Genomic DNA, 72089 nt, shown 5'->3' with positions numbered 1-72089 from the left:
CTGCTGCAGCATATGGGTGCCTGGCAAACCTGAAAATAGCTTTTCGACATCCAAGTAAGGAGTCATTCACGACACTGTACACCGCGTACGTCAGCCCCATCTTGGAGTATGCAGCACCAGTATTGAACCCACACCTGGTCAAACACGTCAAGAAATTAGAGAAAGTGCAAAGCTTTGCAACAAGACTAGTCCCTGAGCTGAGGGGGGCGGGTGTCGTACGGGGAGAGGTCAAGGGAACTCAACCAGACAACACTAGAGGACAGGAGGGATAGGGAGGGCATGATAACGACATATAAAATACTGAGAGGAATTGATATGGTGAATAGGGACAGGATGTTTCAGAGCTGGGACACAGCAAGAAGGGGTCACAGCTGGAAGTTGAAAACTCATCTGAGTCACAGGGATGTCAGGAAATATGTCTTAAGTCATAGAGTTGTCAGGAAGTGGAAAAGTCTGGAAAGTGGCGTAGTGGAGGCAGGATCCATACATAGCTTTAAGAAGAGGTATGATAAAGCTCATGGAGCAGGGAGAGAGTGGACCTAGTAGCGTTCAGTGAAGAGGCTGGGTCGGGAGCTATGACCCGACCCCTGCAACCACAGTTAGGTGAGTACAATTATGTGAGTACACCCCCCCACACACACACACACACAGTGTCTATCGACAAAGTGCCTTTAACAACCAGTAACTAACACAACAAGTCAATTAATAACATTATCACCTCAGAAATTAATTTATTTAATATTTAACCTTCCTGTTATTTAATACCCATTATGCAATAAACATTAACTTATATATTGAACATAGTCATTATAATTTAAAGAAACAAAATATAGAAAAAAGTATGGGTATCAGGAAAATTTTTGGTATCGTCCCGTCACTAGAACTTCATATGCATACATGTAGCGTGCGTGCGTGTGTGTGTACTTGTGTATGTGTGCGTACTAGGTGTGTGCGTGTGTGTGTGTGTGTGTGTGTGTGTGTGTGTGTGTGTGTGTGTGTGTGTGTGTGTTGCTGCACCCTTACATGAGCCGCCCTCCTCTCTGCTTCCATTACACTGTGTGTCAGCTGACAGAAACCTTACACACCCTGGACGGCCAGAGGGGAGAGAGAAGGGGGGGGGGTGACCGGCAGAACAGACCAGAACACAAACAAAGATAATACGATCAAAGATGCAGAAGTAAAAGCAGTAAACAAGACAGTACATAGAGATAGAGGGAAAATGGTTTTGGAAAGGAGGGATGGAGGGAGGAGCTTCCAAGAGGAACATAGGAAGGAGGGGAATGAGGAAGAGGGGGGGAGGAGAAATATATAATAGGGAAGATTTGATTACATTAAACCCCTTAAGAGAGGGTGTGCGCGCCGTGAATAGAAGGAACGACGTAATTGATCCTGGCGAAGGAGGGAGATAGCAGCAAGGAGAATAAATAGGAGAAAAAAGTACGTAAAGGAAAGATGAGAGAAAGAGAGGGGGGAGGGAGAGAGAAAGAGATAAAGGGAGAGAGAGAGAGAGAGAGAGAGAGAGAGAGAGAGAGAGAGAGAGAGAGAGAGAGAGACAGGGAGAGAGAGAGAGGAAAAATGGAAGGTGTATTAAAGAAAGTTGGCACAATACTGAACCAACAGGTAAGGGATTAAGATAGATGAATACTGAACAAAGGTGGAGTAAGCGTCATTACTGAACAAAGAAGGTGCTGTGTATGGATTATTGGTGAACAAAGAGAGGGACCCCAGTTAGTGTTCAAGCTGGAGACTGTCTTCATCTGGAACATACAGATGTTTTCTTTGTATTGAAGAATAGAGAAGAAGAGTCTAGTAATGAACATAGGCTGAACAAAGGCAAAAATGAGGTTGGTTGGTGAACAAAGGGCTAGCTAACATTGAAGAATACGAGGAAGGGGTGGTAGTGAATAGTGCTGGCGAGCACTGAATGTTGATGAACACTGCCACAAGTGAACACAAGAGAAAGAAGGGAGGGATAGCAAGAGGAAGAGGATTTAAAAGGGAAGAAAGAAGAAGAAGGAAGAAGAGTAGGTGAAGGATTATGAGAGTAAAGAGTAACAAGGAATGTAATGCAATCAAGCGGCGGTAAGAAGATTCAACAAGAGAAAACATGAAGCATAATAAGTGAATGTTAGGTGAGGGTAGCAGGTGAATGTTAGGAGATGGTAGGTGAGGGTAGCAGGTGAATGTTAGGAGATGGTAGGTGAGGGTAGCAGGTGAATGTTAGGTGATGGTAGGTGAGGGTAGCAGGTGAATGTTAGGAGATGGTAGGTGAGGGTAGCAGGTGAATGTTAGGAGATGGTAGGTGAGGGTAGCAGGTGAATGTTAGGTGATGGTAGGTGAGGGTAGCAGGTGAATGTTAGGAGATGGTAGGTGAGGGTAGCAGGTGAATGTTAGGTGATGGTAGGTGAGGGTAGCAGGTGAATGTTAGGTGATGGTAGGTGAGGGTAGCAAGTGAATGTTAGGAGATGGTAGGTGAGGGTAGCAGGTGAATGTTAGGAGATGGTAGGTGAGGGTAGCAGGTGAATGTTAGGAGATGGTAGGTGAGAGTAGCAAGTGAATGTTAGGAGATGGTAGGTGAGGGTAGCAGGTGAATGTTAGGTGATGGTAGGTGAGGGTAGCAGGTGAATGTTAGGTGATGGTAGGTGAGGGTAGCAAGTGAATGTTAGGAGATGGTAGGTGAGGGTAGCAGGTGAATGTTAGGAGATGGTAGGTGAGGGTAGCAGGTGAATGTTAGGAGATGGTAGGTGAGAGTAGCAAGTGAATGTTAGGAGATGGTAGGTGAGGGTAGCAGGTGAATGTTAGGTGATGGGTAGGTGATGTAGGATCTGACCATATCCCTGTTATAATACAACTACAAACTTCTCCATTTAGAATACCTGTAACTCCTAAACCCAATCTTAACACCCTAGGATTTGACCCCTTCAGGGCATATCTGGGTGATGATGAAATTGTGTCCTTGGAAAATCTACCTTCCAGTGCAATTGATGATGCAATCAGGTCCCTGCACAATCGAATAATTGAAGCCACCAATGCAACTTGCCAATTAGCTTCCACAAAGATATACCAACAATATAAACCTACTAGAGAAATTAGAGATACTTTAAGAAATTATCAAGCAGAATGTAGAAGACATCTTCAAACAAGACAACCACCAGCAGCTACATTGCACCGATTAAGGCAAGAATTAATTAACATGATTAGTCAACACAAACGAGACATATGGAAATTTTTAGTTCTTCAAGCTAATCAATATAAACGTGAACCAGCAAAATTTTGGAGTAAGATCCGACAACTTTTAGGGGGAAAGCACAAGGTTCCTAACTACTTAGTTCATACCTTCACTGATGAAGATGATGAAGATGTTGAAATTAAACTTGACGATCCACAGGACCAGGCTAATTTGATGGGTGAAGTATGGGAGAAAATTCTCTCTCATAATAACAGTCGTCAATTTAATAATAATCATTATCAGCTAGTAAATGAATGGAGAGATGAGAACTTGGATGATCTACAACCACTACCTACCATCGATACTTCAACTCTTGAAGATACCCACCCGCTTACTAGACCTATTACATTACTAGAGATAAGTCAGGTTATTGGAAGAATGAGAAATAGAGCCCCTGGCCTCTCTGGAATAACAATGAAACAAATAAAGTACCTACCTAGAAATTGCAAACAGTCCTTGGTAAATATCTTTAATGCCATCTTGGCCTCAGGATATTTTCCAGTTGTTTTTAAGACTGCTAGGATGATCTTTCTTGCTAAGCCCAATAAAGACATTCACCAACCTGGGAACTATAGACCTATATCTTTACTTGAAGTCACTGGAAAAGTTCTTGAGAAAGTCATTTCCAACAGATTGAATTACTATATGGAGTTTAATCACTTGTTTACTGAAAAACAATTTGGCTTTAGAACACATAGAGGTACCAACCATGCAATAAACGTTATTTTTGACACTGTAGCAAGTCTAAAACAGCAGGGCAATCTTGCCTTAATTGCCACCAGAGATGTTCATAAAGCTTTTGATAGCTTATGGCATGATGGCCTTATATACAAACTCATTGACCTACCAGACCATAACTGGACTTTTCTCAGAGTAATTTATAATTTCTTAACTCAAAGAAAAATCATTCCCACCTTTCATGGCAAGTCGACAGAACCTTTTATACCGACGGCTGGTGTCCCACAAGGTTCTTGTCTCAGTCCACTTCTGTTTAACATTTATGTGAATGACCTTCCTCAACCAGAGTTTAATGACACAATTGTGACACAGTTTGCAGATGATGTTATTCATGTCGTCTCATCAACCCCAGTAACAGGAAAATACAAGTATGAGAGAGTCATAGAAAAAATGAATATTGAACTTCGTCGAACATCTAATTGGGAGAAGAAATGGAGAATTACGACTAATCCTGACAAGGTTCTTGTTAGCACGATAGGATGTTTTGCATCAACCATCGAAGATAAAGGGGGTATCTCCATCAGAGGTACACCTGTAGCCATTAGAAACCCTAACAAGATCTTGGGATATGAAATAGACAGGCTGCTCAACTCAACATCTCATGTAACTAAAAAGATCAACACAGCCAAAGCTGGTCTTAGCAGACTCTTTCGATTCAATCAAGCCCCTCAACATGTCAAAAAACATCTATATAAAATGATAATAAGACCTATACTCGAATACCCTTGTGTCCCAATGTCATTAACAACAAAGACCAACATGCTACGGTTACAAAGGGTCCAGAATAGAGCTCTTCGCTTTATTACCGATACCAGGAGGAGAGACAGAGTTAAAATGGCAGATTTACACACACAACAAGATATTACTGCCATAAATGTACGCCTTGATACCCTAAAAAAGAAACAACTTTATACAATGCAAGAACTATACATGCCAGATAGAGAACATCCTATACAAGTGATAAATACCACCGATTACACCATTAATACTCCACCTCATAGGACTCAAAGAATGACTCTCCCACAGAGGGTTCGTCGTTTTATTCATAAAGATGATTACCCTCGACCCATGATTTTGAGCAACTTACCTGATGAAGAAGATTGGTTACAACCAGAACCCTTCTATGTATATTGAAAATCATCGCCCCCAATCAGGGAGACATCTTAAATAACTTTCTAATGTAAAATTATGCTATTGACTACTGTTGGACACCACCATTAAGAAGCTATTGTCACGAAATCATAAACGGGCTAGAAAATCATTGCCTTTCTTGAAGTATAAGTATACGTTGTGCAATCGCGAAAAAAAAAAAAAAAAAAAAAGCAATTGCAATTTGTATAATTACTACCAATTCAGAGTCATGTAGTTATATACCTATTATATCTATGTGACTCTGATGGGTTAGTGTTATACCCCTTAAAGAATATCTTATCAATTTACATACACTTTTTAAATTGCACCAAAGTGGTTGGGCCACTTACCTTTTATATCCTACCTCTCCCCCCCCCACCCTTTTCCAATATTTCCATCCTTACCCATCCTTCTTCCTTACCCATCTTACCAAAGCTCTGGTCATCAGATCCTAGATCCTAGGTGAGGGTAGCAGGTGAATGTTAGGTGATGGTAGGTGAGGGTAGCAAGTGAATGTTAGGAGATGGTAGGTGAGGGTAGCAGGTGAATGTTAGGAGATGGTAGGTGAGGGTAGCAAGTGAATGTTAGGAGATGGTAGGTGAGGGTATCAGGTGAATGTTAGGTGATGGTAGGTGAGGGTATCAGGTGAATGTTAGGAGATGGTAGGTGAGGGTAGCAGGTGAATGTTAGGAGATGGTAGGTGAGGGTAGCAGGTGAATGTTAGGTGATGGTAGGTGAGGGTAGCAAGTGAATGTTAGGAGATGGTAGGTGAGGGTAGCAGGTGAATGTTAGGAGATGGTAGGTGAGGGTAGCAAGTGAATGTTAGGAGATGGTAGGTGAGGGTATCAGGTGAATGTTAGGTGATGGTAGGTGAGGGTATCAGGTGAATGTTAGGAGATGGTAGGTGAGGGTATCAGGTGAATGTTAGGAGATGGTAGGTGAGGGTAGCAGGTGAATGTTAGGAGATGGTAGGTGAGGGTATCAGGTGAATGTTAGGAGATGGTAGGTGAGGGTATCAGGTGAATATTAGGTGATGGTAGGTGAGGGTATCAGGTGAATGTTAGGAGATGGTAGGTGAGGGTATCAGGTGAATGTTAGGAGATGGTAGGTGAGGGTAGCAGGTGAATGTTAGGTGATGGTAGGTGAGGGTAGCAAGTGAATGTTAGGTGATGGTAGGTGAGGGTAGCAAGTGAATGTGAGGAGATGGTAGGTGAGGGTAGCAGGTGAATGTTAGGAGATGGTAGGTGAGGGTAGCAGGTGAATGTTAGGAGATGGTAGGTGAGGGTAGCAAGTGAATGTTAGGAGATGGTAGGTGAGGGTAGCAGGTGAATGTTAGGAGATGGTAGGTGAGGGTAGCAGGTGAATGTTAGGAGATGGTAGGTGAGGGTAGCAAGTGAATGTTAGGAGATGGTAGGTGAGGGTAGCAGGTGAATGTTAGGAGATGGTAGGTGAGGGTAGCAAGTGAATGTTAGGAGATGGTAGGTGAGGGTAGCAAGTGAATGTTAGGAGATGGTAGGTGAGGGTAGCAGGTGAATGTTAGGAGATGGTAGGTGAGGGTAGCAGGGTGCAATGTTAGGAGATGGTAGGTGAGGGTAGCAAGTGAATGTTAGGAGATGGTAGGTGAGGGTAGCAAGTGAATGTTAGGAGATGGTAGGTGAGGGTAGCAAGTGAATGTTAGGAGATGGTAGGTGAGAGTAGCAAGTGAATGTTAGGAGATGGTAGGTGAGGGTAGCAAGTGAATGTTAGGAGATGGTAGGTGAGGGTAGCAAGTGAATGTTAGGAGATGGTAGGTGAGGGTAGCAAGTGAATGTTAGGAGATGGTAGGTGAGGGTAGCAAGTGAATGTTAGGAGATGGTAGGTGAGGGTAGCAGGTGAATGTTAGGAGATGGTAGGTGAGGGTAGCAAGTGAATGTTAGGAGATGGTAGGTGAGGGTAGCAAGTGAATGTTAGGAGATGGTAGGTGAGGGTAGCAGGTGAATGTTAGGAGATGGTAGGTGAGGGTAGCAGGTGAATGTTAGGAGATGGTAGGTGAGGGTAGCAAGTGAATGTTAGGAGATGGTAGGTGAGGGTAGCAAGTGAATGTTAGGAGATGGTAGGTGAGGGTAGCAAGTGAATGTTAGGAGATGGTAGGTGAGGGTAGCAAGTGAATGTTAGGAGATGGTAGGTGAGGGTAGCAAGTGAATGTTAGGAGATGGTAGGTGAGGGTAGCAAGTGAATGTTAGGAGATGGTAGGTGAGGGTAGCAAGTGAATGTTAGGAGATGGTAGGTGAGGGTAGCAAGTGAATGTTAGGAGATGGTAGGTGAGGGTAGCAAGTGAATGTTAGGAGATGGTAGGTGAGGGTAGCAAGTGAATGTTAGGAGATGGTAGGTGAGGGTAGCAAGTGAATGTTAGGAGATGGTAGGTGAGGGTAGCAAGTGAATGTTAGGAGATGGTAGGTGAGGGTAGCAAATGTTAGGAGATGGTAGGTGAGGGTAGCAGGTGAATGTTAGGAGATGGTAGGTGAGGGTAGCAAGTGAATGTTAGGAGATGGTAGGTGAGGGTAGCAAGTGAATGTTAGGAGATGGTAGGTGAGGGTAGCAAGTGAATGTTAGGAGATGGTAGGTGAGGGTAGCAAGTGAATGTTAGGAGATGGTAGGTGAGGGTAGCAAGTGAATGTTAGGAGATGGTAGGTGAGGGTAGCAAGTGAATGTTAGGAGATGGTAGGTGAGGGTAGCAAGTGAATGTTAGGAGATGGTAGGTGAGGGTAGCAAGTGAATGTTAGGAGATGGTAGGTGAGGGTAGCAAGTGAATGTTAGGAGATGGTTAGGAGATGGTAGGTGAGAGTAGCAAGTGAATGTTAGGAGATGGTAGGTGAGGGTAGCAAGTGAATGTTAGGAGATGGTAGGTGAGGGTAGCAAGTGAATGTTAGGAGATGGTAGGTGAGGGTAGCAAGTGAATGTTAGGAGATGGTAGGTGAGGGTAGCAAGTGAATGTTAGGAGATGGTAGGTGAGGGTAGCAAGTGAATGTTAGGAGATGGTAGGTGAGGGTAGCAAGTGAATGTTAGGAGATGAATGTTAGGAGATGGTAGGTGAGGGTAGCAAGTGAATGAATGTTAGGAGATGGTAGGTGAGGGTAGCAAGTGAATGTTAGGAGATGGTAGGTGAGGGTAGCAAGTGAATGTTAGGAGATGGTAGGTGAGGGTAGCAAGTGAATGTTAGGAGATGGTAGGTGAGGGTAGCAAGTGAATGTTAGGAGATGGTAGGTGAGGGTAGCAAGTGAATGTTAGGAGATGGTAGGTGAGGGTAGCAAGTGAATGTTAGGAGATGGTAGGTGAGGGTAGCAAGTGAATGAATGTTAGGAGATGGTAGGTGAGGGTAGCAAGTGAATGTTAGGAGATGGTAGGTGAGGGTAGCAAGTGAATGTTAGGAGATGGTAGGTGAGGGTAGCAAGTGAATGTTAGGAGATGGTAGGTGAGGGTAGCAAGTGAATGTTAGGAGATGGTAGGTGAGGGTAGCAAGTGAATGTTAGGAGATGGTAGGTGAGGGTAGCAGGTGAATGTTAGGAGATGGTAGGTGAGGGTAGCAAGTGAATGTTAGGAGATGGTAGGTGAGGGTAGCAAGTGAATGTTAGGAGATGGTAGGTGAGGGTAGCAAGTGAATGTTAGGAGATGGTAGGTGAGGGTAGCAGGTGAATGTTAGGAGATGGTAGGTGAGGGTAGCAAGTGAATGTTAGGAGATGGTAGGTGAGGGTAGCAGGTGAATGTTAGGAGATGGTAGGTGAGGGTAGCAAGTGAATGTTAGGAGATGGTAGGTGAGGGTAGCAGGTGAATGTTAGGAGATGGTAGGTGAGGGTAGCAAGTGAATGTTAGGAGATGGTAGGTGAGGGTAGCAGGTGAATGTTAGGAGATGGTAGGTGAGGGTAGCAAGTGAATGTTAGGAGATGGTAGGTGAGGGTAGCAGGTGAATGTTAGGAGATGGTAGGTGAGGGTAGCAAGTGAATGTTAGGAGATGGTAGGTGAGGGTAGCAGGTGAATGTTAGGAGATGGTAGGTGAGGGTAGCAGGTGAATGTTAGGAGATGGTAGGTGAGGGTAGCAGGTGAATGTTAGGAGATGGTAGGTGAGGGTAGCAAGTGAATGTTAGGAGATGGTAGGTGAGGGTAGCAGGTGAATGTTAGGAGATGGTAGGTGAGGGTAGCAGGTGAATGTTAGGAGATGGTAGGTGAGGGTAGCAGGTGAATGTTAGGAGATGGTAGGTGAGGGTAGCAGGTGAATGTTAGGAGATGGTAGGTGAGGGTAGCAAGTGAATGTTAGGAGATGGTAGGTGAGGGTAGCAGGTGAATGTTAGGAGATGGTAGGTGAGGGTAGCAGGTGAATGTTAGGAGATGGTAGGTGAGGGTAGCAGGTGAATGTTAGGAGATGGTAGGTGAGGGTAGCAGGTGAATGTTAGGAGATGGTAGGTGAGGGTAGCAGGTGAATGTTAGGAGATGGTAGGTGAGGGTAGCAAGTGAATGTTAGGAGATGGTAGGTGAGGGTAGCAGGTGAATGTTAGGAGATGGTAGGTGAGGGTAGCAGGTGAATGTTAGGAGATGGTAGGTGAGGGTAGCAGGTGAATGTTAGGAGATGGTAGGTGAGGGTAGCAGGTGAATGTTAGGAGATGGTAGGTGAGGGTAGCAGGTGAATGTTAGGAGATGGTAGGTGAGGGTAGCAGGTGAATGTTAGGAGATGGTAGGTGAGGGTAGCAGGTGAATGTTAGGAGATGGTAGGTGAGGGTAGCAGGTGAATGTTAGGAGATGGTAGGTGAGGGTAGCAGGTGAATGTTAGGAGATGGTAGGTGAGGGTAGCAGGTGAATGTTAGGAGATGGTAGGTGAGGGTAGCAGGTGAATGTTAGGAGATGGTAGGTGAGGGTAGCAGGTGAATGTTAGGAGATGGTAGGTGAGGGTAGCAGGTGAATGTTAGGAGATGGTAGGTGAGGGTAGCAGGTGAATGTTAGGAGATGGTAGGTGAGGGTAGCAGGTGAATGTTAGGAGATGGTAGGTGAGGGTAGCAGGTGAATGTTAGGAGATGGTAGGTGAGGGTAGCAGGTGAATGTTAGGAGATGGTAGGTGAGGGTAGCAGGTGAATGTTAGGAGATGGTAGGTGAGGGTAGCAGGTGAATGTTAGGAGATGGTAGGTGAGGGTAGCAAGTGAATGTTAGGAGATGGTAGGTGAGGGTAGCAAGTGAATGTTAGGAGATGGTAGGTGAGGGTAGCAGGTGAATGTTAGGAGATGGTAGGTGAGGGTAGCAGGTGAATGTTAGGAGATGGTAGGTGAGGGTAGCAGGTGAATGTTAGGAGATGGTAGGTGAGGGTAGCAGGTGAATGTTAGGAGATGGTAGGTGAGGGTAGCAGGTGAATGTTAGGAGATGGTAGGTGAGGGTAGCAGGTGAATGTTAGGAGATGGTAGGTGAGGGTAGCAGGTGAATGTTAGGAGATGGTAGGTGAGGGTAGCAGGTGAATGTTAGGAGATGGTAGGTGAGGGCAGCAGGTGAATGTTAGGAGATGGTAGGTGAGGGTAGCAGGTGAATGTTAGGAGATGGTAGGTGAGGGTAGCAAGTGAATGTTAGGAGATGGTAGGTGAGGGTAGCAGGTGAATGTTAGGAGATGGTAGGTGAGGGTAGCAGGTGAATGTTAGGAGATGGTAGGTGAGGGTAGCAAGTGAATGTTAGGAGATGGTAGGTGAGGGTAGCAAGTGAATGTTAGGAGATGGTAGGTGAGGGTAGCAGGTGAATGTTAGGAGATGGTAGGTGAGGGTAGCAGGTGAATGTTAGGAGATGGTAGGTGAGGGTAGCAAGTGAATGTTAGGAGATGGTAGGTGAGGGTAGCAAGTGAATGTTAGGAGATGGTAGGTGAGGGTAGCAAGTGAATGTTAGGAGATGGTAGGTGAGGGTAGCAGGTGAATGTTAGGAGATGGTAGGTGAGGGTAGCAAGTGAATGTTAGGAGATGGTAGGTGAGGGTAGCAAGTGAATGTTAGGAGATGGTAGGTGAGGGTAGCAGGTGAATGTTAGGAGATGGTAGGTGAGGGTAGCAAGTGAATGTTAGGAGATGGTAGGTGAGGGTAGCAAGTGAATGTTAGGAGATGGTAGGTTAGGGTAGCAGGTGAATGTTAGGAGATGGTAGGTGAGGGTAGCAAGTGAATGTTAGGAGATGGTAGGTGAGGGTAGCAGGTGAATGTTAGGAGATGGTAGGTGAGGGTAGCAGGTGAATGTTAGGAGATGGTAGGTGAGGGTAGCAAGTGAATGTTAGGAGATGGTAGGTGAGGGTAGCAAGTGAATGTTAGGAGATGGTAGGTGAGGGTAGCAGGTGAATGTTAGGAGATGGTAGGTGAGGGTAGCAGGTGAATGTTAGGAGATGGTAGGTGAGGGTAGCAGGTGAATGTTAGGAGATGGTAGGTGAGGGTAGCAAGTGAATGTTAGGAGATGGTAGGTGAGGGTAGCAGGTGAATGTTAGGAGATGGTAGGTGAGGGTAGCAAGTGAATGTTAGGAGATGGTAGGTGAGGGTAGCAGGTGAATGTTAGGAGATGGTAGGTGAGGGTAGCAGGTGAATGTTAGGAGATGGTAGGTGAGGGTAGCAGGTGAATGTTAGGAGATGGTAGGTGAGGGTAGCAGATGAATGTTAGGAGATGGTAGGTGAGGGTAGCAGGTGAATGTTAGGAGATGGTAGGTGAGGGTAGCAGGTGAATGTTAGGAGATGGTAGGTGAGGGTAGCAAGTGAATGTTAGGAGATGGTAGGTGAGGGTAGCAAGTGAATGTTAGGAGATGGTAGGTGAGGGTAGCAAGTGAATGTTAGGAGATGGTAGGTGAGGGTAGCAAGTGAATGTTAGGAGATGGTAGGTGAGGGTAGCAGGTGAATGTTAGGAGATGGTAGGTGAGGGTAGCAAGTGAACGTTAGGAGATGGTAGGTGAGGGTAGCAGGTGAATGATAGGAGGTGGTAGGTGAGGGTAGCAAATGAATGTTAGATGGTAGGTGAGGGTAGCAGGTGAATGTTGGGAGATGGTAGGTGAGGGTAGCAGGTTAATGATGGTAGGTGAGGGTAGCAGGTGAATGGTGGTAGGTGAGTGTAGCAGGTTAATGGTGGGAGGGGAGTGTAGCAGGTTAATGGCGGGAGGGGAGTGTAGCAGATAAATAGTGGTAGGCCAGCGTAGCAGGTGAATAGGGAGAGGGTTGGCTAGGAGGAGGGCAGGATGGGGGAGGATCGTAGGCTAAATTAACACGTGAATGGAGAAGGGGAAGAGAGTGAACAAAGAGATGGATGAGAGAAAGAGAGAGAGAGAGAGAGGGGGGGGGAGTTATTCGACACTGCCCCAGGTCCAGACTGAGGCACAGTGCCCCAGTGTTAAATGTCCCCTGGAGAGGAAATGTGTACCCAGGAGTCCTCTCATTCAAAACCACAGTTATGATGCAACTCCGCAAAGATCTCAGCAAAGCAAGTGCTAAACTCTATAGACCGGTACCTTTGATAAGTTCTGAGAGTTTTTCTACTCCCGGAGCCATGCCATCACAATCTTCGAGGGAGTTTTAAGAAGGAAGTTTGATAAACATGTGGACCACAACACCTGCACAACCGAAGACATGTGTCTGCAGCTGGTGGCTCCTGTCTCAACAACTGGATCATTATAACATGGTTCATGGGTCTAGAGATGATCACTTATATCTCTCACAACAACTGGTTCATTACAACATTATATTGTTGTAATGACCCTGACACCTAACAATATCAACACTTATAAACACCTGCCACTATTAACATTGTTATAAACATCTGTCGATATTAACTGTTACAGACACTTATTGGAAACGGCTGAAATCCCTTGAACCGTACTTCCTGGAACACAGGTAAGATGCATTATTATTTATACCTGGAAAATTCTGGAGGGATTGGTCCTCAAACTACTCACTTAAATTTCTCAGCACGAGAACAAGAGGCTGGGCAGACAGTTGACAGCCGGGGTGCCATGAGTGCGCTGAAGATGCAACATTACAGACTAGTTTCCTGAGCGATGATTCCCCGCAACTACCCGAGAGGTAAACAGATCTGAGAGAGTAAACATCCTACACAGGACGCAACCAGTATATATATATATATATATATATATATATATATATATATATATATATATATATATATATATATATATATATATATATATATATAATTTCATGCCGAATAGGTAAACTGGTTAATTAGCAAGAACTGATTTAAAATTAGTCCTTTCAAAAATTTTCTCTTATACGTTTAAAGATATATATTTTTTTCACTTATGTTAATGTAAAAATTAATAATTTTGTACCAAAAGAGCCTTAGAAAACTTATCTAACCTTATTATAACAAGCTCAATTTAATTTAGCCTAATCATCTAAATATATTTTAGATAAGTTTACAATAATTTAATAATAAACAAACACAATGAAATATATATTTTTTTTCGTTAGGTTCAGAATGATTTTTTGCGAAATTATTTCATACACAAATTTTCGCTTGCCTTATTCGGCAAGAAGAGCGTTACTATTTAAGCCGAAATTGCTTACACACACACACACACACACACACACACACACACACACACACACACACACACACACACACACACACACACACACACACACACACACACACACCTACTTACCTACCTCTCGGTTACTGTAACTAATGAAGTAATATTGTGGTGGATGTGAAGGAGAATGGCACAAGTCAGTCAAACATTGTTATTAAGTGTATGGAGAGAGAAGTGAACTGTGGTGGTTATTGCATGTATATGAACTCTGGGGTGAGTGCCCCCTCCCTTCCCCCTCACCCCGCACATCATTCACTCGCGTGTGCACACTAACAGCCTCACGTCCGCGTGCTCACGCATGCACGCACGCAAACGCTGTGAAGCCCGTTACGTGGACGCACTGGTGCATGCTCTTCCTCTCATCTTAAGAGGCTTGTGTCAGCCACACGGAGTATTACTGGGGTGAAAATGACAGTGAGTGGCGAGGCTGGTGGTGTTGTGTTGCTCCACATGTCACACCGAGGTTGGTGGTGGTGGTGTGTTGCTCCACATGTCACACCGAGGTTGGTGGTGGTGGTGTTGTGTTGCTCCACATGTCACACCGAGGTTGGTGGTGGTGGTGTTGTGTTGCTACACATGTCATGGTGGTGGTGGTGTTGTGTTGCTACACATGACACGAGGTTGGTGGTGGTGGTGTTGTGTTGCTACACATGACACACCGAGGTTGAGACACACTGAGGTTGGTGGTGGTGGTGTTGTGTTGCTACACATGACACACCGAGGTTGGTGGTGGTGGTGTTGTGTTGCTCCACATGACACACCGAGGTTGGTGGTGGTGGTGTTGTGTTGCTCCACATGACACACCGAGGTTGGTGGTGGTGGTGTTGTGTTGCTACACATGACACACCGAGGTTGGTGGTGGTGGTGTTGTGTTGCTACACATGACACACTGAGGTTGGTGGTGGTGGTGTTGTGTTGCTACACATGACACACCGAGGTTGGTGGTGGTGGTGTTGTGTTGCTACACATGACACACCGAGGTTGGTGGTGGTGGTGTTGTGTTGCTACACATGACACACCGAGGTTGGTGGTGGTGGTGTTGTGTTGCTCCACATGACACACCGAGGTTGGTGGTGGTGGTGTTGTGTTGCTCCACATGACACACCGAGGTTGGTGGTGGTGGTGTTGTGTTGCTACACATGACACACCGAGGTTGGTGGTGGTGGTGTTGTGTTGCTCCACATGACACACCGAGGTTGGTGGTGGTGGTGTTGTGTTGCTACACATGACACACCGAGGTTGGTGGTGGTGGTGTTGTGTTGCTACACATGACACACCGAGGTTGGTGGTGGTGGTGTTGTGTTGCTACACATGACACACCGAGGTTGGTGGTGGTGGTGTTGTGTTGCTCCACATGTCACACCGAGGTTGGTGGTGGTGGTGTTGTGTTGCTACACATGACACACTGAGGTTGGTGGTGGTGGTGTTGTGTTGCTCCACATGACACACTGAGGTTGGTGGTGGTGGTGTTGTGTTGCTACACATGTCACACCGAGGTTGGTGGTGGTGGTGTTGTGTTGCTACACATGACACACTGAGGTTGGTGGTGGTGGTGTTGTGTTGCTACACATGACACACTGAGGTTGGTGGTGGTGGTGTTGTGTTGCTACACATGACACACTGAGGTTGGTGGTGGTGGTGTTGTGTTGCTACACATGTCACACCGAGGTTGGTGGTGGTGGTGTTGTGTTGCTACACATGACACACTGAGGTTGGTGGTGGTGGTGTTGTGTTGCTACACATGACACACTGAGGTTGGTGGTGGTGGTGTTGTGTTGCTACACATGACACACTGAGGTTGGTGGTGGTGGTGTTGTGTTGCTACACATGACACACTGAGGTTGGTGGTGGTGGTGTTGTGTTGCTACACATGACACACTGAGGTTGGTGGTGGTGGTGTTGTGTTGCTCCACATGTCACACCGAGGTTGGTGGTGGTGGTGTTGTGTTGCTACACATGACACACCGAGGTTGGTGGTGGTGGTGTTGTGTTGCTACACATGACACACTGAGGTTGGTGGTGGTGGTGTTGTGTTGCTACACATGACACACTGAGGTTGGTGGTGGTGGTGTTGTGTTGCTACACATGACACACTGAGGTTGGTGGTGGTGGTGTTGTGTTGCTACACATGTCACACCGAGGTTGGTGGTGGTGGTGTTGTGTTGCTACACATGACACACTGAGGTTGGTGGTGGTGGTGTTGTGTTGCTACACATGACACACTGAGGTTGGTGGTGGTGGTGTTGTGTTGCTACACATGACACACTGAGGTTGGTGGTGGTGGTGTTGTGTTGCTACACATGACACACTGAGGTTGGTGGTGGTGGTGTTGTGTTGCTACACATGACACACTGAGGTTGGTGGTGGTGGTGTTGTGTTGCTACACATGACACACTGAGGTTGGTGGTGGTGGTGTTGTGTTGCTACACATGACACACTGAGGTTGGTGGTGGTGGTGTTGTGTTGCTACACATGACACACCGAGGTTGGTGGTGGTGGTGTTGTGTTGCTACACATGACACACTGAGGTTGGTGGTGGTGGTGTTGTGTTGCTACACATGACACACTGAGGTTGGTGGTGGTGGTGTTGTGTTGCTACACATGACACACTGAGGTTGGTGGTGGTGGTGTTGTGTTGCTACACATGACACACTGAGGTTGGTGGTGGTGGTGTTGTGTTGCTACACATGACACACTGAGGTTGGTGGTGGTGGTGTTGTGTTGCTACACATGACACACCGAGGTTGGTGGTGGTGGTGTTGTGTTGCTACACATGACACACTGAGGTTGGTGGTGGTGGTGTTGTGTTGCTACACATGACACACTGAGGTTGGTGGTGGTGGTGTTGTGTTGCTACACATGACACACTGAGGTTGGTGGTGGTGGTGTTGTGTTGCTACACATGACACACTGAGGTTGGTGGTGGTGGTGTTGTGTTGCTACACATGACACACTGAGGTTGGTGGTGGTGGTGTTGTGTTGCTACACATGACACACTGAGGTTGGTGGTGGTGGTGTTGTGTTGCTACACATGACACACTGAGGTTGGTGGTGGTGGTGTTGTGTTGCTACACATGACACACTGAGGTTGGTGGTGGTGGTGTTGTGTTGCTACACATGACACACTGAGGTTGGTGGTGGTGGTGTTGTGTTGCTACACATGACACACCGAGGTTGGTGGTGGTGGTGTTGTGTTGCTACACATGACACACCGAGGTTGGTGGTGGTGGTGTTGTGTTGCTACACATGTCACACCGAGGTTGGTGGTGGTGGTGTTGTGTTGCTACACATGTCACACCGAGGTTGGTGGTGGTGGTGTTGTGTTGCTACACATGTCACACCGAGGTTGGTGGTGGTGGTGTTGTGTTGCTCCACATGACACACCGAGGTTGGTGGTGGTGGTGTTGTGTTGCTACACATGACACACCGAGGTTGGTGGTGGTGGTGTTGTGTTGCTACACATGACACACCGAGGTTGGTGGTGGTGGTGTTGTGTTGCTACACATGACACACCGAGGTTGGTGGTGGTGGTGTTGTGTTGCTACACATGACACACTGAGGTTGGTGGTGGTGGTGTTGTGTTGCTACACATGACACACTGAGGTTGGTGGTGGTGGTGTTGTGTTGCTACACATGACACACTGAGGTTGGTGGTGGTGGTGTTGTGTTGCTACACATGACACACCGAGGTTGGTGGTGGTGGTGTTGTGTTGCTACACATGACACACTGAGGTTGGTGGTGGTGGTGTTGTGTTGCTACACATGACACACTGAGGTTGGTGGTGGTGGTGTTGTGTTGCTACACATGACACACCGAGGTTGGTGGTGGTGGTGTTGTGTTGCTACACATGACACACTGAGGTTGGTGGTGGTGGTGTTGTGTTGCTACACATGACACACCGAGGTTGGTGGTGGTGGTGTTGTGTTGCTACACATGACACACCGAGGTTGGTGGTGGTGGTGTTGTGTTGCTACACATGACACACTGAGGTTGGTGGTGGTGGTGTTGTGTTGCTACACATGACACACCGAGGTTGGTGGTGGTGGTGTTGTGTTGCTACACATGACACACCGAGGTTGGTGGTGGTGGTGTTGTGTTGCTACACATGACACACTGAGGTTGGTGGTGGTGGTGTTGTGTTGCTACACATGACACACTGAGGTTGGTGGTGGTGGTGTTGTGTTGCTCCACATGACACACTGAGGTTGGTGGTGGTGGTGTTGTGTTGCTACACATGACACACTGAGGTTGGTGGTGGTGGTGTTGTGTTGCTACACATGACACACTGAGGTTGGTGGTGGTGGTGTTGTGTTGCTACACATGACACACTGAGGTTGGTGGTGGTGGTGTTGTGTTGCTACACATGACACACTGAGGTTGGTGGTGGTGGTGTTGTGTTGCTACACATGACACACTGAGGTTGGTGGTGGTGGTGTTGTGTTGCTACACATGACACACTGAGGTTGGTGGTGGTGGTGTTGTGTTGCTACACATGACACACTGAGGTTGGTGGTGGTGGTGTTGTGTTGCTACACATGACACACTGAGGTTGGTGGTGGTGGTGTTGTGTTGCTACACATGACACACCGAGGTTGGTGGTGGTGGTGTTGTGTTGCTACACATGACACACTGAGGTTGGTGGTGGTGGTGTTGTGTTGCTACACATGACACACTGAGGTTGGTGGTGGTGGTGTTGTGTTGCTACACATGACACACTGAGGTTGGTGGTGGTGGTGTTGTGTTGCTACACATGACACACTGAGGTTGGTGGTGGTGGTGTTGTGTTGCTACACATGACACACTGAGGTTGGTGGTGGTGGTGTTGTGTTGCTACACATGACACACTGAGGTTGGTGGTGGTGGTGTTGTGTTGCTACACATGACACACTGAGGTTGGTGGTGGTGGTGGTGTTGTGTTGCTCCACATGACACACTGAGGTTGGTGGTGGTGGTGGTGTTGTGTTGCTACACATGACACACTGAGGTTGGTGGTGGTGGTGTTGTGTTGCTCCACATGATATACCACTTCAATTTTTGTTACTAACATTCTCTCGTAATGGAACACCTACAGCGAGATGTATCTTAGCGACTGTGAGATTAGAATTAGATTTTGGCAGCCAAAGAAGCTAGTTTATTATGCACATCCTGTCCATCCTGTGGATGATAGCACAAACTGCCAAGTACTTGTAACCAAATCTAAGCGTGGCTACTACAACATCAGTCAGTTTGTTTACATTGCGACTTGCTCCATAAATATGCTTATCTCCGTTCATGTTATCACAGTGAGTTATAGATCCACTCAGGCTTCTGACTGCATTCCTGTGACATTCGGACTTATTACTTACTTCTCACTTAATATTATTTCTAATGCTAGATAAAGATATACAAAAGTTATATTTCTACATTTTCCTTCAGGATACTTTGGTTGATTTCTCAAGTTCATCGTGAAGGAGTGTGATGGAATGTGAGAACTAACGTGGACAACGTCTTTTTGTTTTTCTGTATAGAAGAATACGAATGATGGTTTCTGTACTTCTTAATTCCATCTTTGTAAATGTTAACTTAGTTACCTTGAATTACTTCCGGGATCAGTTGTTCATCACAGCTCGCAGTTTAACGTAGCTACCACATCTCTGCGAATTAAGAACATATTAAGTTCCCTTTTGGACATAAAAATCTGCTGATAATTTTCCTTATTTCAAAGATTTTATTCCTTTATTTTTAATTCGAATTTTCCCAGAGCGTATTATTGCACTCTGTAACACTACTGACAACTCCGGCTTTTTATTAAAGCTGTGTTGCGGCATCTACCATATCACAGGTCCCAATGAGAAGTTATTTTAGTGAACTGCTTTGGAAAACCAGACATTCCAGCATTTTTCCTGCTGTACGTCATGTTAAATCTTCGGCTACACTCCAGAGAGTACAATTTTAGGGGCATTACGTGCCTTAAAAGTGACTATTAGTGTACATCAATATTACAGTCTAGAGAGTACATGTGCTTTAAGATATTATTATCAGCTTTGCCTTTCTTGGTTTGAATTTTTACAGTACTGTTCATTTTTCTCACACTTGATATGGTAACGCTCTTGTACACAAATAACCCGCACGTAGGAGACGGAAGCTTATGACATCGTTTCAGTCCTATTCAGTCCTATTTATGAGTCACGGTATTGTGCCTTTGTGTTCTTTGACGCTCTTGTGTTCTCTAAATAGAAGATATTTAGAAATGGTTACTTATACATGGAGATACCTGGAGAGGGTTTCGGGGGTCAACGCCCCCGCGGTCCAGTCTGTGACCAGGCCTATAACTACAAAGAATTTTCAGTGTTCGTAAGGCTCTGTAACCCGTAAATTCAGTGAAACTCCTATATCATTGGGAAGACTTGGCGTCTCTTGAACTGTACCTTATAGAACGCAGGCGAGGAAGATACACTGTAATTTACATATGAAAACTTCTGGAAGGACTGGTTCCAGTTCTGCACACTGAAATTACTTCCTACGAGAGGAAGACCGTGCAAAATAATCCCAGTGAAAAACAAGGGTGTATTGAGTAAACTAAGAGATAATAGTGTAAAAGGGACCAAGGCTTTTCGACACCCTTCATGAATATATGAATTACCAACAGACTCCTGGCTGTCTTCAAAGGGAAACTTTGCAAATTCCTCTTCAAGTGAGTTTCTTATCAGCCGGGCTTTGGTGCCTTTGTTGGACTGCATTCTTTTAGCACCAACAGTCTAATTGATCAGGCCATCAACTAAAAGACCTGATCTTAGACCTGGCTGCGGGGGTAATGACCCATAGAATCGGCTACAGATAAAATCCAGAAAAGAAAACCTATTTTCTGCTTGTTAATAGTTCCGGAGATCTTCGTCCTTTAACTTAGTTTCAGATCAATCCTTCTGGTCGACAGCCTGGTCAGTGTTGGTGCTCCACGCGTTCCCTAGTACTCAACGTTGAAGTAATAATCGACTTATTCCTGAACATTTGGCTAATAATGATTCCCCTTGTTTGAAGTTAGGGGGGTTAAAAGCCTTGACCTGTATGACCCTAGTGGGTTTAACGCTTTTTTTTATTATAATAAAGTCTTGTTGAATTCTTAATGTTAAGTCTTAAATTTTCCTTCTGTTTCATTGTATAGCTTGTGTGTGTATTTGTTTTACTCTCTTAATTGTTTCCACAACGAAAATTAAATTTGCCTCTGAGGACAGCAATGCTTTGTGAAGTATTTTAAAACTTGGTTGACAGCGGCGGCGAGATTTCTTGTTACAAAAATCTTTGATATTTCAGCATAATAAACTGTTGCCGGACCTGTCACCGGTACACAACCTTTTTCTACCTACGAAAGTAAAAGACTGGGCAGGCGATGCAAAATGCCCCCAATAAAAAGTAGGGGCGCCATTGGTACACTAAGAGAAAACACCATAAGTGTCCGGGGCCCAAAACTGTTCAACAGCCTCCCATCAAGCATTAGGGGAATTGCCAATAAACCCCTGGCTGCCTTCAAGAGAGAGCTGGACAGATACCTAAAGTCAGTGCCGGATCAGCCGGGCTGTGGCTCGTACGTTGGACTGCGTGCGGCCAGCAGTAACAGCCTAGTTGATCAGGCCCTGATCCATCGGGAGGCCTGGTCATGGACCGGGCCGCGGGGGGCGTTGATCCCCGGAATAACCTCCAGGTAACCCTTGGTCGCCGGCCTGAGGCCAGACCGTTTCACTGACCTCCTCATCTACGAGGCTATTGCCGCCAGCGTTCCACTCTTCACGTAGCCTTAAAGTAATCTTTCGAGCGAAGAGAGAAGTGCCTCATAAAATATACATGATAGATATTCTAGGGTCTACCTACCTACCTGGAGGCAGGTAGGTAGGGTCGGGTCCTAAATCTACACAGATTGCCCCATTCTTTAAATTCGTCAGGAGTAAGTGGAGAAATAGACTCAGTGAAAAACAGGAGCACCATATGCACAATAACAATACTGTGTTAACATCTGTAGCCTAAGCCTCTTTAACCTACTACGTTTAGATTAACTAGACTGTGATGGCTGTGTGGGACAGCGAATAGCAAACAACAACAGTCTAGTTGAAGAGGTACACAGCAAAGAATCCTGGATGAAGAGCGGATTGAAAGGCTGGAAATGCCGTTGAGATCGTTCACAGGTAAACGATGGGGAGCCATCATAACCTAATGTGACATTATGATTTGTAACCTGGCGTGCGTGAGTGAGTGTTGCAGCGAGCACTGTAGCCTGAGATGCTGAGCTCTGCACGGTGAAGACCTCCGAGTGTGCCTCAGGTTGTTCACTCTCTTGCTCCAGTGTGGAAGTTGTGCATGCAAGTGACTATTCTTTAACATTTGTGTGTTATTACACCATAATCACAATGCAGGTATATTACTGACGGCTTTATAGTGGAACTTTCTGTCTCCTTGACTATAAAAGTTAGTTGACGAAGCTCCCTTGTAGCATAATGAAAAACAAAGGACGATGACACAGATGGTAATATAAGACACCAGGCTTATCCTCCTCCCCTTCCTCTGTGACCGGACTGGGGGAGCGGCGACCCCCGCGACCACCAAGAGGCAGCGCCTCATTCTCGTACTACCAGTGATAAACGTTCAAATTTCAACTTTTTTTTCTCTCTTTTTTTTCGCCCACCTTATAACCAGAAGTATCGTAACTTTTTTTTTTTGTCTGTGTATTGATAATATTTGTAAGCCACGCTCACCTGTGAAATCACCTCTAACTGCTACACCTTACTTCTGCCTTAGTATATACAGTCGGGCCACATGCTTCTGCTTTACTCAGAGGAACTGACCAACCTATGAAAGCCGAATGACAGACTACCTCCTATGCATGCTGAGGAACTGACCACCACCTATGAAAGCCGAGGGACTGACTACCTCCTATGGAAACTGGGGGACTGACCACTTCCTGTGAAGGCTGAGGGACTAACAACCTCCCAGGAAGGCTGAGAAACTGACCACATTCACGGAAGGCTGAGGGATTGATCACCTTCTATGAATGTTAAGGGACTGATCTTCTGAAAATTACTTATCCTATCCAATGTTATATTCGCGTATATTAGAAGAAGTCTGCTGCGCAGGCGAAACGTTTCGGCAACAAGACATGAAAGTGTTGCACATTTGTGCGAAAACAAACACGTCAGACGAGCCTGGCCCGAGGCCGGGCTCTGGGAGTAGAAAAACTCTCGGAACTTGTCAAAGGTATACCAAAGGTACGCATACACGCTCGCACGGACGCGCGCGCGTCTGAGACAATCCAATGATCTATGTATTTTTGAAAGTACTGTTACCGGCACAGGAAAGTATTAGAGCAACAGTGTCTAGGTACGAGTTGTGTTGAGGCAGAAGTGAATCTTGACTCAGGTTCAAGACTCGTTGAAGCTGAGCACAAGTGTTCAAGAGAGAGAGTAAGAAGTTAATGGGCGGTTCTTAAGAATTCCACCTCACACTGAACTATTCTTACATGTTACAGAAAATATAATAGTCCAAGAAATTTTGAAGGAAGCTGAACATGATCATGACACGTCTGAGCCAAGTACTAGAAATAATATTAGTGGATAATTAAGTCATGAATTTGAATGTCATGGAAATGCAGTGAGAAGTCTCAGTAAATGTCTGATCTATGATAACTTGATCGTAGATAAGCACTTTTATGACGCAACTTGCAGTGCAAACACTTATTGATGCTGCAGGTTGATATATACACTGACTAGGATCAGTGTAAAGTGTGCAGCCAGTCTTGTTACCACTTTCTGCAACACTTGTATACTTGACTATCCACTTCTTAAGTAATTTGAGGTAGTACACCAACGTAAATGCCAAGGTGAATTAATAAAATGAGATGTAACTCTGTGAAAGATAATTGTGTAAATAATATAGTCCATTGTGCTGCTGGTAGTCATTGTAATTTTTTTTTTCGCCGGTACTCTCCCGGCCCGGGTCTTTTCCAGGTAGTGGTGACCCGGCCTTGGCTCCCTATCTGGGGAGTGTCTCGAGACGTAAGTCTCCCATGGAAGGAGGTACAAGTACCCCCTCATCTTTGGGACCAACTGTCCCTAGGCCTAGCCACATTCCCCGACCTCACGGGGCTCGTAGGGAGTAGCTAGGCCTCTGGTCTGCCATCTGCCCCGCCCCAAAGGGGCTCGTGGGGATGGCAGTCTGATGAACTGCAGATGGTAGCAAGCTCAGGCCTTTTAGTCATTGTATGGTCCAGTAGCCAGGCTGTTACAACAGCGTCCACACCAGCAGTTAGGTTAGGTTAAGTTAGAAAAGGTTCGCCAGGAAACAGAACAAGTGTTTCTTGACGCGGGTCTTAGTCATATGATGACCCGCCGTAGGAGCTTTTGGTCATCTGATCGAGGCCTTCCGCTGGCTTACCGGTCCACCCCTTTAAAATTATGATCATCATTATAACCACTTTATATTCACACCAGCAATGATAGCTGCAAGGTACACCAGTGGCTTAGCTAGCACCCGCTACGTTATTAAAGCCTCACTGCACCTATATTGCTGACACCAACGTTACTTGAATCCCTAAAATATGAACACAAGCCATACACTGATCGATATACACGGCTCGGTGTATACTGATACACTGCGGGAGGCGTTGAAGTGATGTTTAAGCAGCTATACACGTGATGGTAACACTGGCGTTGAAAGTGATGTTTCAGCACTTATACACGTGGTAACACTGACGTTGAAAGTGATGTTTGAGCAGCTATACACGTGGTAACACTGACGTTGAAAGTGATGTTTGAGCAGTTATATACGTGGTGGTAACACTGACGTTGAAAGTGATGTTTGAGCACTTATACACGTGGTGGTAACACTGGCGTTGAAAGTGATGTTTGAGCAGTTATACACGTGGTGGTAACACTGGCGTTGAAAGTGATGTTTGAGCAGTTATACACGTGATGGTAACACTGGCGTTGAAAGTGATGTTTCAGCAGCTATACACGTGGTAACACTGACGTTGAAAGTGATGTTTGAGCAGTTATACACGTGGTGGTAACACTGGCGTTGAAAGTGGTTTGAGCAGTTATACACGTGGTGGTAACACTGGCGTTGAAAGTGATGTTTGAGCAGTTAAACACGTGGTGGTAACTGGCGTTGAAAGTGATGTTTGAGCAGTTATACGCGTGGTGGTAACACTGGTTATACAGGTGGTGGCAACACTAGTTATCACAGAGGGGGCGTGTTCTGAGAGCCAGAGGGGCGTATGTAGAGAGGGGCGTAGCTTTATCGTATCCTGGCGGTGGTGACGTCACTGTTTGCTGGTAGCTGGGTCACTGTACTTGGTGCTAGACTGTTAAGAGGTGAACCAGCCACTGTCACTACCAGTCTTCCTAAAGTCTAGAAGTAAATACACACATCTAAATGGGTTTGAAAACATTAAGTTATATTAAGTTATATAACCTAAGCGAAGTCTGTTGCTGTAGATAAATTACTTGTGACAGTCTGGCAGACACGCAGATGAGCCAACTAAATGTTAAGTATGTGGTCAACTTTATGGTCACTTTCTTGAATACTGTGTGATGAATCGTCCAGTTATTGGGGAATATAGACATAATATAAACCTGTGTGCTGTGTCATGATATCTTATTAATGAAAATAAAGTACCAGACATATTATTAAGCAAATATCTTAAATTTATTTCCAATAGATAAGTCAACTGTAGATATAAATTCAGATGTACTCCTTGAATTTTTGGGGGGCCTAGTTCCTAGGCCTTTCGATTATTCATGTTGCGCTACCCTCCAGTGAATGGTTGTGAGGTGCACGATAAACTAGCTGCTTTGATGGCAGTAAATCATTGTATGTTTTTGGAGGAGGGGAGGGGGGTCGAGTCTCGGTTCCAGGTATCCTTCTAGACAATTTCGACCAGCATTACTGCTTTCTGGTTTTGTTGCTTTCACCATATCTGATCTTCAAACTATTTGCTGAGTTTTGCTCCACAACTTCTTCATCCCATTCATTCCACTTTTCAGTCATCCTGAAACCAAAAAAAAAAAAACATCCTTATGACTTACAAGCTTTTATTTGTCTCATATTTCAAATAATCTTATTCTTTCTTGTCCCCATAGCTTTGTATTTGTATGGATTGAACTCCAGTAGCCACTTTCTGGATCACGTCTGCAGCTTGTTTAGTTGTTCCTGGCTACTGATCAGCCAGGTTGTAATGGCTACTTGCGACTGTGGGCCGCTACCTGGAGGTTACCTGGAGGTTATTCCGGGGATCAACGCCCCCGCGGCCCGGTCCACGACCAGGCCTCCCGATGGATCAGGGCCTGATCAACTAGGCTGTTACTGCTGGCCGCACGCAGTCCGACGTACGAGCCACAGCCCGGCTGATCCGGCACCGACTTTAGGTATCTGTCCAGCTCTGTATCTGTCCAGGTATGTAAAGTAAAAGGACACAAGTGCAACTAATGTGACATTTTATTGTAGCAACGTTTCGCTCTCCAGGAGCTTTGTCAAGCCGTAACGGCTTAACAAAGCTCCTGGAGAGCGAAACGTTGCATCAATAAAATGTCACATTAGTTGCACTTGTGTCCTTTTACTTTACATATTGTCGGTAATTCGACCAACATTATTACAAGCTACCAGGTAGGCAAAGAAACCTAGCCTCAGGTCGGGTTGCCAAGGTAAAATAGCCCTCGAAACCGGTCACAGGTATTTGACAGGTCTGACTCTATGTACTACAGCCCGGTTGACCAGGCAAGCACCAGCCAGGCCTGGCCCAGGGCCTAGTTCACCAGGCATACACCAGACCCTTACCCAGGCCTGGTTGATCAGGCAAGCACCAGACGAGCCTGGCCCAGGACCTGGCTGCGGAAGCAGGGAAACTAAGAACCCACGATAGGTACATCAAAGATACATCTCCTGTTCTTTTCCTCCTCATTGGTGTTACATCGTTGACAAAAAAAAAATCAGGCAGGACAGTTAGTTTAATTATGGGAAGTAATGGTGCCAGCACTGATCCTTTTGTGACCCCACTGCTACTCTGCCAACATAGAGCAACATAACATGGTCCTTGTAGAAGGCTAGTTTTACCACGCTTGTATCATCCTCAATAATGTATACACTCCATCATGTTGATCCACCTTACTGGTAGCCTCAGCCTCCTGTGCTCCCACACCCACTACCACACTCCACTTTTTATTACTGCTTATTTTATTCTGGATTAGGTAACCTCTGGTGTTAATTAAATGTTGTATGGTCTTCCTGGGAGGTGATGCTACTGTCACCTGGTGTTGTCTTGTGTATCACTGCAAGGGATCTAAAGGTCTGGTCCCAGAACTGCGCTCTACCATAACTTAGTCGAGTGAGATACAAGAGAGGTCATAAAAAATCCAAAAAAAAAAAGCTAGTCACAAGCACAAACAGCCTGGTAGATCAGGCGGTCAACAGGAAAGTCTGGCCTTAGAAGAGTCCTTGAAACCTGTCCCAGGTAAATACCTGTAGAAACTACACTGCTTTAGAAATAAACTCAGATTGGAACCCAAACACTCAGATAACATGGTGTTGAAAGTTGGGAACCGATCAGAAGCGGCTCCCAGCGTTATATAGACCAGTACTGGTCTATATAACATTGACCAGAGGGCACCTGAGATGGTAATAGTCACATGAACTTTTCCTTTAGTAAGCGTTGGAAATTTGAAGCCGATCGGATGAGGCGTTCTCAAGTCTTAAACGAGAACGTTGGAGAAAGAAATAAGGCAACTACAGTAAGATATGTACATCATATACTTGATACAGTAGTTTATTATAATGTACATGATACAGAAGTTTATATAACAATTATAATGTACAAAGTACTGAAGTTATATCAAGAGCGACACCAATAATGTAACATTTTCAGTCTTCTTGCAAAGGTTTAAAGAGTAAAGATTAAATAATCTTATTGTTGAGTACATTTTCAAATTATTATTATTATTATTATTATTATTATTATTATTATTAGTAGTAGTAGTAGTAGTAGTAGTAGTAGTAATGTAGTAGTTGTTGTTGTTGTTGTTGTAGTAGTAATAGATGCATTCAGATAATTGGTTTGTTTTCAATGATGTTGAGTGAGTGTGGAGTATAAGAAGAGGTGCACCTGCCAGTGTTGACCAAGTAATCCTCAGTGCCAGGCTGCTGTGTACTCTTTCAACTCTTGTTAGTCTCGTTTGCAATTTATTTTGCACATGCTGTGCTGGAATGTATGACGCCTCCTTCGTAAGTGTTGTGTTGCAGAGCAGTGTTGCCTGAAACTTTATTATATGAAGGAAACACATACACACACACACACACACACACACACACACACACACACACACACACACACACACACACACACACACACACATATATAACGTATAACAGGAAGGGCACTGCAATGGATCAGAGAATACCTAACAGGGAGGCAACAGCGAGTCATGGTCCGTGATGAGGTATCACAATGGGCGCCAGTGACGAGCGGGGTCCCACAGGGGTCAGTCCTGGGACCAGTGCTATTCTTGGTATATGTGAACAACATGACGGAAGGGATAGACTCAGAAGTGTCCCTGTTTGCAGATGACGTGAAGTTAATGAGGAGAATTAAATCAGACGCGGACCAGACAGGTCTACAGAGAGACCTGGACAGGCTGGATCTGTGATCCAGAAACTGGCTCCTAGAATTTAACCCCGCCAAATGCAAAGTCATGAAGATCGGAGGAGGGGAAAGAAGACTGCAGACAGAGTATAGGCTAGGTGGCCAAAGGCTGCAAACCTCACTCAAGGAGAAAGACCTAGGAGTGAGTATAATAACGAGTACATCGCCAGAAGCACACATTAACCAGATAACTGCTGCGGCATATGGGCGCTTGGCAAATCTGAGAATAGCGTTCCGGTTCCTCAGTAAGGAATCGTTCAAGACTTTATACACTGTGTACGTCAGGCCCATACTGGGGTACGCAGCACCAGTTTGGAACCCACACCTGGTCAAACACGTCAAGAAATTAGAGAAAGTGCAAAGGTTTGCAACAAGGCTAGTTCCAGAGCTAAGGGGAATGTCCTATGAAGAAAGGTTAAGGGAAATCGGTCTGACAACACTGGAGGACAGGAGGGTCAGGGGAGACATGATAACGACATACAAAATACTGCGTGGAATAGACAAGGTGGACAGAGACAGGATGTTCCAGAGATGGGAGACAGAAACAAGGGGTCACAATTGGAAGCTGAAGACTCAGATGAGTCAGAGGGATTTTATGAAGTATTTCTTCAGTCATAGAGTAGTTAGGAAGTGGAATAGTTTGGGAAGCGATGTAGTGGAGGGAGGATCCATACATAGCTTTAAGCAGAGGTATGATAAAGCTCACGGTACAGGGAGAGTGACCTAGTAGCGACCAGAGAAGAGGCGGGGCCAGGAGCTTGGACTCGACCCTTCAACCTCAACTAGGTGAGTACATACACACACACACACACACACACACACACACACACACACACACACACACACACACACACACACACACACACACACACACACACACACACACACACACACACACACACACACACACACACACACACACACACACACACACTATAAAAGCTGCTGAAATTTGCAACCTGATTAAGGGGGAGTATTATGAGGAGAGGCTAATGGAATTGACCCTGACCACCTGGAAGACAGGAGGTCAAGGGCAGGACATGATTTCGACGTACAAAATACTCGGAGGAATTAATACGGATGAACATTTTTACAATGCGAGAAGCAGGTAAAATAAAAATATGAACGGAAATTAAAAGCACAGATTCATCTCATAGGATGCTATGAAGTATTTTTTTCAGCTTCAGGATAGTAGGGAAGTGGAACTAATTTGATTGGAAGTTGTGAAGATGTACTCCATATAAAGTTTCGAAGAGTAGACAATATAGGGCCCAAGAGTACAGACACCAGTAACGTCAGTGTACTAAGCTTGAGAAGAGGGGGGAGGGTCAGGAGCCAAGACTCGACCCCTTCCCCTCCTTCCTCAGCAACCACAAGTACACACCTACACACACAGCCAAGGCACTCTCTCTCTCTCTCTCTCTCTCTCTCTCTCTCTCTCTCTCTCTCTCTCTCTCTCTCTCTCTCTCTCTCTCTCTCTCTCTCTCTCTCTCTCTCTCTTCCTCCCTCCCTCTCTTCCTCCCTCCCTCTCTTCCTCCCTCCCTCTCTTCATCCCTCCCCCCGTGTGTGTGAGTTCTCCCAAGTTATCAAATCAGGCTGAGGTTCTGACAGGTCGTTCATTCAACTACACTGACGACTCCTCCATTTGTTTGTTTATTAATTTTGTTTATTGCCGCTTCGTGGTGTCACATTGCTTTGTGATGATGATCCATCCTTCTGGTGGTGAGGGGTCCCTCAAGGGAGGTTCCTTGATATAGGGAATTGGATATGTGCTCCGATTCCCTGAATTGAGCCTGAATACCTTCCATCCCCTCAACCATGCGCTGTATAATCCTGCGGGTTTAGCGTTCCCCATTATAATAATAATAATAATAATAATAATGGTGGTGAGGGGAAGCCTCAAGTGCTTATTTCAGTAATATAATCTTGGCTTGCTTAAGTTTGTTTGTGTTTGGTTGTGTTTAACGCTGCTAAAAAGTCTTAGATGATCTTATGGGTTAAAGTACATAATATCTCCTATAATTCTACATCTTTCTTGTCTAGTACTGAAAATATCTCCACCTGTGTTAAATATGATGATCTTGTGATATACCTGGGGGTAAATTTCCCCGTTTGAGAGGGCAGTCCTCTCTTACTCCCTTCCCCTTGAGGGGTAGAAAGGAGGAGAGTGGGAGAGTTAAGGGTCACTCTTCCCTCTCAGAGGACTGGTAGGCCTCTCACAGGTACTAGGTAGCATTTCTCTCATGAATAAAGACTTGAATCCGAGATGGTTTACTGACTGTCTCAGATCATTAATGATGATAATGAATGTTATGATCGTAGACCTGTTATTCAGAAACGTAGAATCCGTTCTTCTTGAAACGCTAACGGTAGTTTGCGAGCCATTGAGTAGGGCAGGCACCGATAAGCCAGGTTCTGAAACCCCGAGAGCAGTCATTCTTGAGCAGAAAGCAGTGAAGCATTCTTTGTTCTCGTAATAACTCCACACGGGAACCGGACTAGAAATATGTACTGTAGAGTACATAACTGGCAGAGGTCTTACACGCACCATTTAATTAACGTGAATGTAATTATTCCCAGTAACTAGTGGCGAGACAGCACTTTCGCGAGTCTAATTGAGCTCATGGCTCCTATGTTCTAGCACGGAATATTCTGGTGAGACTCGTAATCTAGCAACACACTCTTGTGAATAAACTAGATAATCGTGTACTTCATTAGTAAATATTACAAACTGTGTATTGTAATCAGTTAGTCACGCATAGATGGTTACCCCGAGGTTCTCCTTGAGTGATGCTTGTAGCCGTAGTATCCCCGAGCTTGTGTTCCCTTTCTGGTATTGTTTGCCCTTGCCCAATTTTCATAGCCTTGCATTTGCTGGGGTTGAATTTCAGTAGCCGCTTTTCTAGGTACATTTGTAGCCTTTTTTTTTCTCAGCAGCTTTTATTCATATGAGGTTTGTATCATCTGCGAAGAGGAATATATCAGACCGTCATACCACGGTACGGGTGGGGTTAGAACTCATGGCAAGTGAGTTGTAAAACTTCAGGCCAGTGCGTCTCTTCCTGCATATCGTTCACGTACACCAGAAAGAGTACTGGTTCCAGTACCACTCCTTGTGGAACTCCGCTTGTCACATATTGTTTTCTTTATGTTAGGTATTCTCTGATATATTGTAGTGTCTTCACTGTTATTCCTACCTGCTCCTCTGGTTTTTATGTCAAGACTCCTGTGCGGTGCTATGTCAAATGCCTTCATACGGTCCAAGATTTGCAATCCACTCATTCCTCTCTAGTGCATTCTTTTATCTTATTATAGACAAACCACACCACGGGCTGGGCTTGAACCCGCGGTTAGAGAGTCGTAAAACTCAAGACCGACGCATTAGTCACTGGGCCAGCTGGCTACAATAAGATTCATTCAACTAGGTATATTTATACACGAAAGGAAGGTTAGCATAGGCACCACTCTGACCACAAATGCAAGTTTTTACTGATGAATCTCCCGCCAGCGTGGCCGTGACGAACTCTAGCTCAAGTTCCCTCAAAGACGTCTCGTAGGTTCGTGAGACAGGATTTACCATCTCTAAAATCGTACCGGTTGTCAGTTATAAAACCGCTCATTTCCAGGTGCTCCAGTACACTTCTTCTGATTATGTTCTCCATAACCTGCATGTCATTGACATAGGCTAATATAATGCTACCTGTCTGTTCTCTTTCTTAAATATTGGAACTGTGTTTGTTGTCTTCCACACTTCAAACATCTGCATTGTATAAACAAATAACCCTCACTTAGGAAACGAAATTTATGATGACGTTTCGGTCCGACTTGGATCAGAGTCGAACCGACACGTCATCATAAATTTCATTCCCCTAAGTGCAGGTTATTGGTGTATTATTCCAGTCACGGTATTGTGCCTTTTTATTCTTCATATGCACTGTATCTGAGAGTAAATTGCAGGTTCATTCCCTCCCTCTCTCTGGTTGTGTCCCTGACATGCTCGTACTTAGTTTTTCATTACCATCAAGGAACATACACTGACTAGAATAAAGAATGAGTAAAATACTTAAATCTCACTATGATTCAGTGTTCAGTGAGCCATTTATCATCCTAACGAGTTTAGACCCAAATAAGTTCATCATCGAGTTGCAAAACGCTACAGACATCTCCATAATCTCTGATATAACCCTAACCTCACTTGACTTTAAAGAAGCCATTGATTGCATGCCAATGCACTCCACCCCAGGCCCTGACTTGTGGAATTCCATATTCATCAAGAATTGGAAGAAGCTATTATCACATGGTTTAAATATTCTATGGAGAAGGAGCCTGGACACTGGAGTCATCCCACAGTCATTAAATACTGCTGCTCCACAAAGGTGGCAGCAAAGCAATTGCAAAAATCTATAGACCAAGAGTGCTGATGGCCCACATTATCAAAATCTTTCAACGGGTTTTAAGAAGCAAGATTACCAATCACATTGAATTATAGCAGTTGCACAACCCAGGGCAACATGGGCTCAGAACATGTAGCTCCTGCCTCTCGCAATTGCTGGTCCATTGCGACATGGTCTTGGATATGCTGGAAGACAAGCAAAATGCACCGACTTCGCAAAAGTCTTTGACAAGCGTGACCATGAGGTAATTGCCACACAGTGAGTGCCAAGGGAATAACTTTAAAAGTGGGCAGATAAATATTTAAGGCTCTAACTAATAGACCCCAATCAGTAATATTAATCAGAATAAAATCACGGCCTGCTAGAGTGAAGAGCTCTATTCTTCAAGACACAGTATTTGCCCTACCTCTCTTTCTCAGTCTCATATCTGACATAGACAGGAACATCAACCGTAGCAGTGTATCATCCTTGCAGAGGATAATATAATTGATTTTGCATGAGAGTGGTATCCATAAAAGAGTTAGTACATTACGGAAGGACTGAGGAAATAAAAACAAGTGCGGAGTACAAGATAAACTCAAATCACTTGCTAGAGTACAAGTCTCATGTGAGAGTCCTGGAAGTGATAATGACAGATGTCACATTCAAGGAGCACAACATTGTCATTGTTGCAGCTGGAAGGAAAATGATAAATTGGATAACTAGAACTTTCAAAACAAGAGATGACAAACAATGATGATACCTAGGTCAATTGTTGTCTCTAGGCTGTAATATTGCTGTGTACTAACGGCCCCCTTCAAGGCAGGCGAAATTGCTGAGCTGGGAAGTATACAGAGAACTTTCACTGCTCGTATAAACTTAGCCAAGCCCCTAAATTACTGGGAACGCTTGAAGTACCTCAAACTGTACTCCTTAGAACGTAGCCAAAAATGATGCATGATAATCTACCTGGAAGATTCTGGAAGGATTGGTCTTAAATCTCCACACTGAAATCACTGCATATGAGCACACGAGGCTTGGCAGACGGTTGAAGATACCTCCAGCGAAAAGCAGGGAAGCGATAAGTGCACTAAGAGAACTCACTAAGCGTAAAGGGAACACCACTCCATCACCCTCCATGCATAAAGGGAATTACCAACAGACCCCTGGCTGTCTTGAATGAGGAACTCTAAAAATTCCTCGAATTAATTCCTGATCAGCCAGACTGTGGTTTATACGTCTGTCTGTGGGCGATGGGTACCAACAGCCCGACTGATCAGGGCAGCAACCAGGAGGCCTGGTCTGAGACCAGGTCGCTGAAGGTGGTGACCTCCAGAAGCAACTCCAGGTAACCTGCAGGTAACCAACACCACCACAATCATCTTAACCCATCACCCTCTTCCTCGTGTGGATACCAATTCTCCCAGCCTGTTTCCTGGTGGTTCAAGACTCCCATGATCAGTAGCTTCACATTGAACATACATATTGGCTTTCATGCTGCTTGCTCTATGATGTCCACCTACCTGGAGTCTACCTGGAGGTTATTCCGGGGATCAACGTCCCCGCGGCCCGGTCCACCACCAGGCCTCCCGGTGGATCAGGGCCTGATCAACCAGGCTGTTACTGCTGGCCGCACATAGTCCAACGTACGAACCACAGCCCGGCTGATCCGGCACTGACTTTAGGTATCTGTCCAGCTCCCTCTTGAAGGCAGCCGGGGGTCTATTGGTAATTCCCCTTATGCTTGGTGGGAAGCTGTTGAACAGTCTTGGGCCCCGGACACTTATGGTGTTTTCTCTTAGTGTACCAATGGCGCCCCTACGTTTAACTGGGGGTATTTTGCATCGCCTGCCCAGTCTTTTACTTTCGTAGGGAGTGATTTCTGTGTGCAGATTCGGGACCATTCCTTCTAGGATTTTCCATGTGTAGATTATGATATATATCTCTCTCCTGCGTTCCAACGAGTACAAGTCAAGTAGTTAAGGTGCTTGACAGAACTTATACGTGCAGTAAAGGATCTCTGTACACTCTCTAGATCTGCAGTTTCACCTGCTTTGAATGGAGATGTTAATGTACAGCAGTATTCCAGCCTAGAGAGGACAAGTGATTTGAAAAGGGTCATCACTGGCTTGGCATCTCTCGTTTTGAACGTTCTCATTATCCATCTTATCATTTTCTTTGCACTTGTGATCGTGGCACTGTTGTGATCCTTGAAAGTGAGATCCTCAGACATTACTACTCCCAGGTCCCTTACATTATTTTTCCGCTCTATTGTATGGCCAGAGTTTGTAGTATATTCTGTTCTAGTTATTATCTCCTCCAGTTTTCCATAACGGAGTAGTTGAAATTTGTCCTCATTGAACATCATATTGTTTACCGTTGCCCACTGGAAAACTTTGTTTATATCTTCTTGGAGGTTAACCGCGTCCTCAGCAGATGACAGCCTCATGCAAATCCTAGTATCATCCGCAAAGGATGATACGGTGCTGTGATGTATATCTCTGTCTATGTCTGATATGAGGATGAGGAACAGGATGGGGGCGAGTACTGTGCCTTGTGGAACAGAGCTTTTCACTATGGCAGCCTCCGATTTAACTCTGTTGACCACTACTCTTTGTGTTCGATTGGTTAGGAAGTTGAAGATCGATCTCCTCACTTTGCCAGTTATTCCTTTAGCACGTATTTTGTGCGCCATTACGCCATGATCGCATTTGTCAAACGCTTTTGCAAAGTCTGTGTATATTACATCTGCATTCTGTTTTTCTTTCCCCTGCATCCGTGTGTGTGTGTGCAGTTATGAGAATTCCTTGCGATAATGTTGGCACAGGAATTAAGCATCCGTGCCCCTCCCATCTTCTTTCTAGCCACCCATCCACCCAACTTTCCTCCTGACCAACTCTTTCTTCATCTGTCTTCCCCTCCCTCCGCCTCCCGGCAACCCATCCACTCTCCCTCCATCTATCCCTCACTCCCAATCACCCACCCAGTCATGGCAGTCACGGCCCTTTCCTCATTCTGTTCTCTTTTCACCTTATCTTCACAATCTCTTTCTTTCATCTCTACATTTCCTCCCTGTTCTCTTCCCCTCTCCCATTTCCCTTTCTCCTCTCTTTCTTCGTTCTCTTCTCCCTCTCATCTCCCTCGTTCCCCTCTGTCTCCCACACTTCCTTGCTCTTGCTTCCTTGGTGTGGTTGTTGATTCAACTGCCACACAGATAACAAGCTACCTGCTGAGGTACACTAACACGGCGTCATCAACACACTCATCAGGGGTACAATTGTGGTGTATGTTACTTTTAACGGTACCTTAGTGGGGTACACTTCTTCGATACAGTCCAGAGTTATTACTGCCTCACAGGTGCTTCCAGCGTCAACAGCCACCGCTGTTGCTACCCCCACTGTTACTATCACCACTACTATGCTACCCCCACCACTGTGCCACTCCCACCGTTACTACCATCACCACGTTTGATATACCTTTGAAGAGTTTCGAGAACTTTTCTACTCTCTGAGCCCGGCCATGGGCCAGGCTCATCTGGTGCTTGCCTGGTCAACCAGGCTGTTACTGCTGGAGGCCCGCTGCCCCACATATCCATCACAGCCTGGTTGATCTGGCATCTGGTGAAGATACTTGTCCAGTTTCCTCTTGAAGGCTTCTACATTTGTCCCAGCTGTGTTTCTGATATCTTCTGGTAAGATGTTGAATAGCTTGGAACCCCGGATGTTGATACAGTGTTCCCTTATTATCCCCACCGCACCCCTGCTCCTCTCTGGGTTTATTTTACACTTCCTCCCATATCTCTCACTCCAGTATGTTGTTATGGCAGTGTGCAGATTTGGGACCCGGCCCTCGAGTACTTTCCACTCCACTCCACTCCTACTTCCTCACATATAATTAAATAAATAAATTATTTTCGTATGATATATAGTTTTTAAACCAAAGGGTGACGTTTACTACCAGGGTAGTACAGGTGGAGTCTCTCTGGGTAAGTGGAACATTACGAGTGAACTAAAACCTAACATAGTCGAATATGATAAACATTTCACATATAGGCTTACAGTGACTTGCAAGATATACATAGTATAAACGTAATTATAATGAAAATAATAATTATAAACTAAAGTAGATTACATGTGTCTGATGGTACATGACAATAAGAAATATGAATTAAGCTGAATTCTAATCAAATAAATTATGTTCTCGGGTACAGTTTTTTACAACATCAGATGACATTTAATATTTGCAAACTAGATGAAGTCAATATTTTAAGCAACAAAGCTCAGTACAGTATACTGAAGCAGCAGAGATCATACCGAAAAACCATCATTAACAGTAAACATTACTTACTACTAGAGTTAATGATATGACTACAGTGTTCAGGTACACACTGCCTGACTGCTCTGTGTTAACTCTACTACTGAGTAAGGTTAACAGTTTTCAGTTTAAGTTATTCTACATCTTTAGTCTGTGTAGAAATGCTGTAGATATTTCAACACGAGGGATATACAAAAGATGTTTGTGTCTGTTGCGAGGCCCTGGTGTTGTGTGACTACTGGCTAGTGTCTGTTGCGAGGCCCTGGTGTTGTGTGACTACTGGCTAGTGTCTGTTGCGAGGCCCTGGTGTTGTGTGACTACTGGCTAGTGTCTGTTGCGAGGCCCTGGTGTTGTGTGACTACTGGCTAGTGTCTGTTGCGAGGCCCTGGTGTTGTGTGACTACTGGCTAGTGTCTGTTGCGAGGCCCTGGTGTTGTGTGACTACTGGCTAGTGTCTGTTGCGAGGCCCTGGTGTTGTGTGACTACTGGCTAGTGTCTGTTGCGAGGCCCTTGTGTTGTGTGACTACTGGCTAGTGTCTGTTGCGAGGCCCTGGTGTTGTGTGACTACTGGCTAGTGTCTGTTGCGAGGCCCTGGTGTTGTGTGACTACTGGCTAGTGTCTGTTGCGAGGCCCTGGAGTTGTGTGACTACTGGTTAGTGTCTGTTGCGAGGCCCTGGTGTTGTGTGACTACTGGCTAGTGTCTGTTGCGAGGCCCTGGTGTTGTGTGACTACTAGCTAGTGTCTGTTGCGAGGCCCTGGTGTTGTGTGACTACTAGCTAGTGTCTGTTGCGAGGCCCTGGTGTTGTGTGACTACTGGCTAGTGTCTGTTGCGAGGCCCTGGTGTTGTGTGACTACTGGCTAGTGTCTGTTGCGAGGCCCTGGTGTTGTGTGACTACTGGCTAGTGTCTGTTGCGAGGCCCTGGTGTTGTGTGACTACTAGCTAGTGTCTGTTGCGAGGCCCTGGTGTTGTGTGACTACTGGCTAGTGTCTGTTGCGAGGCCCTGGTGTTGTGTGACTACTGGCTAGTGTCTGTTGCGAGGCCCTGGTGTTGTGTGACTACTGGCTAGTGTCTGTTGCGAGGCCCTGGTGTTGTGTGACTACTGGCTAGTGTCTGTTGCGAGGCCCTGGTGTTGTGTGACTACTAGCTAGTGTCTGTTGCGAGGCGCTGGTGTTGTGTGACTACTGGCTAGTGTCTGTTGCGAGGCCCTGGTGTTGTGTGACTACTGGCTAGTGTCTGTTGCGAGGCGCTGGTGTTGTGTGACTACTGGCTAGTGTCTGTTACGAGGCCCTGGTGTTGTGTGACTACTGGCTAGTGTCTGTTGCGAGGCGCTGGTGTTGTGTGACTACTGGCTAGTGTCTGTTACGAGGCCCTGGTGTTGTGTGACTACTGGCTAGTGTCTGTTGCGAGGCCCTGGTGTTGTGTGACTACTGGCTAGTGTCTGTTGCGAGGCCCTGGTGTTGTGTGACTACTGGCTAGTGTCTGTTGCGAGGCGCTGGTGTTGTGTGACTACTGGCTAGTGTCTGTTGCGAGGCCCTGGTGTTGTGTGACTACTAGCTAGTGTCTGTTGCGAGGCCCTGGTGTTGTGTGACTACTGGCTAGTGTCTGTTGCGAGGCCCTGGTGTTGTGTGACTACTGGCTAGTGTCTGTTGCGAGGCCCTGGTGTTGTGTGACTACTGGCTAGTGTCTGTTGCGAGGCCCTGGTGTTGTGTGACTACTGGCTAGTGTCTGTTGCGAGGCCCTGGTGTTGTGTGACTACTGGCTAGTGTCTGTTGCGAGGCCCTGGTGTTGTGGGACTACTGGCTAGTGTCTGTTGCGAGGCGCTGGTGTTGTGTGACTACTAGCTAGTGTCTGTTGCGAGGCCCTGGTGTTGTGTGACTACTGGCTAGTGTCTGTTGCGAGGCCCTGGTGTTGTGTGACTACTGGCTAGTGTCTGTTGCGAGGCCCTGGTGTTGTGTGACTACTGGCTAGTGTCTGTTGCGAGGCCCTGGTGTTGTGTGACTACTGGCTAGTGTCTGTTGCGAGGCCCTGGTGTTGTGTGACTACTGGCTAGTGTCTGTTGCGAGGCCCTGGTGTTGTGTGACTACTGGCTAGTGTCTGTTGCGAGGCGCTGGTGTTGTGTGACTACTGGCTAGTGTCTGTTACGAGGCCCTGGTGTTGTGTGACTACTGGCTAGTGTCTGTTGCGAGGCGCTGGTGTTGTGTGACTACTGGCTAGTGTCTGTTACGAGGCCCTGGTGTTGTGTGACTACTGGCTAGTGTCTGTTGCGAGGCCCTGGTGTTGTGTGACTACTGGCTAGTGTCTGTTGCGAGGCCCTGGTGTTGTGTGACTACTGGCTAGTGTCTGTTGCGAGGCGCTGGTGTTGTGTGACTACTGGCTAGTGTCTGTTGCGAGGCCCTGGTGTTGTGTGACTACTAGCTAGTGTCTGTTGCGAGGCCCTGGTGTTGTGTGACTACTGGCTAGTGTCTGTTGCGAGGCCCTGGTGTTGTGTGACTACTGGCTAGTGTCTGTTGCGAGGCCCTGGTGTTGTGTGACTACTGGCTAGTGTCTGTTGCGAGGCCCTGGTGTTGTGTGACTACTGGCTAGTGTCTATTGCGAGGCCCTGGTGTTGTGGGACTACTGGCTAGTGTCTGTTGCGAGGCGCTGATGTTGTGTGACTACTAGCTAGTGTCTGTTGCGAGGCCCTGGTGTTGTGTGACTACTGGCTAGTGTCTGTTGCGAGGCCCTGGTGTTGTGTGACTACTGGCTAGTGTCTGTTGCGAGGCCCTGGTGTTGTGTGACTACTGGCTAGTGTCTGTTGCGAGGCCCTGGTGTTGTGTGACTACTGGCTAGTGTCTGTTGCGAGGCCCTGGTGTTGTGTGACTACTGGCTAGTGTCTGTTGCGAGGCCCTGGTGTTGTGTGACTACTGGCTAGTGTCTGTTGCGAGGCCCTGGTGTTGTGTGACTACTGGCTAGTGTCTATTGCGAGGCCCTGGTGTTGTGGGACTACTGGCTAGTGTCTGTTGCGAGGCGCTGATGTTGTGTGACTACTAGCTAGTGTCTGTTGCGAGGCCCTGGTGTTGTGTGACTACTGGCTAGTGTCTGTTGCGAGGCCCTGGTGTTGTGTGACTACTGGCTAGTGTCTGTTGCGAGGCCCTGGTGTTGTGTGACTACTGGCTAGTGTCTGTTGCGAGGCCCTGGTGTTGTGTGACTACTGGCTAGTGTCTGTTGCGAGGCCCTGGTGTTGTGTGACTACTGGCTAGTGTCTGTTGCGAGGCCCTGGTGTTGTGTGACTACTGGCTAGTGTCTGTTGCGAGGCCCTGGTGTTGTGTGACTACTGACTAGTGTCTGTTGCGAGGCCCTGGTGTTGTGTGACTACTGGCTAGTGTCTGTTGCGAGGCCCTTGTGTTGTGTGACTACTGGCTAGTGTCTGTTGCGAGGCCCTGGTGTTGTGCGACTACTGGCTAGTGTCTGTTGCGAGGCCCTGGTGTTGTGTGACTACTGGCTAGTGTCTGTTGCGAGGCCCTGGTGTTGTGTGACTACTGGCTAGTGTCTGTTGCGAGGCCCTGGTGTTGTGTGACTACTGGCTAGTGTCTGTTGCAAGGCCCTGGTGTTGTGCGACTACTGGCTAGTGACTGTTGCGAGGCCCTGGTGTTGTGCGACTACTGGCTAGTGTCTGTTGCGAGGCCCTGGTGTTGTGTGACTACTGGCTAGTGTCTGTTGCGAGGCCCTGGTGTTGTGTGACTACTGGCTAGTGTCTGTTGCGAGGCCCTGGTGTTGTGTGACTACTGGCTAGTGTCTGTTGCGAGGCCCTGGTGTTGTGTGACTACTGGCTAGTGTCTGTTGCGAGGCCCTGGTGTTGTGTGACTACTGGCTAGTGTCTGTTGCGAGGCCCTGGTGTTGTGTGACTACTGGCTAGTGTCTGTTGCGAGGCGCTGGTGTTGTGTGACTACTGGCTAGTGTCTGTTGCGAGGCCCTGGTGTTGTGTGACTACTGGCTAGTGTCTGTTGCGAGGCCCTGGTGTTGTGTGACTACTGGCTAGTGTCTGTTGCGAGGCCCTGGTGTTGTGTGACTACTGGCTAGTGTCTGTTGCGAGGCGCTGGTGTTGTGTGACTACTGGCTAGTGTCTGTTGCGAGGCCCTGGTGTTGTGTGACTACTGGCTAGTGTCTGTTGCAAGGCCCTGGTGTTGTGTGACTACTGGCTAGTGTCTGTTGCGAGGCCCTGGTGTTGTGTGACTACTGGCTAGTGTCTGTTGCGAGGCGCTGGTGTTGTGTGACTACTGGCTGGTGTCTGTTGCGAGGCCCTGGTGTTGTGTGACTACTGGCTAGTGTCTGTTGCGAGGCCCTGGTGTTGTGTGACTACTGGCTAGTGTCTGTTGCGAGGCCCTTGTGTTGTGTGACTACTGGCTAGTGTCTGTTGCGAGGCCCTGGTGTTGTGTGACTACTGGCTAGTGTCTGTTGCGAGGCCCTGGTGTTGTGTGACTACTGGCTAGTGTCTGTTGCGAGGCCCTGGTGTTGTGTGACTACTGGCTAGTGTCTGTTGCGAGGCCCTGGTATTGTGTGACTACTGGCTAGTGTCTGTTGCCAGGCCCTGGTGTTGTGTGACTACTGGCTAGTGTCTGTTGCGAGGCGCTGGTGTTGTGTGACTACTGGCTAGTGTCTGTTGCGAGGCCCTGGTGTTGTGTGACTACTGGCTAGTGTCTGTTGCGAGGCCCTGGTGTTGTGTGACTACTGGCTAGTGTCTGTTGCGAGGCCCTGGTGTTGTGTGACTACTGGCTAGTGTCTGTTGCGAGGCCCTTGTGTTGTGTGACTACTGGCTAGTGTCTGTTGCGAGGCCCTGGTGTTGTGTGACTACTGGCTAGTGTCTGTTGCGAGGCCCTGGTGTTGTGTGACTACTGGCTAGTGTCTGTTGCGAGGCCCTGGTGTTGTGTGACTACTGGCTAGTGTCTGTTGCGAGGCCCTGGTGTTGTGTGACTACTGGCTAATGTCTGTTGCGAGGCCCTGGTGTTGTGTGACTACTGGCTGGTGTCTGTTGCAAGGCCCTGGTGTTGTGTGACTACTGGCTAGTGTCTGTTGCGAGGCCCTGGTGTTGTGTGACTACTGGCTAGTGTCTGTTGCGAGGCCCTGGTGTTGTGTGACTACTGGCTAGTGTCTGTTGCGAGGCCCTGGTGTTGTGTGACTACTGGCTAGTGTCTGTTGCGAGGCCCTGGTGTTGTGTGACTACTGGCTAGTGTCTGTTGCGAGGCCCTGGTGTTGTGTGACTACTGGCTAGTGTCTGTTGCAAGGCCCTGGTGTTGTGTGACTACTGGCTAGTGTCTGTTGCAAGGCCCTGGTGTTGTGTGACTACTGGCTAGTGTCTGTTGCGAGGCCCTGGTGTTGTGTGACTACTGGCTAGTGTCTGTTGCGAGGCCCTGGTGTTGTGTGACTACTGGCTAGTGTCTGTTGCAAGGCCCTGGTGTTGTGTGACTACTGGCCAGTGTCTGTTGCAAGGCCCTGGTGTTGTGTGACTACTGGCTAGTGTCTGTTGCGAGGCCCTGGTGTTGTGTGACTACTGGCTAGTGTCTGTTGCGAGGCCCTGGTGTTGTGTGACTACTGGCTAGTGTCTGTTGCAAGGCCCTGGTGTTGTGTGACTACTGGCTAGTGTCTGTTGCAAGGCCCTGGTGTTGTGTGACTACTGGCTAGGAATTAACTGAGTGTAGATGTTCACTGCCACCACCACCGTTACCACTGTCACCACCACTGCCACTACCACTGTTACCACCACCACCACTACCACTTACCACGACCACCACCACCGCAACTGTTACCACCACTACCACTGTTATCATAACCGCCACTGTTACCACCACCACCACCACCACTGTTATCACCTCCACCACCACTGTTACCACCATTATTATCTCTGGTTCAGCTTCGTCGTTGACTGGGTTATCTCTGGTTTAAGTTGATCAATAACTTCGTCATGTCTAGTTTAACGACGTCAACGGCTGGCTTATCTCTGGTTTAAGGAAGTCATTGACTGGTTTATCTCTGGTTTAACAACGTCAGTGACTGACTTATCTCTAGTTTAACGTCGCACGTCCAGTTAGTTGTTATAAATGGGAGGTCAACGCAGCGTTAAACTTTAAACGATATTTAAATCAACCACCAAGACGTGCTTTTGGGGAGAGCTGTTGCGGTAGTGTGGTGGTGAGGTGTGGTACAGTGATAGTGTGGTGGTGAGAGGTGTGGAGTACAGTGATATGGTGCGGTGGGAGAGATGTGGTAGAGAGTGATGGTCATGAGGTTTATGATGAAGTATGGTTTGGTTAATGGTGTGAAGAACGGTGGAGTGGCGAGGGAACCGTGGGAGAGAAGGTTGGGGAAGTGAATGCGTGGAGAAAGGGGGTTGAGATTGTGGGATGGGGACCCCAGAGATAATGCAATAGTGGGGAAGGGAGGGGTTGGTGTTGTGGGAGTGGGGTGCCAGTATCGTGTCACTGTGGTGGTGGGGGCGTGGCATCCAGGTGCATCTCATGATTCTGCTTCGAATTCCCCATTGATAATACATGTTCAGGTGATTTGGCACTGGTAGTTACGTGGAGGTTACCTGGAGGTTATTCCGGGGATCAACGCCTCCGCGGCCCGGTCCATGACCAGGCCTCCCGATGGATCAGGGCCTGATCAACTAGGCTGCTACTGCTGGCCGCACGCAGTCCAACGTACGAGCCACAGCCCGGCTGATCCGGCACTGACTTTAGGTATCTGTTCAGCTCTCTCTTGAAGGCAGCCAGGGGCATATTGGCAATTCCCCTAATGCTTGATGGGAGGCTGTTGAACAGTCTTGGGCCCCAGACACTTATGATGTTTTCCCTTAGTGTACCAGTGGCGCCCCTACTTTTTATTGGGGGCATTTTGCATCGCCTGCCCAGTCTTTTACTTTCGTAGGGAGTGATTTCTGTGTGCAGATTTGGAACCATTCATTCTAGGATTTTCCAAGTGTAGATTATGATATATCTCTCCCTCCTGCGTTCCAACGAGTACAAGTCAAGTGCTTCCAAGCATTCCCAGTAGTTAAGGTGCTTGACAGAACTTATACGTGCAGTAAAGGATCTCTGTACACTCTCAAGATCTGCGATTTCACCTGCTTTGAATGGAGATGTTAATGTACAGCAGTATTCCAGCCTAGAGAGAACAAGTGATTTGAAAAGGATCATCATTGGCTTGGCATCTCTCGTTTTAAACGTTCTCATTATCCATCCTATCATTTTCTTTGCACGTGCGATCGTGGCACTATTGTGATCCTTGAAAGTGAGATCCTCAGACATTACTACTCCCAGGTATCTTACATTATTTTTCCGCTCTATTGTATGGCCAGAGTCTGTAGTATACTCTGTTCTAGTTATTATCTCCTCCAGTTTTCCATAACGGAGTAGTTGGAATTTGTCCTCATTGAACATCATATTGTTTACCGTTGCCCACTGGAAAACTTTGTTTATATCTTCTTGGAGGTTAACTGCGTCCTCAGCAGATGACAGCTTCATGCAGATCCTAGTATCATCCGCAAAGGATGATGATACGGTGCTGTGGTGTATATCTCTGTCTATGTCTGATATGAGGATGAGGAATAAGATGGGGGCGAGTACTGTGCCTTGTGGAACAGAGCTCTTCACTATGGCAGCCTCCGATTTAACTCTGTTGACCACTACTCTTTGTGTTCGATTTGTTAGGAAGTTGAAGATCCATCTCCCCACTTTCCCAGTTATTCCTTTAGCACGTATTTTATGGGTTATTACGCCATGATCGCATTTGTCAAATGCTTTTGCAAAGTCTGTGTATATTACATCTGCATTCTGATTTTCTTCCAGTGCATCCAAGGCCATGTCATAGTGATCCAGTAGTTGTGAGAGGCAGGAGCGACCTGCCCTGAATCCATGTTGCCCTGGATTGTGCAGATTTTGGGAATCCGGGTGATTTGCAATCCTGCTTCTTAGCACTCTTTCAAAGATTTTTATGATGTGGGACGTCAGAGCTATTGGTCTATAGTTCTTAGCTAATGCTTTGCTGCCACCTTTATGGAGCGGGGCTATATCCGTCGTTTTAAGTGACTGTGGAATTTCACCCATGTCCAAGCTCCTCCTCCATAGTGTACTTAGGGCACGCGAGAGGGGTTTCTTGCAGTTCTTAATGAAAACAATTGACACTAACGTGCCTACGAAGTATAAAATAAAAGAGGAAAATCCTGATATAGTGTTAAGGAGAAGAAATTCATAGAAATAAATGCAGTATTCCCAGAGGGGTACCAAACAGTAAGGCAATAGGGATTAAGGAGGAAGAAGAAGGAGGAGGAGGAGGAAGAAGAAGAAAAAGGAGGAGGAGGAGGAGGAGGAGGAGAACGCTGATGGTCAGAAGCCACTGAACATTTAAGATACTAGGAAACCTGACAACATATTATAGAACAGGTACTGTAATGTCTGAAAAATTAAAAGTAATAATGGTAGTAATAAATAATGCAAAGAAGGGGAAGGTAAGTGAGGAGTATGATGAGAATAACAGGAGGATGATTCACATAGTGGAGATGGTAGCAGAGAGAGCAAAGAGAAACGAAGCTAAACTTCTAGTACTGTTCTAGGAGATTTCAACCAAAAGAAGACTGACTGTGAAAACTGGGACCTGTATGGAGGACCAGAAACAAATAATAAAATTTATGGAAGCAATAGTAATGAATTTTCCGAGCCAACACACACAGGGAAGAACAAGAGAGAGAGTGAAGATTGAGACACTTATGCAGCATATGGGAATCTTTATTCAGGAAACGTTTCGCCACACAGTGGCTTCATCAGTCCAATACAAAGAGGAAGGCGTAAGGAGAGGAGGAGAATGAGGTAATCAGTCCCTCAACCTGGAGTCGATGTGTTCAGTCCATCAATCTTGTAGAATGTACGAATGGTACATTCTACAAGATTGATGGACTGAACACATCGACTCCAGGTTGAGGGACTGATTACCTCATTCTCCTCCTCTCCTTACGCCTTCCTCTTTGTATTGGACTGATGAAGCCACTGTGTGGCGAAACGTTTCCTGAATAAAGATTCCCATATGCTGCATAAGTGTCTCAATCTTCAACTTGTCGGTTTTTCAAACCATTCATCACAAGAGAGAGAGTGAAAGATGATCCATCTTGGAGATAAAATATTTTTCTCCAAGGTTGATGGACTGATAACATCCTTATTTCACTACTACATCTACTTCCTCTGTATTTGACTGAAGAAGCCTACTGTGTACGTGAAACGTTTCATCTGTAAAAATACCCAACTGTTGCACATGTGTCTTAATCTTCAACTTGTCGGTATTTTATACCATTTTCAACAAAACTCGACCAGGTGAATATGAATATGATACGACTGTGATCAGCTGTGGGAACCACCAGGTTCCAGCGATCTTGTGGTGCTAAGTTTTAAGTATCAGAAGGCAATAAATAGGAGTGGAGAAATAAATCGATCAACTGAGTAACAGGAAATCAAATTACAGAAGGTTGGTTTATGATGGTATGAGAAATTTTCTGTGAGAGGTACGATGGGAAAAGGAACGGATGGCAAATCTGTACAAGAAGAGATGGAGGAAAAATAGTTGCAAAGGGAAAATTCATACCAAGCATGACAAAAAAGGTAAACAGAGTGCCCAGAGTTCAATCAGGAATGGAGAGAAAAACTCGGGAAATGTGCACCAAAGCCTGCCTGATTTCCCTGGTGAAGATAGCCATGGGGTTTATTGGTAATGGAGGAACACTGCAGAAGGCCTACTGGCCCATGCGAGGCAGGTCCTTATCAAAACGACTACTGAAAGTTAAGACACATGTGCAACATCTGGATATCTTTATTGTAGACGTTTCGCCATCCAGTGGCTTTATCAATACAGATTCTAGGACATAATAGGAAGACAGTAGAACTATATACAAAAGATGAGGTAATCAGTCCCTCGGCCTTGGAGTTAGTGTTCACAGCATCGTGGTGGAGGAGAATGAGGTAATCAGACTGATTACCTCATTCTCCTCCTGTTCTTCAAGATTCTCCTTTGTATGGACTGATGAAGCCACTGTGTGGCGAAACGTTTCCTCAATAAAGATACCCAAGAGTTGCACACGTGTCTAATTTATCAACTTATCCACATTGAACCTCATCTGCCATTTTTCAGACCAAGACATTAATTTGTCCAAATCGTCCTGGAGTTCATTGATATCCTCCTCAGAGTGAATTATACGGCCTATCTTTGTATCATCAGCAAATTTACTCATGTCACTCGTAATCCCTTCATCAAGGTCATTAATGTAAATTATGAACAAGAGAGGGCCTAAAACTGATCCTTGTGGAACGCCACTAGTGACTAATCCCCATTCAGATTTCACTCCATTAATGGTAACTCTGCTTTCTATTGGTAAGCCATGCCTCAATCCATGCTAGAACTTCACCTCCCATACCATGAGCTGCCACTTTTCTTAAGAGTCTCTTGTGAGGTACTCTATCGAAGGCTTTACCAAAATCCAAATAAACAATATCATATTCCTTATCACTGTCAACTGCCTCAAATGTTCTATTGAAGAACGTCAGTAAGTTTGTCAGGCAGGAACGACCTCTCGTGAATCCATGCTGAGATTCATTTATCAAGTTATGCTCTTCAAGGTGACTTCTGATAATGTCAGCTATAATTGATTCCAACAACTTGCCCACTATAGATGTCAGGCTTATTGGACGGTAATTTGAATATAGGAACCACATTAGCCATCTTCCACAACTCTGGCACAACACCGGTAAGGATGGACGCATTGAATACACTCGTTAATGACTGACTAAGCTCCATCTTGCATTCCTTAAGTACCCTGGAAAACAACTCATCGGGTCCCGGGGACTTATTTTGCTTCAGTTTGTCTATCTGTTTAATAACCATGTCCATCGTGACAGTAATATTAGTTAACTTAAATTCATCAGGAACTAAATAATTGTTAATTACTGGAATTTCATTTACATCTTCCTGTGTAAAAACTGACAAAAAATAGTCATTAAATAAGGAACACATTTCCAGTTCATTATCCGTCAGCTGTCCATTCCCAGTTTTCAGAGGTCCTACTTTTTCCTTCACCTTCGTCCTATACACCTGAAAGAACCCCCTTGGATTAGTCTTTGATTCATTTAGCCTTTCTAATCGCCTTTTTTACTTCTCTTTTAAGCTGAACATATTGGTCAGTAAGGTTAACCTCTCCTCTTCTGATGCGCCTATAAATTCCCCTTTTCTCCCCTGATAGATGCTTTAGCCTCCTGTTAACCCATTTGGGATCGTTATTATTAGACCTAATTTCTCTCTGGGGAATGTATATACTCTGGGCACTATGTACATTATTAAGAAAACAATCATAAAAGCAGATCCCTTCATATTCATAAGTATGATTATCGTCAATAAAATCATTAGCTAGATAACCCCAATCAAGATTAGACAGATGTTCCCTAAGTCCATTATAATCGGCAGAACGAAAATCAGGGATTTTTACTGTATTATCATTATTCTTGCATTCCCAATTAATGCTAAAAGTGATGGATTTGTGATCACTTGCGCCAAGCTCTTCAGTGATCTCCAGATTATTCACGAGTGTTTCCTTATTTGACAAGACTAGGTCTAGCAAATTATTACCCCTGGTAGGCTCAGTTACACTATTTCAGAAAACAGTCCTGAACTGTTTCCATAAAGTCACTGGACTCTAGATTACCTGTCAAAGAATTCCAGTCAATTTGACTAAAGTTAAAGTCCCCTACTATGACTATGTTACTGTGTCCAGAAGCCCTAACAATTTCGTCCCAAAGAAGTCTCCCTCTATCGTGATCCAAGCCTGGAGGTCGGTATATTACACCTAGAATTAGCTTTTCTTGACCCTCCACGAACTCTACCCAAACAGACTCTGTTACTGCTCCATCTATTTTTATACCTGTTTTTATGCAACAATTAATATTTTCTCGAACATACAATGCAACTCCTCCCCCCTTCCCATTACATCTATCCACATTGAACAACTTAAATTCCCGAATATTACACTCAGCAGTCATATCCCGGCTTTTTAAATCATACCACGTTTCAGTTAATGCAATGATATCAAAGTTCCCAGCACATGCTACCAAACGTAGTTCATTAATTTTATTTCTTGCACTTCGACTGTTAGCATAAAATACCATCATATGTTTTTTCTTCTGCACATTTTTTCTATTCATCTTTGTTTTTACACAATTTCTGAAATTATAATTACCCAGAGTTACTCCATGACAGTTACTATTAAGATTCTTAATATCAGAGCATAAGTCAATATATCCATACTCATTATTTATCATTTCTAAACCCATACCTCTAACTAATCCTAGTTTAAAGTCCTAACAACCCCCTTAACTGAGTTAGCAAGAAAACCCACACCTGCCCTGGATAAGTGAACCCCATCCCTGGCATACATGTCATTTCGGCCATAGAAGTTGTCCCAGTTCTCAATGAATGGTACTGCATTATCCTTACAGTGTTTATCCAGCCAACAATTAATACCAATTGCTCTGGACAACCATTCATTACCAACACCTCTTCTTGGCAAAATGCCACATATAACAGGGCGCCCCCCCTTCTTCCTAATTATGTCTATAGCTGTCCTGAACTTTCTAACTAAATCCTCACTTCTACGCTTGCCTACATCATTGCCTCCAGCACTGAGGCAAATAATAGGATTGATCCCATTACCGTTCATGATGCTGTCAAGCCGGCTAACAATGTCCTCCATCCCAGCCCCAGGAAAGCAAACCCTCTGTCTCCTACTCCTGTCCTTCAAGCAGAATGCCCTATCCATGTATCTAACCTGGCTATCCCCAACAACAACAATATTCTTACCTTCCTTGTTGTCGTTCGTCGTGACGATCCCAGTAGTCGACTCACATTCGTCGGGTAGCACCGAGAATGCGTTGGAGGTTTCCACAGGAGTTTCCACAGCAGTCTCTTTCTTCTTCATCGTTTCTGGCTTTCCATTCGTCTTCTTAAGAACATAAGAACATAAGAATGTAGGAACACTGCAGAAGGCCTACTGGCCCATACGAGGCAGGTCCTTATCAAAACGATCTCTACCTAAAGCTACCCAAGAAATAACTCTGTGTGCATACATTTACCAGTGATGTACCTTTGAAAGGTTTCGAGAGTTTTTCTACTCCTACATCCCGGACCTGGGCCAGACTTGTCTGGTCATGCATGATTAACCAGGCTGTTACTGCTGGCTCACCTCTCTATCTCAGTCTTGCTGATCTGGCAGTTGGTATGTATCTGTCAAGTGCCAAGGTGTTGCAGTGTCGTGGTCCCTCTATACTTATGGAGTTGCCTCTTAATGTACTCATTGTGTCTTCTACTTTTCATCGGAAGTACAGTATTTTGTACGGTCCTCAGAGCTTCTCTTTCTCTTTTAAAATGATTTCAGTGTACAAATTCAAAACCAGTTTCTCCAGGTTTATTTTAAGGTGTAAATTGTAGTATAGCTTTTTCACCAATGTTCCAGGGAGACCAGTTCTAGGAACTTCATGCTTTCCCTGTAATTTAGGCGATTAACTGAATTTATATAGGCAGTGAAGGTTCTCTGTACACTCTCCAGATATAGCTGTTAGTATACAGCAGTACTCCAGTCTAGAAAGATCAGAGGACTAAGTATCAAAAATGGCTTGACATCTTTTTTGAAGGTTCTTATTAACTAGTCTCTCATTTTCATATGTTTGTGATGACTCTGCTGTGATCCTTGAATATGTGACCATGAACACATATTGTATATGCTACTAACCGTGCTTAGTAGTGTGCTACTGTGAAGGTACGGTATCTTACACACCCAGTCTGATAACAATGCTCCAGTGTGTTGTTGTGACGAGTACGCAGGTGTTTACAGCATTCCACAGTGGGAGTTAACACCTGCCACAGCAGCTGTTGACACAGGATGTAGGGCACATACACCCACCTAAAATCTGGCACAGTTAAAAATGAGGCTTGTGTGATAATTGCACATCATTAAGGAATTATTGGCAGACAGATGGCTTTGTGTGCGAGGTTATTATGATCAAGCGTAATCTGTGTACAATGCAGATATCATTACGAGCCAGGCTAGGGCTCCCACTCCAAGCTAGTGGCAAGACTAGGCTCAAACTCGTATTGTAACTAAATTCAGATAATGTTGTCTCACCTAGATGTTTTTTTGGCTGGTGAAGCGCTTCTGTGATTTGTTAGTAATGTGTATGATGATGTTAGTCTAAATAATAATGAATGATATTTGCATCAGAGTTGGGAGACCTCTAGAGTGAGGTTTCGGGGGAGGGGTTCGGCTTTGTGTTGCGCTAGTGTACACAATGATGTCACTGACTGGTGCTTCGGTCACTAGTGTACACAGTGACTGATGTCACTGACTGGTGCTTCGGTCACTAGTGTACACAATGACTGATGTCACTGACTGCGCTTCGGTCACTGGTGTACACAATGACTTGTCAGTGACTGGTGCAACATACTCACTACTATGAAGTCAAGTAATGATTATAAAACTCTTTGTTTCACACATTTCAAAGAGCATTGAGTTTTTATAAAGGCTTGTTACTCATTACATGTCTTTAAAATAGGCATTGTTTTTACCTCTGCAAGTGATGTATACGTCACAAACGTTATATGATTGGTAAGTCCCTCTGGTGGTGGGTCTAGTGTAATGTTGTATGGTTGGTAAGAACCTCTGGTGGTGGGTCTAGTGTAATGTTGTATGGTTGGTAAGAACCTCTGGTGGTGGGTCTAGTGTAATGTTGTATGGTTGGTAAGAACCTCTGGTGGTGGGTCTAGTGTAATGTTGTATGGTTGGTAAGAACCTCTGGTGGTGGGTCTAGTGTAATGTATGGTTGGTAAGAACCTCTGGTGGTGGGTCTAGTGTAATGTTGTATGGTTGGTAAGAACCTCTGGTGGTGGGTCTAGTGTAATGTATGGTTGGTAAGAACCTCTGGTGGTGGGTCTAGTGTAATGTTGTATGGTTGGTAAGAACCTCTGGTGGTGGGTCTAGTGTAATGTTGTATGGTTGGTAAGAACCTCTCGTGGTGGGTCTAGTGTAATGTTGTATGGTTGGTAAGAACCTCTGGTGGTAGATCTAATGTAATGTCAAACACTCCATCCTCTTCTTTTACGTCTTCTTACCTCCCACACTACTTATTCATTACTGGTTCCTGTTTTCTTGCACATTGTCATACCTGTTCTTAAACCTCCGTATTGGATTCATCTTCCTCGTCTAAGTAATTGAGTTCGTCAGCCTGGTTGGCACTAAAGAAGTTCTACGTAGCGTCTCTCAGCTGTGTCTCCAGCTCTCATTTCATCAGTATTATTGTAGTCCGTCCATATCTTTCCTATCAATTCCCATGTGGCTAGCTGGTCTAGTGGCTAACGCGACGGGCTGGAGTTTTGAGACTCTATGACCGCGGGTTCAATCCCGGCCGGGGGGGTATGGTTTGATATATATATATATATATATATATATATATATATATATATGTGAGCAAAGTAACATTTATGAAGGGATTCAGGGAAACCGGCAGGCCGGACTTGAGTCCTGGAGATGGGAAGTACAGTGCCTGCACTCTGAAGGAGGGGTGTTAATGTTGCAGTTTAAAAACTGTAGTGTAAAGCACCCTTCTGGCAAGACAGTGATGGAGTGAATGATGGTGAAAGTTTTTCTTTTTCGGGCCACCCTGCCTTGGTGGGAATCGGCCGGTGTGATAATAAAAAAAAAAAAATATATATATATATATATATATATTTAATATCCGCCAAGGTCGTCATGTTTGGCTTACACTTTTCATGATGAATTCCTCTCACGTCCTGGAGAAGTCTGTACTCACTTGTTTGTGGTTTCTGGGGTCGATTCACAGCTCCTGGCCCCGCCTCTTTGCTGGTCTCTATGTCCACGCACTCCCTGCTCCATGAGCTTTATCGTACCTTTTCTTAAAACTATGTGTGGGTCCTGCTTCCACAACATCACTCTCCAGGTTGTTAGAATTCCTGACGGCTCTATGACTGAAGAAATGGCTCCTAACATCCCTGTGATTCATCTGAGTTTTCAACTTCCAGTTGTGACCTGTTGTTGCTGTGTCCCATCTCTGAAACATTCTGTCCCTATCCACCTTGTCCATTCTTCTCAGTATTTTATATGTCGTTATCATGTCTCCCGTATCCCTTTTGTCCTCCAGTGTCCTTAGGTTGATTTCCCTTAACCTCTTCTCATAGGACGTACCTCTTAGCTCTGGGACTAGTCTTCTTGCAAACGTTTGCGCTTTCTCTAATTTCTTGACGTGCTTGACCTGTGTGTGTGTGTGTGTGTGTGTGTGTGTGTGTGTGTGTGTGTGTGTGTGTGTGTGTGTGTGTGTGTGTGTGTGTGTGTGTATGTGTGTGTGTATATGTGTGTGTGTATGTATGTGTGTGTGTATATGTGTGTGTGTGTGTGTATGTACTCATCTAGTTGTACTCACCTAGTTGAGGTTGCAGGGGTCGAGTCCGAGCTCCTGGCCCCGCCTCTTCACTGATCGCTACTAGGTCACTTTCTCTGAACCGTGAGCTTTATCATACCTCTGCTTAAAGCTATGTATGGATCCTGCCTTCACTACATCGCTTCCCAAACTATTCCACTTACTGACTACTCTGTGGCTGAAGAAATACTTCCTAACATCCCTGTGATTCATCTGTGTCTTCAGCTTCCAACTGTGTCCCCTTGTTACTGTGTCCAATCTCTGGAACATCCTGTCTTTGTCCACCTTATCAATTCCTCTCAGTATTTTGTATGTCGTTATCATGTCTCCCCTATCTCTCCTGTCCTGTGTGTGTATGTGTATGTGTGTGTGTGTGTGTGTGTGTGTGTGTGTGTGTGTGTGTGTGTGTGTGTGTGTGTGTGTGTGTGTGTGTGCGCGCGCGCAAAACAACCACTGTAAAAAAGTAGTGAAGTTTCAGGCAATTTCGTGATTTCTCACATTAAGGACCTGTAATAATAATAGAAAAGCAGAAGACTATATAAGTGTGAGATATCACCTCACGTCTGACATCACACCCGACCGATTATGATGCGGGTGGGATGGTCACGGACTTTTCAAACATAACTTAAATTCTTCTCAAATTTTATGATTCTGAGTTGTTAAACATAGATTAAATTCTTCCCAGATTTTATTAATTATATATGAATCTGATTTGCATAATCCTAAACCAATATGCATATTAAATTAAAAACTGTTTTTTATGAAGCCTGATTCAATTATATTTCTCTCAACCATGGACTTGGTTGATACAGCTTTCTCGGCCTTTTGAAAATCAGTTGGGTAGAAACAGCCATCAGCATTTTTTGCGGATATTTTTTTACTGTATCAACATTTTTAAATACAACTTTAATTTTAAAATTCTTAAGTAGAGAAGGTACATGAAGGTTGTCACGGTAAGGGAGAACCAACATATTCTTGGTTAAATATGATTCTTTGTCCATCTTTGAATTGTTAACTGTATTTCTAACAATTTTAAAAGGTTTATTATTTAAGTATTTGAGGTATTTAAGATCATTAGATCATTAGCTATTACATAAATCTTCAAGATTTCTTCATTTATGAACTCTGGGCTACAGATACGCGAAGCTTAAATTTGCAAAACAACGACTGTTAAAAAATAGTGAAATTCCAGAGTTTAACTATTTCTTCACAATGGTTGTTTTGCATATATATATATATATATATATATATATATATATATATATATATATATATATATATATATATATATATATATATATATATATATATATATATATATATATATATATATATATATATATATATATATGTCGTGCCGAATAGGCAGAACTTGCGATCTTGGCTTAAATAGCAACGCTCATCTTGCCATATAGGACAAGCGAAAATTTGTGTATGCAATAACTTCTCCAAAATCATTCTGAACCTAACGAGAAAAATATATTTCACTGTGTTTGTTTAGTATTAAATTATTGTAAACAAATCTAAAATATATTTAGTTGGGTTAGGCTAAAATAAATTGCTCTTGTTATAATAAGGTTAGGTAAGTTTTCTAAGATTCTTTGGTGCAAAATAAAAAAAAATTACATTAACATTAATGAAAAAAATGTCTTTAAACGTATAAGAGAAAATTTTAGAAAGGACGTAATTTTAAATGAGTTCTTGCTAATTGACCAGTTTTACATATTCGGCACGACATGTATATATATATGTGTATATATATATATATAATATATATATATATATATATATATATATATATATATATATATATATATATATATATATATATTGGTAAAAAAGAATGAAAAGATGGGGTGGTAGGGGAAGTGGAATATTCAGATGGCTTCAGGAAGAAAACCAAATACGTATTCTTCCTTGAAGCCTTTTTATCCACTTCTCCAAGGCTATGTGTCCACAATTTACACCTATATATACATATATAACAACACTGCGACTAGCCAAGGACTCGAACCCATGCTGCTTTGGCCTGCCTCATGGTGGGCGAAATCTCATGACGCCTTAATCCACCGGACCACACAATCCAGGACCACACAATTAAGGATTGTGCGGTCCATTTTATTAAGGCGTCATGAGTTTTCGCCCACCATGAGGCAGGCCAAAGCAGCATGGTTTCGAATCCTTGGCTAGTCGCAGTGTTGTTATTGATCAATACCACTTGTATATATATATATGTGTATATATATATATATATATATATGTATATATATATATATATATATATATATATATATATATATATATATATATATATATATATATATATATATATAAACTATGTACATGATTGTGAGCTTGGTGATATTACATGGCTTCCTAGTAATAAGGATAATACAGTAAAGAGACAACGTTAATTGCAAGAACATGTTAATCTCTTAACAAAACTGATGTTGTATTATTAAGATAGTCTGGGTTATGATCACAGTAGGTCTTACACTCCCTGAGTACCACTAGCAGTGTGTAGTAGCAAAATTGAATACATCTTCAGTGTGCTGCTACACTATTTTATGTGACAGTAATGCAGGATGGTGCTCATCTATCTTTAAGTCTGAGCTGGGAGACTTCAGTAGTGTCAGCCTGAGCTGGGAGACTTCAGTAGTGTCAGCCTGAGCAGGGAGACTTCAGTAGTGTCAGCCTGAGGTGGGAGACTTCAGTAGTGTCAGCCTGAGCTGGGAGACTTCAGTAGTGTCAGCCTGAGCTGGGAGACTTCAGTAGTGTTAGCCTGAGCAGGGAGACTTCAGTAGTGTCAGCCTGAGGTGGGAGACTTCAGTAGTGTCAGCCTGAGCTGGGAGACTTCAGTAGTGTCAGCCTGAGCTGGGAGACTTCAGTAGTGTCAGCCTGAGCTGGGAGACTTCAGTAGTGTCAGCCTGAGCAGGGAGACTTCAGTAGTGTCAGCCTGAGGTGGGAGACTTCAGTAGTGTCAGCCTGAGGTGGGGGACTTCAGTAGTGTCAGCCTGAGCTGGGAGACTTCAGTAGTGTCAGCCTGAGGTGGGAGACTTCAGTAGTGTCAGCCTGAGGTGGGAGACTTCAGTAGTGTCAGCCTGAGCAGGGAGACTTCAGTAGTGTCAGCCTGAGGTGGGAGACTTCAGTAGTGTCAGCCTGAGCTGGGAGACTTCAGTAGTGTCAGCCTGAGCAGGGAGACTTCAGTAGTGTCAGCCTGAGGTGGGAGACTTCAGTAGTGTCAGCCTGAGGTGGGAGACTTCAGTAGTGTCAGCCTGAGCTGGGAGACTTCAGTAGTGTCAGCCTGAGCAGGGAGACTTCAGTAGTGTCAGCCTGAGCTGGGAGACTTCAGTAGTGTCAGCCTGAGCTGGGAGACTTCAGTAGTGTCAGCCTGAGCTGGGAGACTTCAGTAGTGTCAGCTTGAGCAGGGAGACTTCAGTAGTGTCAGCCTGAGCTGGGAGACTTCAGTAGTGTCAGCCTGAGCTGGGAGACTTCAGTAGTGTCAGCCTGAGCTGGGAGACTTCAGTAGTGTCAGCCTGAGCTGGGAGACTTCAGTAGTGTCAGCCTGAGCTGGGAGACTTCAGTAGTGTCAGCCTGAGGTGGTAAACTTCAGTAGTGTCAGCCTGAGCTGGGAGACTTCAGTAGTGTCAGCCTGAAGTGGGATACTTCAGTAGTGTCAGCCTGAGCTGGGAGGATATTGTCAATTGTTCCATTAAAAGTTCATCAGCTACGGCACCTTCAAAGGTTTCCTTCCAGCAGAACTGGAGCTACTATTACTTTGGGATTTGTGAGAGACGGGGGAGTGGGAGAGATGGGGGAGAGGATTCTCACAGGAAAGGTAAATTAGTAGTAATGATCCAACGGAAGTAGAGTGGGGCTGGAGGATACTTGAAGAGCAGTAAAGTTAATACATGAGGTGGTAGTGGTAGCAACAGTGGTGGTACCAATGGTGGTAGTGGTGTTAGCAGTGGTGGTAGTGGTAGCAGCGGTATACCTGGAAAGAGTTCAGGGGTCAACGCCCCCGGGACCCGGTCTGTGGCCAGGCGTCCACCAGCGGTGGTGGTAGTGGTTGTGGTGGATGTGATAAACCAGTGCACTTTTAAGATAATGAAGTGAGTGTAACAGGAAAGAAATGCCTTGATTTTGTACTCTGGAAGTTACTTGGTTAGTTACATTAGGTGCTTCAGGGGAGGTTACTTGGTTAGTTACATTAGGTGCTTCAGGGGAGGTTGCTTGGTTAGTTATATTAGGTACTTCAGGGGAGGTTACTGGTTAGTTATATTAGGTACTTCAGGGGAGGTTACTTGGTTAGTTATATTAGGTACTTCAGGGGAGGTTGCATGGTTAGTTACATTAGGTGCTTCAGGGGAGGTTGCTTGGTTAGTTATATTAGGTACTTCAGGGGAGGTTACTGGTTAGTTATATTAGGTACTTAGGGGAGGTTACTGGTTAGTTATATTAGGTACTTCAGGGGAGGTTGCATGGTTAGTTATATTAGGTGCTTCAGGGGAGGTTATTTGGTTAGTTATATTAGGTTCTTCAGGGGAAATGAGGTTACTTGTTTAGTTATATTAGGTGCTTCAGGGGAGGTTACTTGGTTAGTTATATTAGGTGCTTCAGGGGAGGTTACTTGGTTAGTTATATTAGGTGCTTCAGGGGAGGTTACTTGGTTAGTTATATTAAGTGCTTCAGGAGAACTTACTTGGTTAGTTATATTAGGTGCTTCAGGGGAGGTTACTTACCTGGAGGTTACCTGGAGGTTATTCCGGGGATCAACGCCCCCGCGGCCCGGTTCACGACCAGGCCTCCCGATGGATCAGAGCCTGATCAACTAGGCTGTTACTGCTGGCCGCACGCAGTCCAACGTACGAGCCACAGCCCGGCTGATCCGGCACTGACTTTAGGTATCTGTCCAGCTCTCTCTTGAAGGCAGCCAGGGGTTTATTGCCAATTCCCCTAATGCTTGATGGGAGGCTGTTGAACAGTTTTGGGCCCCGGACACTTATGGTGTTTTCCCTTAGTGTACCAATGGCGCCCCTACTTTTTATTGGGGGCATTTTGCATCGCCTGCCCAGTCTTTTACTTTCGTAGGGAGTGATTTCTGTGTGCAGATTTGGGACCATTCCTTCCAAGATTTTCCAAGTGTAGATTATGATATATCTCTCCCTCCTGCGTTCTAACGAGTACAAGTCGAGTGCTTCCAAGCGTTCCCAGTAGTTAAGGTGCTTGACAGAACTTACACGTGCAGTAAAGGATCTCTGTACACTCTCTAGATCTGCGATTTCACCTGCTTTGAATGGAGATGTTAATGTACAGCAGTATTCCAGCCTAGAGAGAACAAGTGATTTGAAAAGGATCATCATGGGCTTGGCATCTCTCGTTTTGAAAGTTCTCATTATCCATCCTATCATTTTCTTTGCACGTGCGATCGTGGCGCTGTTGTGATCCTTGAAAGTGAGATCCTCAGACATTACTACTCCCAGGTCCCTTACATTATTTTTCCGCTCTATTGTATGGCCGGTTAGCTATATTAGGTACTTCAAGGGAGGATACTTGGTTAGTTATATTAGGTACTTCAAGGGAGGATACTTGGTTAGTTATATTAGGTACTTCAAGGGAGGATACTTGGTTAGTTATATTAGGTACTTCAAGGGAGGATACTTGGTTAGTTATATTAGGTTCTTCAGGGGAAATGACGTTACTTGGTTAGTTATATTAGGTGCTGAAGGGGAGGTTACTTGGTTAATTATATTAGGTTCTTCAGGGGAGGATACTTGGTTAGTTAGGTTCTTCAATGGAGGTTACTTGGTTAGTTATATTAGGTGCTTAAGTGGAGGTTACTTGGTTAGTTATATTAGGTACTTCAGGGGAACTTACTTGGTTAGTTATATTAGGTGCTTCAGGGGAGGTTACTTGGTTAGTTATATTAGGTGCTATAGGGGAGGTTACTTGGTTAGTTATATTAGGTGCTAAAGGGGAGGTTACTTGGTTAGTTATATTAGGTGCTTAAGGGGAGGTTACTTGGTTAGTTATATTAGGTGCTTAAGGGGAGGTTACTTGGTTAGTTATATTAGGTGCTTAAGGGGAGGTTACTTGGTTAGTTATATTAGGTGCTTAAGGGGAGGTTACTTGGTTAGTTATATTAGGGGGACATGGACCTGCTCCGCATGGGTCAGTAGGCCTGTTGCAATGTTCCTTCTTTCTTATGTTTTTATGTTCAGGGGAGGTTACTTGGCTAGTTATATTAGGTACTTTAAGGGAGGTTACTTGGTTAGTTATATTAGGTACTTCAAGGGAGGATACTTGGTTAGTTATATTAAGTGCTTCAAGGGAGGTTACTTTTATGTTAGGCGTGATAGTTTGCCCCTGATTCTGTAATTTTCACTGATTCTCTTTCCCTGGACTGTTGTCAATCTTTCCTGTGTTTCCAGTCAGCATGACTCCTAGGTGTGTTTGATATGAAACAGCTTGTTGATTTTGTGTGTGGAAAGGGTAGCGTAACTAGAATGTGTGTGTATCTGTGTGTTAGATGCTAAGGTCAAGTGGATAGTAAGGTATGAGGTGAGGGTGTCGTGTGTAGCAGCCATCTGACCCCTTAATGTCATTGATCTGAGTGTAAGAGCCATCAGAAGCCTCGCTGTCATTGATCTGAGTGTGTGGCAGCAATCAGAAGCCTCGCTTTCATTGATCTGAGTGACCACACTTCTTCCCTATGCTGCTACAAGCAGGCACGAAGCTCAGCAACATACCTCTGCAGACGGAACACTGCTTCAAGCAGGCACGAAGCTCTGCAACACACCTCTGCTGACGGAACACTGCTACAAGCTGATTATGAAGCTGAACTCTTCTCTAGGTTGAGGGACTAACCACCTGAAACCTGCTACTACAAGACTGGTGGTCTGATCACGTCATCTTTTACCTTTCCACTGCTGTTGCTGCTGTTTTCCATATTAGTCACCGCTATTTTTGACAAGAAACTTATTGTGTAGGCGAAACGTTTCAAAAATATACGTAGCTATTGTATATGCGTCTTACTTATTTACTTGTCGGTATTGTATAGAGTAATTGTATAAATTTTTACTCTGCACGTGTCGATAAATCCTGTATGTAAGGAGCACAAGCGTCACCATGACAGCAGTAAGGAAAATAGTAATCTGGATAATGAGATATATTACAAATAAGAGATGGCAAGCCATAGATAATGGTGTTGAGGCAAGCATTGTTCTCTCGAGACTGAAACATTACACGAGCAGCTTCATTTAAGGCAGTGAAACTGTAGAGTTAAACAGTACACAGATAACTTTCATTGCTGTATGAACTCTGAGCCCTAAAATACTGGATTCAAATGACATACCGCTAACAACAGTGAAGGAAAAGCACGTTGCAGGACAATGCTTCGCTCTGTGTTGAGCTTTATCATGAACCTCTAAACAGAGTGTAGTGTTGTCCCAGTAAAAGCGTATGCTGCAATGTCTTTTTTTTTAGCTACATTATTAGCATCGCTGAGATTACTGGAGGAACTGACCACCATGTTGCGCACTGAGATTCCTTCTTTTGAGAGTGGGAGGCTTGGTAGCTGGTGCAGGCTATGACAAGCAAGGTGCAGTGTCAACACTCTGACATGCCTCAGAAGGTACAAGTGGTGTGGGGTTGCTCAACGCCCTCCCTTTAAATATAAAAAGAAAATTACAGATAAACCCGCATGTGTTCAAGAGGAAACTTGACATGTTAAAGATTAAAACACATGTGCAGCAGTCAGGTATCCTTATTGATGAAAAGTTTCACCTACACAGTAGACTTCTTCAGTCAAATACAGAGAAACAGATGTAGTGGTGAAATAAAGATGATGTAATTAGTCCATCAACTTTGGAGAAAAAACATTTGAGGTGGTCAGTCCCTCGGCTGAGGGACTGTTTCCGCTGTATTTGACTGAAGAAGTATACTGTGTAGGTGAAGCGTTTCATCAATAAAGATTCCCAACTGTTACACATGTGTCTTAATCGTCAACTTGTCGGTATTTTATATCATTTTCAACAAACTTGACATGTTCCTGCAGGTGGAGGCAGGAAGCCGAGGAGGCCTGCGTCTAGCACGTCAAGTAAATAACCTTTAAACACATATATCCAGTTTAAAATACTCTGCTTATTGTCTTCCATTGGCATTTAATTAGACACGATTGAATAATGTGGAGGTCAATAAGCGCACTTGTAAAGACTAGAGGCTGGCATTCTGTCAGTCAAACAGGTGAGAATCAAACAGGTGAGAATTTATCCCCAGTTGTTGGAACATTGCACTGCAGAGGGAATTATTTGTTTTAATAAAAATCACAATATAGTCTAAAGTTCAATCTCTAAATTGCTAGTTCATAGTGAGTGTTTGTGTTATCAAAATAATTTTTTGTTTGGTAGTCATAAATACAGGGAGTCAGTCCATAAAAGGAATACTATAGAAACAACCGGCAACGGAGCTCGGTAAGTTTATGTTTAGCAGACTTTTTAGGCTACAAGGGATCTTCGAAGATTAATATTATGCATCTTAATGACCTTGTTGAGTATATTGGCGGCTGCAAGGACGCAGTGTTCTCAGGAAAGTCACCTTCATGAGTATATTGGAGGCTGCAAGGACGCAGTGTTCTCAGGAAGGTCACCTTCATGAGTATATTGGAGGCTGCAAGGACGCAGTGTTCTCAGGAAGGTCACCTTCATGAGTATATTGGAGGCTGCAAGGACGCAGTGTTCTCAGGAAGGTCGCCTTCATGAGTATGTTGGCGGCTGCAAGGACGCAGTGTTCTCAGGAAGGTCACCTTCATGAGTATATTGGAGGCTGCAAGGACGCAGTGTTCTCAGGAAGGTCACCTTCATGAGTATATTGGAGGCTGCAAGGACGCAGTGTTCTCAGGAAGGTCGCCTTCATGAGTATGTTGGCGGCTGCAAGGACGCAGTGTTCTCAGGAAGGTCGCCTTCATGAGTATGTTGGCGGCTGCAAGGACGCAGTGTTCTCAGGAAGGTCGCCTTCATGAGTATGTTGGCGGCTGCAAGGACGCAGTGTTCTCAGGAAGGTCACCTTCATGAGTATATTGGAGGCTGCAAGGACGCAGTGTTCTCAGGAAGGTCACCTTCATGAGTATATTGGAGGCTGCAAGGACGCAGTGTTCTCAGGAAGGTCACCTTCATGAGTATGTTGGCGGCTGCAAGGACGCAGTGTTCTCAGGAAGGTCGCCTTCATGAGTATGTTGGCGGCTGCAAGGACGCAGTGTTCTCAGGAAGGTCGCCTTCATGAGTATGTTGGTGGCTGCAAGGACGCAGTGTTCTCAGGAAGGTCGCCTTCATGAGTATGTTGGCGGCTGCAAGGACGCAGTGTTCTCAGGAAGGTCGCCTTCATGAGTATGTTGGCGGCTGCAAGGACGCAGTGTTCTCAGGAAGGTCGCCTTCATGAGTATGTTGGCGGCTTCAAGGACGCAGTGTTCTCAGGAAGGTCGTCGCAAGTATTGAACATTTGACTTCCACGGGATGATCACAGTAAAAATATACTTACAAACACCTCTTCATGGAAGGTGCATTGATGCCTGTGATGGGCCCTTGATACAAAAAATTGAGCCTGAATTCCTCCCAAGCGCTGTATGGCACCTGCGAGTTTAGCGTTTCACCGTGAATGTAGTAATAACATGAACACACTGGTGGAAGCGCTGTGCAGGAGTAATTTTAAGCCTCCTCTCAACACTATGAATATATATAGCCAAAATAAAGGTGCAAGTAACCCTCTTGGTTCAGTTCCAGCGGTGAATGTTTATGCAAGTGACACATTGACAGCCTGGTTGATCAGACCGGGAAGCCTGGTCTAGGACCGGGCGATGATTCCCAAACCATCTCCAGGTAAACTGCATGTAAACTTATTCTATCAGGAAATAATCATAAAATTAGCGAGAGAATGGATAAACTCTTTCGACATCATCCAGTTTTTCACAACCATTTAGCAGTGACTGGAAATGTTGCATTTCGAACTTTTCTTTATGAAATAGCATATAGAAGTTGTGATGCTGATAACATCCCTGCTCCACCTGCTCTGACTTCTTACGTGTACCTCTCTCCTTATCCCATTTCTATGAGAATTACAGGAATATCATAGGTAAATAAAGGCGTCAACAGCTAATAAGACATTCACTGCGGCTACGTTTCGCTCAACAAACTTCTCAAACTCAGCTCTGAGTAATGTAGAGACCAACCCTGGAACAAGAGTAGAAAATTCAACCTTCCAAACATTCATTCCCGTCCTCTCCATGCCAGGTACCTCTCATTTCCCCGCTAATCACCAGCACCCCATTCTTAATCTCCTTCCCTCACTCCCTCCATCCCTTTTCACGACCTCCATCGTCTTCCCCCTCTTCCTCCACAACCAACCTCTCTCTCCCACATTACCGACCTCTTACCTATTCCCGTCTGTTCCCCGTATCTTGATATACCCAGATCTGCATACTGCCATAAGAACATTCTGTGGTTGTATATAAGCCACCAGATGCAACCTCACAACAGTTCAAGGAACAGCTACTGACAATTGATTACTGTCTGGAAAATCTTCCAGCTCCATCCCTAAACATCTTACTGCTTGGTGATTTCAACCTAAGGCATACAAAATGGAAGAATGTAGCAAATAATGTTATAGCTGAAACAATCCTCGGAGGTAGCGCAGATGAAAGGTCACACACACATGAGCTACTAAGTCTCTGCGAAAAACACACCTTAAGCCAGCAGATAGTGGAGCTAACAAGACTAGAAAACACACTTGACCTTATCTTCACAAATAATGAGGATCTGGTAAGAGATATAAGAATATCAAAAACAACTAGTTCCGATCACAACCTAATCGAAGTCCAGACATACATGCATAGGGGTCCTGATCAGCAGAATGCATGTATCTGTGAAGGTGTCTTCACAAAATACAACCGCAACAACAAGAACATCAACTGGGACCAGGTAAACCATGTCCTAAACGAAACATATTGGGAAGATATCTTAAATGACATGAATCCAAACCAGTGCCTTGAAAGGATCAACTTCCTGCCAGCTGAAGTATGTTCTAGGCATATTCCCCTAAGAAAGAAGAAGAGCAGGAGTAAACTGGAGAGAGAAAGACGCTCCCTCTACAGAAGACGACGATGAGTCACTGAGCTCCTCAGGAGTGCTAGAATATCTGATACACGAAAGGAGGCGCTGACCAGGGAAGTGGAAACTATCGAACTTAAGTTAAATGACTCTTACAGGAACCAGGAGAGACAGGAGGAGCTTAAAGCTATTAGTGAAATTGAAAGAAATTCAAAATATTTCTTTTCATATGCCAAAAACAAGGCAAATACCACATCTAGTATCGGGGCCTTACTCAGACAGGATGGGACTTACACAGATGACAGCAAGGAAATGAGTGAAATATTGAAATCCCAGTACGACTCTGTGTTTAGTGAACCACTAATCAGTCTGAGGATCGATGACCCAAATGATTTCTTCATGAATGAGCCTCAAAACTCCATAAATGTATGCCAGATTTCCGACATTACCCTAACTCCGATAGATTTCGAAAAAGCCATTGACAACATGCCCATGCACTCAGCCCCGGGCCCAGACTCGTGGAACTCTGTTTTCATTAAGAACTGCAAGAAACCCCTCTCTCGTGCCCTAAGTACACTATAGAGGAGGAGCTTGGACATGGGTGAAATTCCACAGCCACTTAAAACAATGGATATAGCCCCACTCCATAAAGGTGGCAGCAAAGCATTAGCTAAGAACTATAGACCAATAACTCTGACGTCCCACATCATAAAAATCTTTGAAAGAGTGCTAAGAAGCAGGATTGCAAATCACCTGGATTCCCAAAATCTGCACAGTCCAGGGCAACATGGGTTCAGGGCAGGTCGCTCCTGCCTCTCACAACTACTGGATCACTATGATATGGCCTTGGATGCACTGGAAGAAAATCAGAATGCAGATGTAATATACAGACTTTGCAAAAGCATTTGACAAATGCGATCATGGCGTAATAACCCATAAAATACGTGCTAAAAGAATAACTGGGAAAGTGGGGAGATGGATCTTCAACTTCCTAACAAATCGAACACAAAGAGTAGTGGTCAACAGAGTTAAATCGGAGGCTGCCATAGTGAAGAGCTCTGTTCCACAAGGCACAGTACTCGCCCCCATCTTATTCCTCATCCTCATATCAGACATAGACAGATAAATACATCACAGCACCGTATCATCCTTTGCGGATGATACTAGGATCTGCATGAGGCTGTCATCTGCTGAGGACGCGGTTAACCTCCAAGAAGATATAAACAAAGTTTTCCAGTGGGCAACGGTAAACAATATGATGTTCAATGAGGACAAATTCCAACTACTCCGTTCTGGAAAACTGGAGGAGATAATAACTAGAACAGAGTATACTACAGACTCTGGCCATACAATAGAGCGGAAAAATAATGTAAGGGACCTGGGAGTAGTAATGTCTGAGGATCTCACTTTCAAGGATCACAACAGTACCACGATCGCACGTGCAAAGAAAATGATAGGATGGATAATAAGAACGTTCAAAACGAGAGATGCCAAGCCAGTGATGATCCTTTTCAAATCACTTGTTCTCTCTATGCTGGAATACTGCTGTACATTAACATATCCATTCAAAGCAGGTGAAATCGCAGATTTAGAGGGTGTACAGAGATCCTTGACTGCATGTATAAGTTCTGTCAAGCACCTTAACTACTGGGAACGCTTGGAAGCACTTGACTTGTACTCGTTGGAACGCAGGAGAGAGAGATATATCATAATCTACACTTGGAAAATCCTGGAAGGAATGGTCCCAAATCTGCACACAGAAGTCACTCCCTACGAAAGTAAAAGACTGGGCAGGCGATGCAAAATGCCACCAATAAAAAGTAGGGGCGCCATTGGTACACTAAGGGAAAACACCATATGTGTCCGGGGCCCAAGACTGTTCAACAGCCTCCCATCAAGCATTAGGGGAATTACCAATAAACCCCTGGCTGCCTTCAAGAGAGAGCTAGACAGATACCTAAAGTCAGTGCCGGATCAGCCGGGCTGTGGCTCGTACGTTGGACTGCGTGCGGCCAGCAGTAACAGCCTAATTGATCAGGCCCTGATCCATCGGGAGGCCTGGTCATGGACCGGGCCGCTGGGGCGTTGATCCCCGGAATAACCTCCAGGTAACCAGGTGAGAGATATGAGAGAAAGTGCAAAATAAACACATTGAAAAGCAGGGGTGCAATGGGCACAATAAGGGAACATTGTATCAACGTCCGTAGCCCCAGACTATTCAACATTTTACCAGAAGATATCAGTAATATTGCTAGGACAAATGTAGAAGTTTTGAAGGAGAAATTTGACTAGTATCTTCAGGTGCCCTAGATCAACCAACCTGGTTGACCAGGCAAGCACCAGACGAGCCTGGCCCATGGCCGGGCTCCGGGAGTAGAAAAACTATCGGAACTCATCAAAGGTATATCAAGCGTAAGATGTAAGCTATTTTTGGCATCTGTAGCCGAGTGGTTTAATGCGTCAGGTTGGGAGGTACCTGGAGACTACCTGAAGGGTGTTTCGGGGGTCAATGCTCCCGTGGCCCAGTCCATGACCAGGCCTCGTGGTGGCTTAGAGCTTGATCAGCCAGGATGTTACTGTCGGCCGCACGAAATCCAGCGTACGAACCACAGCGTGGCTGGTCAGGTACTAACTTTAGGTATCTGTCCAGCTTCCTTTTGAAGATAACCAGGGGTGTAATGGTAATTCCCCTTATGTATGCTGAGAGGCAGTTGAAGTCTTGGGCCTCTGACACTTATTGTGTTATGTTTTAGTGTACTCACGACACCTCTGCTTTAAACTGGGGGTATGTTACACCTCTTGCTGCTGAGTCTTGCTTTCATAGGAAGTGATTTTCGTGTGCAGATTTGGGACTAGTCCCTCTAGGATTTTCCAGATGTAAATTGTGATGTATTTTTCTCTGGCTGTCATGGATTAAAGAATAGTTTTACTTTTGTTGTGATTATCATTTACATAATACGAGAGTGAATAATTCACGGCAGTAGGAAGTTAGTATTGATAGTGTAAATTTGTTATATAATGTTAGAAACGGAGTATCTTTCAAATGCAGATTAACCAGAAGTTTCTAGTGCTTTGTGAATGCGATAGAACCACCCCCTCCCCCTTCCCTCCCCCTCTCCCTCCAAAAATATGTAAAATAATGTGGAGGTACATTTTGAAGGTGCCATAGGAGCGAGCGCTGGAGGTGTATTAACACTGAGGTGCATAGTAGATGAGAGAGTGAAGGGAGGGAGAGGGTAGAGAAGAGCGGGTTTGTGTACTCACCACCAGACTGTGAAGGCATGAGAACGTTCCTATCAGTAATACAATGGAACACTGAAGAGCGGGCAGCAAACAGCAACAGCCTCGTCGAACAAGCTATCAAAAAAGCCTGGCCCCAGGCCGGGCTACCGGGGTACAGAAAACACTGGAAACCAGCCACAGGCATATATATCGTTGGGATGCTCCTACAAGGAGCTAAGAATCAACCCCTGCAATCATAGCGTGAGTATTATTCTGCACAAAATTTATGACGTATCATATAATCCTTATAAAGAAGAAATAAGTACGAAGTTAGTCCGTGGTTTTAAAACCAAACTGTAAAAGTAGAAACATGCAGAATAAGAGAGCATAAAACTAAAGCAAGCAAGGAACACTAGAAAATGATGTTAGTAACAGTGTTAATTAAGTGACATCTACAGCAGTAACACCTGCTGTAGAATAAGGAGATAAGAGGAACTTATGTGAACCAGCGGCCGCCAGCACCAAACAGCATGGCCCAGGGCCCTCCAGCGCGAGTAAGAAAACTCTTGAAACCAGTCAAAGGTATATCAATTAGAAAACGATATAGCAAACACAGCTAATATCTCACAAAGATTATTCCATTGCCACGACTGGGAGAGAGAATGGTTTATGTCGTGTTTGAGAATTTACAAATAACTACTGACGTTGTGGTGAGTTGACTAAAAAAATATATTGTATGTGACACAGTAGCACAGGTATTCAAACAGTCTCTCCACTCAGGACAGCTGCCAGAAAATTGAAAAATTGTAAATGTGCTTCCTAGATATGTAAAAAGGGACAGGTCAGTATCTCGAACATGCATACTGTCAAAAGTTTTGTAGAAGATAGTACAGAAAAGAATAATGAGAGACTTGGAGAGAAGATATTTTACGAAAAAGCAACATGGATTTAAGGATGGAAAATCCTGTCTTACGAATTTGCTAGAACAGAGTAACAGTAATAAAACAAGAAAGACAAGGATGGGTAGACTGGATTTTTTTAGATTGCAGAAAAGCCTATGATACAGTACCATACCAGAGATTAATCCAGAAATCACAAAAAAGCAGGGTTAAAAGGAAGAGTGCGCCAGTGGGTCCAGGAGTATCTAAATGGCAGAAGGCAGAGAATAACAGTAAAAGAGGAAACATCCAGCCGGGGGAGATTAACGACTGGGGTTCCGCAGGGATAAGTGTTGGGATTGTTTGAATCCTTTATGTTACTGTTTGCTGACGATGTACAACTAATGAGAAGAAGAGCAGGAGAGGACAGTATAAACGCCAGAGAAACCTTAATTAAGGTACTGGAGATGTGGTCAGACAAGTGGTTTCTCGAGTTCAACCCAAGCAAAGTCATGCATTTGGGAGTAGAGTGCAGATTGTACTGCAGGAGAGGACAAAAGCTGCAAATATTAAAAAGAAAGCCCCTGGGGTGACAATAGCAGCTAGCATATCGCCAGAAGTGCTCATAATCCGCATAACAGCAGTGGCATATACAAGATTAACAAACCTGAGAATAGTATCAGCAACTTGAATAAAGTATCCTTCAGAACCTTATATACGACATATGTTAAACCAATCATTAAATATGCTGTCCCAGCATGGAGCTCACACCTGATCAAGCACGTGAAGACACTGACAAATACCAGACCTGAGAGGAATGCACTATGATGAGAGGTTGAAGAAATTCATCCTGACGACCTTAGAGTCGAGCACAAGGGACATATGATTACTGTGTACTAAACCTTAAGAAGAATTGATAAGACTGCTAGGGACATTCTTCTTGAATTGAAGAGAACCAGGATCAAGGGGACACAGGTGGCAGCTGAAGGCATGTTCCATGGTATAAACCTTGGTAATAAATACCGACAAGTTGGCTTAGAGAGACACGTAAGCAAACACTATGACATATTTATTAGAAAACGTTTCGGTCCTGGGACCTTGATCACTTTTAACATACAGAGGTAGAAAGACATTATATATATAGGCGGAGAGTGAGGTGTGAGTGACGCACGTGACCTGAGGAATGTCATGTTGGGATGAGGACGGGTAGACGATGAAATCATGTGACTCCTGTGTTGTTGGGTTGGTGGTGCTTAAGTATCATGTATGCCAATGTTTTTGAAATTTTGTAGTTTCCAGTGTTGCGTTCTATAGTGTCGGTGACGGCGATTAGTGAGGCTTCTAGGCACCGTCGGCGTCTGAGGTCTGGTTCTGTGAGAACGAGTTGGGCCTCATTCCAGTTCATCAAATGCCCCGTGGAGTCTCTGTGGAGGACACAGGCGTACCTTACATCGTCTCTGTTAGAGGCATTTCGATGCTCATTCAGGTGGACTGCAAGACCTCTGAATGTCTCGCCTACATATTTCTTGGGACAGAACCCACAGGGGGATAGTGTAGACGCCTGCTGTAGAAGTTAGAGGTGTGGGGCTGCGTTTCGTAGTGAGGTCTTTGATAGATGATGTGTTTATGGTGGAAACGTTGATGTTACTCATAGCAAGTGCCCGGCTAGTATTCGTGGCAACATCACCACATGGGAGCCCCCTAAGAAGTTCATAGTGCTCCCATGTGGTGATGTTGCCACGAATACTCGCCGGGCACTTGCTATGAGTAACATCAACGTTTCCACCATAAACACATCATCTATCAAAGACCTCACTACGAAACACAGCCCCACACCTCTAACTTCTACAGCAGGCGTCTACACTATCCCCTGTGGGTTCTGTCCCAAGAAATATGTAGGCGAGACATTCAGAGATCTTGCAGTCCACCTGAATGAGCATCGAAATGCCTCTAACAGAGACGATGTAAGGTACGCCTGTGTCCTCCACAGAGACTCCACAGGGCATTTGATGAACTGGAATGAGGCACAACTCGTTCTCACAGAACCAGACCTCAGACGCCGACGGTGCCTAGAAGCACCGTCGGCTTCTGTATGTTAGAAGTGATCAAGATCCCAGGACCGAAACGTTTTCTAATAAATATGTCATAGTGTTTGCTTACGTGTCTTTCTAAATCGGCATGTTCCATAAAGCTGTAGATAAGTATTTCTTTAGTCTCGGATTCGTTGAAAGGCTTCTTCTTCTTCTTCTTCTTCTTCTTCTTCTTCTTCTTCTTCTTCTTCTTCTTCTTCTTCTTCTTCTTCTTCTTCTTCTTCTTCTTCTTCTTCTTCTTCTTCTTCTTCTCCTCCTCCTCCTCCTCCTCCTCCTCCTCCTCCTCCTCCTCCTCCTCCTCCTCCTCCTCCTCCTCCTCCTACACAGTACACTGGAGGCTAGACATGGTCTTGATGCCTTGGTCTCGGTCTCGCCAGCTCAGGAGGGTTGGGAGACCATCCTGGACACAGTCTTTGGCTACTGTTGGTCTCGGTCCATTGACTGCGGTCTTCTGTTTTACCTCTCATTGATTGCGTCATTTTTTGTTTACCCTCGTTAATTGTGGGATTCTACTCCGTTGATTGTGGTCTGTTAATTCAGTTGATTGTAGCCTGTTATTATCCTGTTGATTGTAGCCTGTTACCGTATTTGTAGCCTGTTACCGTGTTGATTGTAGCCTGTTATGACCCTGTTGATTGTAGCCTGTTACCCCGTTGATTGTATCCTGTTATGACCCTGTTGATTGTAGCCTGTTATTACCCTGTTAATTGTAGAGTGTTAATTTGTTGATTGTAGCCTGTTGCCTTGTTGATTGTAGCCTGTTATCCTGTTGTAGTTTGTTACTCCCGATGATTGTAGCCTGTTGTTACTCCCGTTGATTGTAGTCTGTTATTACCCCGTTGACTGTAATATGTTACCAGTTGATTGTAGTTTATCCCGTTGACTGTAGTTTGTTGCCCCGTTGATTGTAGTTTATCCCGTTGATTGTAGTTTGTTGCCCCGTTGATTGTAGTTTGTTACCCAGTTGATTGTAGTTTGTTGCCCCGTTGATTGTAATTTGTTGCCCCGTTGATTATAGTTTGTTGCCCAGTTGATTGTAGTTTGTTGGCCCGTTGATTGTAGCTTATCCCGTTGATTGTAGCTATCCCGTTGATTGTAGTTTGTTGCCCAGTTGATTGTAGTCTGTTGCCCAGTTGATTGTAGTTTGTTGCCCTGTTGATTGTAGTTTATCCCGTTTTTTGTAGTTTGTTGCCCAGTTGATTGTAGTTTGTTGCCCCGTTGATTGTAGTTTGTTGCCCTGTTGATTGTAGTTTATCCCGTTTTTTGTAGTTTGTTGCCAGTTGATTGTAGTTTGT

The sequence above is a fragment of the Cherax quadricarinatus genome, chromosome 7 (genome assembly GCF_038502225.1).
Source record: "Cherax quadricarinatus isolate ZL_2023a chromosome 7, ASM3850222v1, whole genome shotgun sequence".
NCBI classification, from domain to species: domain Eukaryota; kingdom Metazoa; phylum Arthropoda; class Malacostraca; order Decapoda; family Parastacidae; genus Cherax; species Cherax quadricarinatus.
This window is presented reverse-complemented; position numbering follows the sequence as displayed.